At 41.9% G+C, this 65,533-nt stretch overlaps 2 protein-coding genes and 2 non-coding genes across 4 annotated transcripts; 3 read left to right on the top strand and 1 right to left on the bottom strand.

Annotated features, from left to right (window-relative positions):
* Nucleotides 1-5,677: 5,677 nt before the first annotated feature.
* Nucleotides 5,678-36,399, top strand: PRKRIP1 (PRKR interacting protein 1). Its single transcript, XM_036827098.1, has 6 exons — nucleotides 5,678-5,840; nucleotides 6,464-6,542; nucleotides 7,369-7,469; nucleotides 11,294-11,379; nucleotides 12,260-12,327; nucleotides 35,148-36,399. Exons 1-6 carry the CDS (start codon nucleotides 5,715-5,717, stop codon nucleotides 35,375-35,377), a joined length of 690 nt encoding a protein of 229 aa, XP_036682993.1. The 5' UTR covers nucleotides 5,678-5,714; the 3' UTR covers nucleotides 35,378-36,399.
* LOC118881830 (small nuclear ribonucleoprotein G-like) lies at nucleotides 30,912-32,823 on the bottom strand. The gene has a single exon (XM_036827099.1). It carries the CDS (start codon nucleotides 32,424-32,426, stop codon nucleotides 32,202-32,204), a length of 225 nt encoding a protein of 74 aa, XP_036682994.1. The 5' UTR covers nucleotides 32,427-32,823; the 3' UTR covers nucleotides 30,912-32,201.
* Nucleotides 36,400-42,079: 5,680 nt separating the features above from the next.
* TRNAD-GUC lies at nucleotides 42,080-42,151 on the top strand. The gene has a single exon. It is a non-coding gene; the product is annotated as a tRNA-Asp (tRNA).
* Nucleotides 42,152-52,826: 10,675 nt separating this feature from the next.
* Nucleotides 52,827-52,898, top strand: TRNAD-GUC. The gene has a single exon. It is a non-coding gene; the product is annotated as a tRNA-Asp (tRNA).
* Nucleotides 52,899-65,533: the final 12,635 nt, after the last annotated feature.

Genomic DNA, 65,533 nt, shown 5'->3' with positions numbered 1-65,533 from the left:
ATTTTTGGCTGCATTGGGTTTTCGTTTCTGCACGCGGGCTTCCTCTAGTTGCGGCGAGCAGGGGCTACTCTTCATTGCAGTGCACAGGCTTCTCATTGTGGTGGCTTCTCTTTGTTGCGGAGCACAGGCTCTAGGCATGTGGGCTTCAGTAGTTGTGGCACGCAGGCTCAGTAGTTGTGGCTTGTGGGCTGTAGAGCACAGGCTCAGTAGCTGTGTTGCACAGGCTTAGCTGCTCCGTGGCATGTGGGATCTTCCTGGACCAGGGCTCGAACCCATGTCCCCTGCACTGGCAGGCAGATTCTTAACCACTGTGCCACCAGGGAAGTCCCAACATTCTATTTCTACTTCTATGTACCCTACAGTGTTCTCACCACCAAAAATTTAGTAGGAATCGGAATTTCTCATCCAGCCGAGACTAAGCTTGAAAAAATGAGAAGTACAGGTTCGCAAGCAGATTTCAGGGGTGGTAGTGAAAGGAACCACTTACTTCTTCCACCTTTTGGTTCTCTAATCCATGAATTCTAACTACAGGGCATGCAGGGCCATGTATCAGCTGTAGGTTCCACGCACACTCCACGTCCTGGTGGATATCCCTCCAACCTCTCACAGTGTTGAGAGGGCACCTCATCTAAGAATATAACAGTCCACTCTATGTTCTATTAGGTCAGCTGCTTTCGGGTATTGTGGTGTGTACAATCCCATCACCATGTTGCATCTCCTTTACCATAAAATGATCCCCCGGTCTAAAGAGATATTGTGCCGGATCCCTTGCTGGCAAATCCAATACATTCTGCAAGCCCTTGAATGATGGTGCTGGCAGAGGTACTGCAGGTAGCGGAGGCAAACCCTTACATGGCACAGAATAAATTACAGTAAGACAAATGCTTCTAGGGTGAAAGGTGGTCAATGTAACAAAATTGCCACCAAGAGGTTGACTGGGTTCCTTAAAGGATAATTCTACATGAAGGATCATTCAACTCAGGCATTCAGCAGCAGCAGTAATATATCAGCCGTGGTCAGCGGGAGCCCATCTGTTGTGCCCGTGCATACCCTTCATATGGCTACTCTGTTCATGGACTAATTGCACAATCACTGGAGTGGCTTAGGACAGGGCTGGATGACCTCCACTAGACAAGCCATCTCGTCTACCCGGTGATGAACGCTGCCTCTGTGCAGATTGCCAGTCTGGATGCCTTCTGACCTTCATGCCTTGAGTTGATGGTTGGTTAACCTGAACATGCATGTTCTCCTTTCAAGTCTTGTAAAGCAGTTAACAGAAAGCAGCCAACAGCACAATACTTACACTTTCCATTGCCCCCATGCCTTTCAAGTGTCATCATTGCACATAAGCTAAATCTAGTTTATTGAGGTATCATTTTCATACAATTAAATTCACCCTTTTTAAGTGTAGAGTTCAATGAGTTTGACAGATGTGTGTGTTTGTGTACCTACCACCACAATCCAGATACACAACATGTCCATCACCCCAGAAAGTTCCTTCGGGCCCTTTACAGTCTATCCCCTTCCCATATGCTTGGCCTGTGGTGACTGCTGATCTGTGTTCTATCATTTTGGCCTTTCCAGAATGTCAAGTAACGGAATCATTCAGGTTGTAGCCTTTTGGATCAGGCTTCATTTACTAAGCATAATACTTTTTTTTTTTAAGATTTTTTTTTTAAGTGGACCATTTTTAAAGTCTTTATTGAATTTGTTACAATATTGCTTCTGTTTTATGTTTTGGTTTTTTTGGCCACAAGGCATGTGGGATCTTAGCTCCCCAACCAGGGATCGAACCCGCACCCCCTGCATTGGAAGGCGAAGTCTTTAACTACTGGACTGCCAGGAAAGTCCCTAAGCATAATGCTTTTGAAATCCATCCACGCTGTTGCAAGTACCAACGGTTCGTTCCTTTTTATTGCTGAGGTGTGTGTCACTGAATGGATACATCACAGTTTGATGGACACTTGGGTTGTCTCCAGTTTTGGGGCAGTTATGAATCAAGCTGCTGTATGTATTCACATACAGGTCTTGGTGGACATATATCTTCATTTCTCTAGGAATGAGATTGCTGGGTTGTGTGGTACATGTATATTTAATCTTTATAGGAAACTGACAAACTCTTCTGAAGTGGGTGTATTCTTTGTTTTTATCTCCATTGGTGGAACTGTTCTCTAGTCACTGACAGAGACCACTGTGGAAAGACCATTGACTCACTAATTCAGTGAGAAACTCAAACTATGGAATAGTTGTGAACATTTTTGCTGTTTTAGTTCTTTAAGTATCAATTGCAACTCAAAGGATTGAGGTGGGAGTTGCCACCCCTGGGTGACCAATTGTGCTGCTTTGCCCGAGACTCTCCCCATTTTAGCACTGGAAGTCCTGCATCCTGGGATATCTCTCAGTTTTGGAACCGAACTGGGACAGGTGATCACCCTGTTATTGAGTGTCAGGCGCTGTGCTGGGCACTGCACATCTGTCACATCATCTTATCCACTGGCCAGTGTCAAGGGTAGGTTTGCTTGTCCCCATCTTGCACATAAGGAAACAGCCTTTGAGAGGTTAGGTTGCTTGCCCAGCCCACGCTTCAGAGCAGGTGGAGCCAGACTTTGGCATCAGATCTGCCAGACTCCAAAGCATTGGTGTCTTTCAGGTCAGTAGACGTCATTCCCTAAGTGCCCAGTTCTGGTGCCTCAGGAGCACCAGCTGCTGGCACGTGGGCCTGGGTGGAGCTTTGCTGCCCTCTGGTGGCAGACAGGGTGTCACTCAGAGTCTGAGTCCACTCTTGTGGGACAGTTGGTGAGGAGTGGGGGTGGGTAGGCACCCTTTCCTCCCAGGGAGCAGGACCTCAAATCTGGTTTCAGCCCTAGGAGGGTGCCACCTGGATGGCCCCACCATGGTCTGCTGGGGGGCCTTGGTCCATCTATCCGTGAGTCATGGGCTCACTCAGGCCCTCACAGCCCCAGCCTGCTGGGTTGGGAATCTGGGTGACCCTGAGCCAGTCACTTACCCCTCTGGGGCTCTCAGTTCCTTAACAGGATGACAAACATGTCAACATTCTTATACTAGGCTTAGACACTGAGGTTGCTATTATCAGCTCCTTCACAACTACATGCCTTAACTCTCCCCCATCTTGGTGCATGCATTCATTTCATTCATTCATTTAACTTTCCATCCAGCAGCTGTCTGCCAAGTACCAGATCTGGGCCAGACCCTGAGCTGGGAGGATCATGGAGATGGTTGCCCTGCTAGCTCTGTAACTGTCTGCTCATCCACTGTCTTGTGTGCTCTTTCATTCATGGAGTATCCATTTCTTTATTGAGTGTTCATTCATTCTTTCTCGTACTCACTAACTTCCTCACTCACTCATTCATCCATCACTAGGTTATCTCATTTGCACATTCACTCATTCTTTATTTTTTCAGACTCTTTTCCTTCCTCCCTCCCTCAATCCTCTGTTCTGCAAACATTCTGGAAGCACCACTCTAAGCCAGAATTAGATGCTGGGATTCTGGCACAACCCTCTCCCCAGACATGTGGGAAGGCAGATGGTGAAGACACCCTGTAACTACCACATGCCAGCCACTGGGACTCAGAGCAGGGGGAGCACCAAGAAGGGAGCAACTGACTGCCTGGAGGAGGAGGCTGAGTGGGGGCAATCAGAGAAGGCTTCATAGAGGAAGTAGCATTTAAGCCAGGCAAAGGAGGGTGTATGGGAGTTCTCCAGGGAGGAAAAGACACTCCTAGTTTTTGTTTCATGGTGTGTTTGGGGAAAAGTGAGGTGCCTGGGGTTTGTGATGTAGGGTCATGTGTGCATGATCCAACCCAGACCAAGCCCTCCCTGGGTTCCAGTGACAGACCTGGGTCACTCAAGGACTTCCCCTAATTCAGGCCCCTGGAAAACCATCCATTATCAAGTGGCCAGGAATGGCCTTAGGGCATTAACAGAGCACCCTCCAAGCAACCACCACCTGTGCACCTGTCCATCCTCTGGGGACTCAGTGGGAGACCTGTCCTGGGCTGTGCGGGCTGAGCAGGCAACAGCAGCAGCAGTATCTGAGGTGCCTGGCTCCCAAGATCCCATGTTCATCCAGCAACATGAGTGTCTTGCTGTGGGCCAGGCCTTGCCCCAGATACTGGAAATGCAGCAATGAACAAGACAGAACTCCCACTCTCTAGGGGCTGACAAACGATAAACAAGAAAAACAATTGTGAAGACCACCAGGAACACACCTGTAGTTGAACGAATTGGGTTTATTGCCTCTTTTGAGAAGGAAGACAGCATTTACCTCAGTAAGAGGGTGTTTAGGGGATTCCCTGGCAGCCCAGTGGTTGGGTCTCGGAGCTTTCACTGCCTAGGGTCCAGGTTCGATCCCTGGTCAGCGAACTAAGATCCTGCAAGCCCCACTGCGTGGCCAAAAAAAAAAAAAGTGTTTAAAAGGCTTATTATAGGGACTTGCCAATGCAGAGGACACAGGTTCGAGCCCTGGTGCAGGAAGATCCCACATGCCGCGGAGCAACTAAGCCCGTGTGCCACAACTACTGAGCCTACGCTCTAGGGCCCGAGAGCCACAACTACTGAGCCTGCATGCCACAACTACTGAAGCCCACGTGCCTAGAGCCCGTGCTCTGCAACAAGAGAAGCCACTGCAGTGAGAAGCCTGCACACTGCAATGAAGAGTAGTCCCTGCTCGCCACAACTAGAGAAAGCCCATGTGCATCAACGAAGACCCAACACAGCCAAAAATAAATAAGTAAATAAATAAATAAATTTGGGGGAAAAGAAAAGGCTTATTATAGAATTTGGACCTGGGTTAGGTGATTTGGGGGAGGGTTCAAGTAACTGGGCTTTTACTCTGGAATAGATGTGAGGAAGTGGGGACAATTCTACGACGGGAAGTCTTAATAAATCTTTAAAGTGGAAGGCTAATGCTGTAAAGAAGCAGCAGTTACTCATATTAGTCAGAATGGGGAAACGGTTGGTCTTTTCCTGGTTCCAACAATATTCTTGTTTTCATCTGGCTTTAAACATGATTACGGAGCAGTCTTGTTTATGCCTTGCTCCATCATGGTCTCAGAATGGCCTTGCACTACCGTGGTGTTCTGGGAAATTGTTTATGTCCAACAGGAGAATACCAAGGCCTAGCTGTGAGTGCCAGGCTAGTTCCCAGATGCGAGGGGCAACTGTTCTCTTTCTCATAAGAAAGGCCCATTCACTCGACCAAGGTATATTTGCTGGGAGCCAGGTGCAGAGTAATTCGAGGTGGACAAAAGAGATACAGCCCCAGTCCTCAGGGAGCTCGCAGTGACGTTTGTGCCGTCTTAAACACATTGTTAGAAATGGCAACGGGAGTGGACCAGATCCAAGGAACCGCCAGGACAGAGGCCCGGGGGCGGAGGTGGGGGATGCTGAGAGGTCGCGGTCGGGGGCTGGAGAGGTCGGCTGGGGCCGGACCCTCGGGCACGCAGGGCCACGTCTCCCCCAGGGACGTGGGCATTCGCTGCGCTGATTTGCTCAGAAACATGAAAAGAAATCAAGCAGCTTTAATCAAAATAACGCACCGGGGCTTCAAGCTCATGAATATTCAGCATCCTGCTTCCGGCTGGCAACTCCACTCCAGCCCCGCCCAGCTAGGAGACTGCGCTTGCGTCGCTGGCGCGCGGCTCTGTCGTCATACGCGTGCGCAGCCGCTCGCCAGAAAAGACACAGAGCTGTGATGGCGAGCTCGGCTGCCTCCTCCGTGCGACCGCCGAGGCCCAAGAAAGAGCCGCAGGCGCTCGTCATCCCCAAGAATGCGGCGGAGGAGCAGAAGCTCAAGCTGGAACGGCTAATGAAGAACCCGGTGAGACGAGGCGCGGGCTGACGGCCCTTCCGAGTCCCACCCCCTTCCCTTCCGGCGTCTCTGGGCGCTAGCGGGCCCTCTTTCCCCGCTTCCGAACTCTGGAACTCAGTACCCGAACCCCAGGGTCAGACCTTAGGAAGGAGTAGGCGGCCCCGGAGATAGTGAGCTATTTTCTGCTCTTATGTTAGAGCCAAGCCTGGATGAGGGCGCTGCGAAGCGGCTTCTCGTGCTCTAAGACCCTTTAACTTTGTGAACAGAAGCCTTAGACTGGAAAGATACAAACCGTGGGTTAGCACAAGGGTTTGTTTTCTTCTGAACAGCACTGATTGTTAGAGAGGCATTGGCCAAGACACCTGGGGTTGGAGGTTTCCAGCCATAAACGATGAGTCGCGTTTCTGAGTTCTGCCCTCAAAAGTTGAGTGTAGCCCTGGCAAGGCTGTGGGCTCTGATAGGACCCAGAATATACAGGATGAAGTAAAGGCAGAGGGAAGAAAACAAACTCAGCTTTGGGTGCAAGAAGCAAAGCAGCCTTCACTACTTCAGTTAAAGTTTTTTGGTTGAAAAAGATGTCACTTTGTCAGCCGGTTTATACATACAAATGCTTTCGTGTTTAAATGTTGCAGGACAAAACAGTTCCAATTCCAGAAAAAATGAGTGAATGGGCACCTCGACCTCCCCCAGAATTTGTCCGAGATGTAATGGGTAATGTCTTTTGGATGTGGGTGTGTGTTTAAATAGTTTTTAAAGTGTAGGTATTAAAAACTCTGCAGTTAGTATTTGTTAATTACATCCCTGATAGGAAGGAAAAAAAGTTCACTGATCCAGTATTTTGCTCTTACAATGAAGGGGTATTGTTGCTTGTGGTTTGGCGTTAGAGAACTTTCTTCTGCATTGTTTTTAATACCTTGCTTTTTCAAAATGGAAATAGTTTTTATTTTGTTGGGTTGTAAGTTAACATAACTAACTATAAAGAGAATAAATAACAGGTGTAAAAAAATTAGAACCACCTGTAATCTATCGTTCTATTTGTAACTTTTTGATACAGTCCTCCAAACCTCTTTATAGTCAAAACCACTCATGCTTAAGAAAACATGTTTACAAAAATATGGTTGCTCCACACATACTATTTGATATTTGATAACCTACTTTTTTTCACTTCATATATCATGGACATCTTTTCAACTAAGTAGAAACCTAGCATGTCAAATGTGAAATCATCTGGTGGGGGAGGGAAAGGTCACAGGCTCTCTTTTAGGTTTCTGGTCTCTGAACGATAGTCTGCTTGTCCTCTTTAATACTGCGCTAGAGTGGAATTTTTGGTGACTTCACATTCAACATTCACACAACAAATATTTAATGATACCTACAATATACCAGCCACTGTGCTAGCTTCTGGGGTACAATGGGGAATAGGGCAGGCTTGGTCCCTTCCATCACTTCTAGTATCTTTCTTTGGTCCCCTGTGATTAGGAGTAGCCTGTGTTGGTAACTGGATATCATCAAAAGCTCTGGACTGTCCTGGCTTTAGGTTCAAGCGCTGGGGCCGGCAGCGGAGAGTTCCATGTGTACAGGCATCTGCGCCGGAGGGAGTACCAGCGACAGGACTACATGGATGCCATGGCTGAGAAGGTTAGTGAGCCAGGAGGCTGGCTGACCCCTTGGGTTTAGGCAGTGTGCACTTAAACCTTAGAAGAAAGCACTTGAAGAAGAGTAGATACACCTGGTTGTGGCTTGCGTGAGGGCTGCCTTGTAAAGTCAGCACGAGAAACAGATGTCAGGTAGAGTCCAGGGTACTTTTAGGTCAGACCCAGCACGGCAGGATGCTCACACTAGGAAATGAATGAGGGGAGGGAGTCTTCCAGGTGGTGGAGAGCCCAGCAGAGTCCCTTTTCCCCTCCAGGCCATTTGCCATGGAATAGAAGCAGGATCTCATACCACTTGAGTTATTATTTCTTTAATTTTTTTTTTTTTTTTTTTTAATTTTTTTTTTTTTAATGCTATTCTTGTCTGCTTACATTCTTTTTATTTATGTATGTATGTATGTATGGCTGTGTTGGGTCTTCGTTTCTGTGCGAGGGCTTTCTCTAGTTGTGGCAAGCGGGAGCCACTCTTCATCGCGGTGCGCGGGCCTCTCACTATCGCGGCCTCTCTTGTTGCGGAGCACAGGCTCCAGATGCGCAGGCTCAGTAATTGTGGCTCACGGGCCGAGTCGCTCCGCGGCATGTGGGATCTTCCCAGACCAGGGCTCGAACCCGCGTCCCCTGCATTGGCAGGCAGATTCCCAACCACTGCGCCACCAGGGAAGCCCGAGTTATTATTTCTTTATAGTTTCTCTCTTTCTGGCTGAATGCCTGTAATTCCAGTTAGCTGTGTGTTTGGTGCTAGTAGTGGTGTGCTTTCAAGTGTTTTTGCCTCTTTGAGTGTTCTAGCTTTGAGACTGGCATTTCTTCATGACAGGTGTCAAATAATTGATTAAGAATGGAGAATTGCTGGCAGTTCCCTGGTGGTCTAGTGGTTAGGATTCAGTGCTTTCACTGCCATGGCCTGGGTTCAGTCCCTGGTCAGGGAACTGAGATCTTGCAAGCCATGCGGTGTGGCAAAAATAAATAAAGATAAAAATTAAAAAAAAATTTTTTTTTAAAGAATTGAGAATTGCTTTTGAAATTGTACTGTAAGAACTGTTAAGCTCTCCATTGCTTGATGGGAAAGGCCAGAAACCTCTCTCCTGTTGCTCTTAAGAAATATTCTTTTGGACATTTCACTTGTCTTCTTTCTGGAATTGAGTTTTGGAGTTATTTTATCCATGCCAAAAGTTTTGTTTGATTTTTTTACTAGATTTAAATTGAATCTGTAACTTAACTTGAATGAGAATGGATGTCATAGTGTTTAGTCATCCCCTCTAAAAACTTTGTCTTCTTTTATTTGTCTAATCTTTTTGTATCTCTCAGTGATCATATATAGAGATTTTACATATGTCTCCCCACGTTTGTTCAAAGATATTTTAAGTTTTTTGATTGCAGTGGTGGTGAGTGGTCCCTTAAAAATTTATTTGAATGGCCAAAATTGAGTTTGAAAAATACCTGTATGAGTTTTGAACAGAATGGGATCCTTGCCATGGTGGTTTTCACCTGGTATTTGCTTGTCCTGCAGCCCTTACTCGGCCCCCAGGTGTCGGTGGTTCTTCTCCAGCTACTTCTCAGTTCCAGTGAGGAGTTTCAGGTGACTTGTCACACAGCTATACCAGGTCACTGAAGGATTTGCACTGTTAGGAATAAACAGAACTCTGTATGTAGAAACTAACAGAAGCACTTTTTTATTTTTAAACTACTTTAGAGGGGAGGAAATAGAGCAGACGGTTGTCTCAAGTGCCATCAGTTAGTCTGAAGCTTTTATGTATTGATTAACGACCCAGAGAAAATACAGAAAAATGTTTCACAAACCTTGAATCCACACAAATGCAAAGGTTTTATTTCACATGGTGAAAGAGAGGCTCTGAGGTTAGAAGAAACAAAGAGATGCAAGAGAATCCTTACCTTCCACAGCGACTGTTAGATTGTCACCACTGACAGAGCACATCCGACTCCTGCTTGAGCCCTTGCCGGGGTCAGCAGCCAGCTGGGGGCTCCGTCTTGGTTGCGCTTCAGACATTTCCAGCTCAGCTTCTAAACAGATCAGGTGCTTTTAGTTTGAAGTCATTGCTTTCTAGCTGAACTCTATTAAAGCTGATTCCTTTCTTGGAAGGAGACCCTCCTTTTTAATTTCATAATTCTGCTCTCAGAGTTTCTGCATTAGTCTGAGCAGATCCACAGAGCCTGGCAGAGGTGTTGAAGCCACCTCTTCCTCCTCTGCTGGCTCCTTTTTTGCTCCATCGACCTTTATGGCTGTAACTAGAAGAAATAGAGATGGCACTTGTTTTTTATCAGTAGATGTCTTTATAGTTTACAAGAGCTTTCCTGTAGGTTATTGCAGTTCCTTAGTCTTCCTAAAGGCTCAGGGAAAGAGAAATTATTGTTTCCCCCATTTTATAGATGAGGAAGCTGAGGCTTAGAAACAGGGAGCTGCTAGGAAGAAATAATACAAGGGATGGATATATATTTATTTGTATGTATGTATGTACTCATATATACATATGTACACCTGTAGGTGTGTTTAGTAGCAGGTGACGGCAATACATGTTATGCTGCCTTAGAATCAGTCATTTGATAACCGTAGCGAGTTAGGACTTGAAAATTCCACGGTCGCAGCCCTCTGGCCACTCCATCCAGTGAACCCCCATCACTGTCTCTGAAGAAGCAACACTCCTGTGTGTCTCCTCACTGTCAGTACTCTACTGCGTTTCTGACACTTCTGGGCACCGATGTGGGGATTTTCCCCACACCAAGCAGTTCTGTGGCACCAGGTGAGTATCCTACAATTCAACTCAATTGTGACCCTGTCTACGTGGAGATAGCGCCATATCTCGAAGGTTAAGGCTCAGTCCTGCAAGACTGAGCCCCACCCCCAACTTCAGAGGCCAGCCACAAGTCCCTGTTTTCACCTGTGCTTCTGACCCACTGGCTATAAATCAGAGGTTTCCCATGGCCCCCTCCTCAGGTTCAAGTAATTTGCTTAGAGGGGCTCACAGAACTCAGGAAAACAGCTTACTAGTTTTCCGGTGTAGTATAAAAGGATATAACTCAGGAACAGCTGCATGGAAGAAGGGATGCAGAGCTTCCATTCCTTCTCCCAGCATCTCCAGTGTTCACCAACCCAGGAGCTATCCAAACCCAGCCTTTTGGGGTTTTTGAAGGCTTCATTATGTGGACATGATTAAATCACTGACTGTTGGTGATTAGTTCAACCCTCAGCCCCTCTCCCCTCCCTGGAGGTCAAGGAGGTGGGGCAGAAAGTTCCCTTGGCAACCAGCCCCGTTCCTTAGGTGCTTTCCCAAAGTCACTCATAAACTCCTTTGGTTGAAAGGGGCTGGTTATGAATAACAAAAGATACCTATCTCATCTTTATTTCTGGAGTTATTTCAGGAACTGGGAACAAAACTAAATATTATAATAAAAGATCCCCCTGTGGCTCTTATATAGGAAATTTGTAAGAGTTTTAATGTGCCAAAAACAGTAGATGAAGACCAAATATGTATATATGTTATGTCACGATATCACATTTTCCAAGGCCCTGGAGAACCAGAGCCAGTAGTGCTGCCTCTGCCTTCAGGGAATACTCAGCGTGCTCCCTCTCCTACTTTCCCTCTTACATTTACTTGTGCACCAACGGTATCTTAATGAACTGAGTTATTTCACCATCAGAGATCCATATATTGATTGCCTGCCTCACATGTGAGGCAACTTCTTAAAGTGGCCCTGGAGACCTGGATGTACCTGTAGCACCCCCAGTGGTGTGACTTCTAGAGTTTTCATACCCAGGCAGGCCAGAGTTTGTCTAACTGATGTGGTTTTTTGCAGCAAAAATTGGATGCAGAATTTCAGAAAAGACTGGAAAAGAATAAAATTGCTGCGGAGGAGCAGACTGCAAAGCGTCGGAAAAAGCGGTGAGGGCTTTGTGGCATCCCGTAACTACTGAGACTTAGGGCGGGAAATGTAGAAGTAAATAGTTGGTGAACGAGTCCTTGTAGTCAAAAGTTTACCTGTATGGCCTGTATAGGTCTTGGGTGTAAAGATCCACAGTGGGGACTTCCCTGGCGGTCCAGTGGTTAAGACTCCACGCTTCCAATGCAGGGGGCGCGGGTTTGATCCCTGGTCGGGGAGCTAAGATCCCACGTGCTGTGCAGCGCAGCTAAAAAAAAAAACCCACAGTGGAGCACCCCCGTAGAGGAATGGCTTTTCTTCCAGTACCTGGGGAGAGATCAAGTCACTTATTGCCCCCTGCCCCTGCCCCCAGCTTGCTACAGATTCTCCAAAGCTTGCTGGTCAGCACTTTGGTGGTGAGCGCGTGGATTTCTGTGTCTCCTTCATGTCGGTATTTTAACATCAGGTTTAATAACTTGCTATGAGCAAACTTCCCGGTTAGCTTCTCCCTTAAAGGAGGGTCTGTAACCTCCTTAAGTGACTACATGAGTGTACAGACTGCGCCCGTGCACGTGTGTGTGTTGTTTTAATAAATGCTCCCTCAACTTTTAGAGAGCTGAGCAGGATTCTAAAAATTGTCCCTAAATATCTTTGAATGAGAAAGTATCGCCAGTATTTCTGGATTGCGCTAATCACCTCAGGACTCCAAAGAATCTGATCTTGATTCATGAAGGAAACAGGTTGATAGTGTTGATGATGTTGGAGTAGCAGAGTCATGAGGAAGTATTTCTTTCATTTTATCGTAGCATTCGTGTAATTACTAAATTGCTAAAGGTTCTGTAAGTAGATGTTTATTTTCTAAAATATAAAATAGTTAAGGAATTAATTATTTTGCATTTGCAGCCAGAAGTTGAAAGAGAAGAAATTATTGGCAAAGAAGATGAAACTTGAACAGAAGAAACAGAAAGAAGGTGAGTGGTACCCACTTTTCTTTCGTGACCTTTCTTAGTGCTGATCGCAGTGGTTGACCTGTCAAGAATGAGATTTAGAGTTTGGAGTAGGTTGGCTGGCCTCTGAAGAAATGAAGGCTTGTTTCTATTAGTTTCAACTCGTTTAATTGCAAGTGTCAGGAAGCCAAACTGGTTTAAGCAAAAAAGAAACATACTGCCTCCCGTTTAGTCCAGGACAGACCTCCTCTCGGGCATGGCTGGTAAAGGAGCTCTGATGTTGTTGGCATTCACTGTCTCCTTCTGTCCCCTGGCTCCCTGTCCTCAGGGAGGCTCGCTTCCTCCTTGTGGTTGTGAGGTACCAGTAGCTGCTCTGGGCCACACCGTGGCTCATTCTTGCCTAGTAGGAAAGACAGGGGGTGTCCCTAGCAAAAGAGTTTTTGTGTCTCTTTGGCTCTTATTGAGTCACTTGGCAAATCAGTTAAGAATGCTTTTGGCTACAAGAGATAGAAAACTCAACTAGCAGTAGTTAAGCAAAGAGGAATTCTTTTTCTCACATAACAAGAAATCTGGTGGTAGGTGGCAGCCCAGTGTGGTTGAGTAGCTCAGTAGTGTCAGGCCTGGTACCCCTGCGGTTCTTTTGGCCTTTATCCTGTGGGCATGAGATGACTGCTGCAGCTCCTGGCATCATGCTTACGTTTAAAGCAGGAAAAAGAGGGGAAAGAAGTGTTGTGGTTTTTTTTTTTTTTTTTAAACTGAAGAGCAAAAGATCCCCCATCACGTATTACCTTGTATCTCATTGGTCAGTACTAGGTCACTTTGCCATCCGTTGCTGTCATCAGGCTAGATGAAAAGAAAACAGAATTGTCATGACTGTCTTTATCCATCACTGGATGCTGGGTACATTGTCACGCTAGACAGAATTGAGATTTGTTAGAAGGAGGGATAGGGGGTGAGTAGTGTGTCAGCATCCCACAGTGCCGCCAGTCCTGCCCACGTCCGAACCCATCACAAGGCCAGTGGTGCCAGCCACTCCTTTGGGAACCCCTGGGCTGCGAACCAGAGAGAGGTCCCAGGTGGAAAGGACCAAGGATACTAAGAGACGAAACAATGACAACTGGTCACCACATCTCTGAATTGGTGGCTATTCTCTGATTGACTAGACATGGTTCCTAATTGTGATTTTTGGTCTTAAGATAAAATCAGACCTGCACTGACATACGGAAATATGATTGGCCCCTTCCAGGACCAGTTTGCTTATGAGTTGTAAATGTACTATGTGACACACTATATATGGTATGGTTTTAGCCTGTTGCCTACCATTTCCGGGAAGAAATTATTTTACGGTACCAGAATGTGATTGCTAGGACATCATCCCTCAAATAAACCACCTCATCACGTTCCCTGCCCTTCCCCCAGCCCACACACACAGAGGAATGTGGAAGTACTTGGTCCAAGGGCAGGAGGATTGGGCACCCCACCAGTCTCATGTTCTGTTGAAGGAGGTACTGTGGCTTGGACCCCATTATATTGGGAAATAGAAAGGTCTCCTTGGCTCTTGGTAATTTGACCCTCCCTGCCCAGGGTTTGTTGTTTTTGCTGCTTGTTGTCTTTGTTGCTGTTTATGTGTTTAGTGACTTTCCTGAACTAACTCTGTACAGCTTATATTCTTTGTTGTGTGTGGCAACTGAAGTCTTTGCTTGGTTAGCTTAGTGGTCAGCTGAAGATTAGAGATTTCCTGAAATGCTTTGAACCAGTAAGCCTCCTGATCTTTGCCAAGGGGCTTTCTGTGTGTGGTGGAGCATGCCTTCACCATTCTGGCAGGCAGTTGACAGTTTTGCCTTAGCCTTCACTTCCTCCTTGCACAGAGCCTCAAGGTTAGCCAGAGGTGAGATTAGGGCCATCACTTGTCTGTCTTAGACATGTGCACAGCTCCGCACGTGCACGTGGCCTTCTAGATCACCAGCTTTTCCTCTTAAATTGTTGGTCAGTTTCTTGTTTGCTTCGACTGTTATCACTGCCTCAGGCAGCTATGATGTTAAACAGTTGCCACTGATTGTTTTTGACAAATACCTTGAGGAAAAGGCTGTTCTCACTGAGTCAGGTTGAATAAAGACAAGACAAGCCTTGCGAGTGGAAGTTTCCAGGGAGCTGCCAGACAGGTCAAATAGGGACAGTGCTCTGGGTATAGCACTTCTGAGGAACTCCCAGGGCAGTTTACTTCCTCCAGTGGCTGCTAGGCTGCTGGTTTTCACAGCTACTGTGAGTAGGAGGCTGTTGATTTGGGAGGCTACCTTGGATCTGCGGAGAGGGAGTAGGAAATAGGGCAAATTTTTTTTCTTAACAAATTTATTTATTTATTTTTGGCTGCGTTGGATCTTCGTTGCTGTGCGCGGGCTTTCTCTGGTTGCGGCGAGCAGGAGCTACTCTTCATTGCAGTGTGCGGGCTTCTCATTGCGGTGGCTTCTCTTGTTTCAGAGCATGGGCTCTAGAGCACAGGCTCAGTAGTTGTGGCGCACGGGCTTAGTTGCTCTGCAGCATGTGGGGTCTTCCTGGACCGGGGCTCGAACCCATGTCCCCTGCATTGGCAGGTGGATTCTTAACCACTGCGCCACCAGGGAAGTCCTGTTCTCTCTGGTTTTTTGTTTCTCTGTTTCTCCTTTCCTGTCTTCTTTTGGATTTATTTGAACATTATTATTATTCTATTTTAATTTATCGTGTTTTTAACTGTTTCCTTTTTTATAGTCTTTTAGTTGTTCCTCTAGAGATTACTGTATTTGTACTACTTTCACAGTCTACTTGGAATCAGCATTTCACCACTTTAAGTAGAATGTAGAACTTTTCATCACATAGATTTCTTTACTCTGTATGTTATAGTTGTCTTAGGTATTACATCTCCATACATTGAAAACCCCTTCAGATAATGTTACTTTTTTTTTTAATTGACCTATAGTTGACTTACAATATTATTTCAGTTTCAGGTGTACAACATAATGACTTGATATTTTCATAGATTGTGCACTGTACAGTTATTATAATATTTTTGGCTATATTCCTGATGCTGTATGGATTGGCCAAAAAGTTTGTTCGGGGTTTTCTATAACACCTTACGGGGGAAAAGAACAAACTTTTTGGCCAACCCAATACATTACATCCCTGTGACTTATTTACTATATAACTGGCAGTTTGTACCTCTTAATCCCCTTCACCTATTTTGCCCATTCCCCCATCCTCCTCCCCTCTGGCAACCACTAGTTTATTCTCTGTCAGTGGAGTCTGTTTCTGGTTTGTTTTTAGATTCCACATATAAGTGAAAACATGCAGTATTTGGTCTTACTCTGTCTGATTATTTCACTTAGCATAATACCCTCTAGGTTCACGCATGTTTCTCACAAATGGCAAGACTTCCATTCTTTTTTATGGCTGATTAATATTCGTGGTGTGTGTGTACATCTTCTTTATCCATTCACCTGTCAGTGAACACTTAGGTTGCTTCCATATCTTGGCTGTTGTAAATAATGCTGCAGTGAACACTGGGATGCACATATCTTTTTGAATTAGTGTTTTCATTTTCTTCAGATAAATACCCAGAAGTGGAATTGCTGGATCATATGGTAGTTCTGTTTTTATGATGTTACTCTTTTTGTTTTCAGTCATCAAATATATTTCAGAAATCTCAAGAGACTAGTCTTGAACAGTGACCAGATAGTTACCATTTCTGTTGCTTTTTCTTTGTTCCTGATGTTCCAGACTTCTATCTGGTATTGTTTCCCGTATGTCTGAAGAACTTCCTTTAGTCATTCAGTTAGAACAGTTCTGCTGGCTATAAATTATCTTAGCTTTTCTTCATATGAGGCTATCTTTATTTCACCTTCATTCCTATAGGACATTCTCACTAGATATAGAATTCTGGGTTGGCAGTTTTTATTTCAGCACTTTCGAAATGCTGTTCCATTTCCTCTGGCCTCCATGATTTCTGATTTTTAAAAAATATGTAGTTATTCAAATTGTTCTCCTATCATTGTTTTTCTCTGGCTGCTTTCAAGATCCTCAGATGTCAGGAATTTGATTATGATGTGTCTGCACATGGATTTCCTTGGGTTTATCCTGGAGTTGGGTTTGGAGTTCACTGAGCTAGTTGAATCTGTAAGCATGTATCTTTGTCAAATTGGGGATTTTTTTTTCAATCTTTTTTTGTCTCTGTTCATATTGGATAAGTCCTATTGATCTGACTTCGAGCTGTCTCTTCCCTGTGTCATCTCCATTCTGCTTATCGATTCTATCCAGTGAATTATGTTTTTCAGAAGTTTTTCAATTTCCATTCGATTCTCCTTTATACCTTCTATTTCTTTGCTGCAGTCTTCTGTCTTTCCATTTGTTTCAAGAGTCTTCACTCTTACTTCCTGGAAAAATATTTAAATAGCTACTTTCAAGTATTTGGTAGTTCCAAATCTGGGTCATCTTGACATTGGCATTTGTTCCATGCAAGTTGAGATTTCCCTGATTCTTCACATGCCGAGTAATTTTCTATGGATCCTGGACATTTTGAATATTATATCATGAGGCTCTGGTCTTGCTGATATTTGTTTTAGCAGACAGTCAACCTGGTTGTGTTTGGAACACAGGTTCTGACCAGCCTTCTGTAGATAGTGGTTCCAGTGTCAGTTTGGTTTTTAAAGCTTTTGCTGTGCTCGCAGACGTGTCCTGTGTGTGCCGCCCAGTGGCCAGTCAGGGTTTAGTTCTTTGAGTTCGGTTCTCAAAGTGTTTGGCATGACGATTAGGGCCAGATCCATGCATGTGCTGTCAGGGCGGGCCCAGGAGTTTACAAACAACTTTATGATGTCTCTTCTAATCCCCTCTCCATGATCTCCCCTGTAGTTTCTGGTTTCTTGGGGCTCCCCTTTTCAGACCTCCAGCCAGAAAGTTGGAGCTTGGGACTTTCCTGGTGGTCCAGTGGCTAAGACTCCAAGCTCCCAATGCAGGGGGCCTGGGTTCAATCCCTCGTCAGGAAACTGGATCCCACATGCTGCAACTAAAAAAGATCCCATATGGGGACTTTCCTGGCGGTCCAGTGGCTAAGACTCCAAGCTCCCAATGCAGGGGGCCCGGGTTTGATGCCTGGTCAGGAAACTAGATCCCACATGCCGCAACTAAAGGTCCCACATGCCACAACTAAGACCTGGCGCAGCCAAATAAATAAATAAATATTTAAAAAAGAAAAGAAAGTTGGGGCTTTAGTTACCTACTCTGCCACATACTTTGTACAGCTGCCCCTGCATCCAGGACTGAGTGGTGGGAGGACAGAGAAGAAAAGCAACAGAGTTTGCCCAGCCATCTTAGGACCACAGCTCCTCTGATCAGAGAGGAAGGTTCCCCTCCTTCAAAGTTTTTGCACATGCAAGCCCCTATTGCACCACAGTCGCTGTGGCCATCCTGACACTGGCAGGATTGCCTGGGAGCTAGGGTGTGAGAGAATGGAGAGAAAAGAAGAAACACAAGAATTTCCCTTCCTCTGAGCATTAGGAGTCCGCTTTCTTACTCCTTGAATCAGAAGTAGAAGTTTTCTCTTGGAACTGTGTCTGTGCCCAGTTTCCACTTCTGCGTATTGGATTGCCCTGAGTCCAGGCTGGGGGATACCGGAGGGAAGAAAGAAAAAAAAACAGGAAACACAATATTGTTCCAGTGGTACTTTGTATTCTGGTCTTTTTCCCCAGTCTGTGTGCTTTTCAGAGTCCACGCATTCTGTCCAGGTTCTATAGCTGTGTTCAGTGGAGAAACAGGGTCAAATGTGCTTGCTCTGTCTTACCTGGAACCCACCCTCTTATTTGGTTTTTCGAATCCAATTACAGGACTTGACATTTAGCTGTTGTGCATTTCAGCTTGGTGTTATTGGCTCCGTTGATTCAGGTTTCCAAAATCCTTTTGAATTCTGATTCTTGAATTAAGCATGTTACCATGTCAGGGGCAGGACTGATAAACATACCTCCTTTTGTCATTGGTAAAAATGCTGAGCCAGACTGGGCCAGGGCCAGAGCCCTCCAGCATCCATTAGCGAGCTCCATCTAGGCCAACATGGACCTGTTCACAAAACTCTGGGTGGAGTTATTCTCCAGCTAAGAATCAGCTAGACTCACTCTTCTTTCCTCTTACCCACAGAGGTGTCATTCTAAACTAAGATAATTTGAGGTCAGGGAGTAAGTACAGTAGGCATAGATTCTAGGCTCAGCTCTCACTCTGGCTCGCCCTGACCTTAGCATCTCCTGTTTGAGCAGAGGGTTTTTTTTTAATTTTAGTCTGTAAAATGATAAGCTCTTTTTAGATCTAAAATTCCACAGCTTGATAACTTTGCCAAACACCTTGCTGTAATGAAGATATAGCATATTTGGGCAGCAGGAGGGGCGGTTCCCTCACCAGTAAATCTAAGAACCTTTCAGAACAAGAAACAGGTTAGTTTGCTCTGAGTTTGTACTTAATGAACCTGTAGTGGGTCTTTGGAATCACTTAATAACTTTTTAGTAATCAGCTCTAGAATTGAAGGAGACAGGAGGCAACATCCCAGAGATGAGGTTTCTTTCTTTTTTTTCTTTTAATATTTATTTATTTATTTGGTTGCGCTGGGTCTTTTAGTTGTGGCAGGCAGGCTCCTTAGTTGCGGCAGGCATGTGGGATCTAGTTCCCTGACCAGGGATCAAACCTGCGTCCCCTGCAACTGGGAGCACAGAGTCTTAACCACGGCACCACCAGGGAAGTCCCCAGAGCTGAGGTTTCTTAAATCCCCCTTTTCTAGCCCCTTTTACACATTAGGTGCATGTGATGGTGCAGTTTTCAATCACTTTTCTTTAATTTGCCCAAGGCTATGAAGAGTATATGAGATGGTAGATTTCATCCAGAACCTCTAACCTGTTTAAAACGGCCTTGTGCCCTCTCACTGGGTCTCCCCCATCCTGAGCTTCAGTTCTATCAGAAAGATAGATGTTTGTGCCCATGTTGCATCATAGTAGCACAGTGTTCTTTCAAACTGAGGGATGTGATCCTTTACTCACTGGGTCATGAAATCAGCTTAGAGGTTACAGATGTTGGTTTTTTCATGGTTTTTTCAAACATGCATAAAGTAGACTAGAAAATATCAGAATGCATCACACCCTGAACAACTGTTTTGTGTAATTTTCTTTCATTTTCTATGTGGGCTGTGGGCTGCAGTCAAACAGATTTGAAAATCATTGTTATGACACATGAGCCCTGCTCTTCTACTTGTGAAGTTAGCACCTGTACCTATTAAAAAAATGATTAGTAATAATACATGGTTGTATATGCTTCGCACCAAATGAGCTGGATGGAGAGTGCTGTAGGGATAACTTCCTAAAGATGGTTTGTGTGCCGTTTACCTCACCCTCTCAGCTTCCTTCCTTATTTTTCATTTTGTGGAAGGGAAAGTAGGTTTTCTAGATGGTTGAAGTGAACAGAAACTTAATGTGATAATCAGTTGTGCCACAAGGTGGCTTCTGTGCGCTTCTGGGTTCTTGAGGGACTTGGAGATAAATTACTCGAGCTTTTTGGCTCTTCTCCTATAAAGTGGTAAGGGGCAGCTGGCTAGGAGTTCCGTTCTGTTGTTGGAGAGGAAATATCCCCACTTGTTGTCCGTGCTGGTCCAGCAGTTCAGTGAAGACGCCCTGCAGCGTGGGACTTGTCTGAATGATACCACAGGATGGTGTTAAGCCAGTTTGGATTATTGTGACGCCTTGAACTCCCAAAACGATGTATTCTGATACCAGTGTTACTTATCCTGACACAGGCTCACCTACCAGAGAAACCCAGGGTGACCTTAAGGTGATTTGTTGCTAAGTACGTCAAGGGCAGTTTCTTGACGGTGGCAGGGAGGAGAGAAATAGGTGAGGGAGATTGAGGTACAAACTTTCAGTTACAAAATAAATGAGTCACGGCTATGAAACGTGTAAGTGTGGGGAATATTGTCAGTAACTGTGTAATATCTTTGTATGGTGTCAGATGACAGCTAGATTTATCGTGGTGATCATTTTGAAATGTATAGAAATATTGAATCACTGTGTTGTGTACCAGGAACTAATATAGTGTTGTAGGTCGATTATACTTCAAAAACAAGCAAACAAACACTCATAGGAAAAGAGATCAGATTTGTGGTTACAGAGGTGGGTGAATGGGAGGAAAGGGAATTAGATGAAGGTAGTCAAAAGGTACAAACTTCTGGTTCCAAGATAAGTACTGGAGATGTAATGTACAACATGATAAAGATAATTAATACTGCTGTACATCATGAATGAAAGTTGTTAAGAGATTTCTCATCAAAAGCAAGAATTTTTTTTCTGTCTCGTTAATGCTGTATCTGTATGAGATGATGGATGTCCACTAAACCTGTTGTAATCATTTCAGAACTGGGGGTGGGGGGAAGCAGTTTCCCAGCCTCAGCACTGCTGACACTTTGGGCCAGATGATTCTTTGTTGTAAGGGACTATGTATATCCTGTCCATTGTAGGATGTTGAAGGGCATCATGGCTTCTACCCACTGGATGCCAGCAGCACCCACCCTCCCCTCAGTCACTGACAATCAAAAATGTCTCCAGACATTGCCAAGTGTTCCCTCGTGGGGGAGGGGGGCCACATTGTCCCCAGCTAATAAAATTCATATCTCAGCTGGTATCTGGTGTTTGGAAGGCACTCAATTTATTTGGGTTTTTTTTTTTATTAATTAATTAATTATGGCTGCGCTGGGTCTTTGTTGCTGCACGCAGGATTTCTCTAGTTGTGGCGAGCAGGGGCTACTGTTCGTTGCGGTGTGCGGGCTTCTTGTTGCGGTGGCTTCTCTTGTTGAGCACGGGCTCTAGGCACGCGGGCTTCAGTAGTTGTGGCACGCGGGCTCAGTATTTGTGGCTCGCAGGCTCTAGCACAGGCTCAGTAGTTGTGCCCGCGCTCCGTTGCTCTGCGGCATGTGGGATCTTCCCAGACCAGGGCTCGAACCCGTGTCCCCTGCACTGGCAGGCGGATTCTTAACCACTGTGCCACCAGGGAAGCCCCTCAATTTATGTTTTGGATTGAACTATTTGTTTCAGTGCCAAAACTCTTATACATATTATGTTGGAAAACTATCCATAGCCTTTGCGTCTTTTGAGAATAAAGGTAATTAATATATGATCATTTTAGAAATTTTTAGAATATGCAGAAAATAAAGTCAAAAATAAAAATTATCTATAATTCTTACTAAAAATAATCACTTTAACATTTTCACGTTTTTTATTTCAATTTTAATATTTATTATATAAATCTATATAATTATCATATTTACAGTTGTCCTACTTTTTCATATAACATTGTATCACATTTTCCCATGTCCTTGCAATTCCATAGTACAAAAGGATTTTTTTCCCTAGCGTAATCATTCATCTGTTTGTTTGTTTGTTTTTGCTTTGTTTTTTTATTTTTTTGTCTGAGTTAAGTCTCATTTGCGGCATGCGGGATCTTTCGTTGTGGTGTGGGCTCTTCATTGCGCGCGAAGCCTTCTCTAGTTGTGGCGTGTAGGTTTTCTCTTCTCTAGTTGTAGCGCACAGGCTCCAGGATGCATGGGCTCTATAGTTGTGGCGCACGGGCACCAGAGCACATGGGCTTTGTAGTTCGTGGCACGCAGGCTCTCTAGTTGAGGCACGCGAGCTCAATAGTTGCGGCATGCGGGCTTAGCTGCCCCGCGGCATATAGGAACCTAGTTCCCCGACCAGGGATCCAACCCACGTCCCCTGCATTGGAAGGGCTTCTTTACCACTGGACCAGCTTCTTTACCACTGGACCACCAGGGAAGTCCCCTTTCATCTGGTTTTTTTTTTTTTTTTTTTTTTTGATATTCTAGTTCCTTTGAATTTGTATATAAATTTAATTTTTTGGCTTTTTTAATGACATACAGTTGACTTACAATATTATATTAGTTTCAGGTATACAACATAGTGATTAGATATTTTTATAGACTAGACTCCAAAAAAAGGTGCTACAATATACTGACTATATACCCTGTACTGTACATTACATATTTTTTTTTCACACACACACACTGTATTTTATTTTTACAAGAGATAAGTAGACTGACACCAAGCATTGTACATGGATGACCACAACAAAAGCAACAATGATTGCAATTACCAAACATGAAACACACTCATACTATGTCATAATATTGACATTCAGTCCAGTAATCCTCCACTGTAACAGCTCCTTTACTTTGCAGTGAAAATTGATTTGTATATTCTTTGTCTCTGAGTCCTTGTGGGATTTTTTTTTTTTTAATTCAGACAGAAAGTCACAAAAATTATACTCATCCTCATCAGTTCACTCAGTCCCATGTAATTAATTTTTTTTTTCATCTTGATCTTTTGTTAGCACTTTTATGAGTTCATCAGTTTTTCATTAGAGTTCTGAAAATGCTTATTCATTCAGTTCAGCAGTACAGTCAGTTACCAGAAACCTGTACTTGTCAGAGTCTTTTCCATGAATTTCTTGAAGATGAAAGCCTTTTATAGGAACATATTTGCAAAGCATCAGAGTACACCCAGAACTGTCTGTAAATGACAAAAGACTTAAAAATGACCACTGTTAAAGATTTGATGAAAGTTCATAATAATGCAGTTGACAAGAAAATTAGTTATTTCTGAGATATACATTTTAAAGTAATAACTAGGATTATTACTTATAACATTATACCAGAACATATAAGATTTTTAGAAATTTCATGTAATGTCTGAAACATTTATATTAACATATTTCCATACATATTTCCATACAAATACAAATATAAGATTTTTAGAAATTTCATATAATGTCTGAAACATTTATATTAACATATTTCCATACAAATACAAATATAAGATTTTTAGAAATTTCATGTAATGTCTGAAACATTTATATTAACATATTTCCATACAAATAACCCAATGAAAGTTTAGTATTAGTTGTTTTGTTTGTTGTTTTATACTGCAGGTTCTTATTAGGCATCAATTTTATACACATCAGTGTATACATGTCAATCCCAATCGCCCAATTCAGCACACCACCATCCCCACCCCACCGCAGTTTTCCCCCTTGGTGTCCATATGTCCATTCTCTACATCTGTGTCTCAACTTCTGCCCTGCAAACTGGCTCATCTGTACCATTTTTCTAGGTTCCACATACATGCATTAATATACGATATTTGTTTTTCTCTTTCTGACTTACTTCACTCTGTATGACAGTCTCTAGATCCATCCACTTCTCAACAAATGACTCAATTTCGTTCCTTTTTATGGCTGAGTAATATTCCATTGTATATATGTACCACAACTTCTTTATCCATTCGTCTGTCGATGGGCATTTAGGTTGCTTCCATGACCTGGCTATTGTAAATAGTGCTGCAGTGAACATTCGGGTGCATGTGTCTTTTTGAATTACGGTTTTCTCTGGGTATATGCCCAGTAGTGGGATTGCTGGGTCATATGGTAATTCTATTTTTAGTTTTTTAAGGAACCTCCATATTGTTCTTCGTAGTGGCTGTATCAATTTACATTCCCACCAACAGTGCAAGAGGGTTCCCTTTTCTCCACACCCTCTCCAGCATTTGTTGTTTGTTGATTTTCTGATGATGCCCATTCTAACAGGAGTGAGATGATACCTCATTGTAGTTTTGATTTGCATTTCTCTAATAATTAGTGATGTTGAGCATCTTTTCATGTGCTTCGTGGCCGTCTGTATGTCTTCTTTGGAGAAATGTCTATTTAGGTCTTCTGCCCATTTTTGGATTGGGGTGTTTGTTTCTTTAATATTGAGCTGAATGAGCTGTTTATATATTTTGGAGATTAATCCTTTGTCCGTTGATTCGTTTGCAAATATTTTCTCCCATTCTGAGGGTTGTCTTTTCGTCTTGTTTATGGTTTCCTTTGCTGTGCAAAAGCTTTGAAGTTTCATTAGGTCCCATTTGTTTATTTTTGTTTTTATTTCCATTACTCTAGGAGGTGGATCAAAAAAGATCTTGCTGTGATTTATGTCAAAGAGTGTTCTTCCTATGTTTTCCTCTAAGAGTTTTATAGTGTCCAGTCTTATATTTAGGTCTCTAATCCATTTTGAGTTTATTTTTGTGTATGGTGTTAGGGAGTATTCTAATTTCATTCTTTTACATGTAGCTATCCAGTTTTCCCAGCACCACTTATTGAAGAGACTGTCTTTTCTCCATTGTATATCTTTGCCTCCTTTGTCATAGATTAGTTGACCATAGGTGCGTGGGTTAATCTCTGGGCTTTCTATCTTGTTCCATTGATCTATGTTTCTGTTTTTGTGCCAGTACCATATTGTCTTGATTACTGTAGCTTTGTAGTAGAGTCTGAAGTCAGGGAGTCTGATTCCTCCAGCTCCATTTTTTTGCCTCAAGACTGCTTTGGCTATTCGGGGTCTTTTGTGTCTCCATACAAATTTTAAGATGATTTGTTCTAGCTCCGTAAAAAATGCCATTGGTAATTTGATAGGGATTGCATTGAATCTGTAGATTGCTTTGGGTAGTATACTCATTTTCACAATGTTGATTCTTCCAATCCAAGAACATGGTATATCTCTCCATCTGTTGGTATCATCTTTAATTTCTTTCATCAGTGTCTTATAGTTTTCTGCATACAGGTCTTTTGTCTCCCTAGGTAGGTTTATTCCTAGGTATTTTATTCTTTTTGTTGCAATGGTAAATGGGAGTGTTTCCATAATTTCTCTTTCAGATTTTTCACCATTAGTGTATAGGAATGCAAGAGATTTCTGTGCATTAATTTTGTATCCTGCAACTTTACCATATTCATTAATTAGCTCTAGCAGTTTTCTGGTGGCAGTTTTAGGATTCTCTATGTATAGTATCATGTCATCCGCAAACAGTGACAGTTTTACTTCTTCTTTTCCAATTTGTATTCCTTTTATTTCTTTTTCTTCTCTGATTGCCGTGGCTAGGACTTCCAGAACTATGTTGAATAATAGTGGTGAGAGTGGACATCCTTGTCTCGTTCCTGATCTTAGAGGAAATGCTTTCAGTTTTTCACCATTGAGAATGTTTGCTGTGGGTTTGTCCTATATGGCCTTTATTATGTTGAGGTAGGTTCCCTCTATGCCCACTTTCTGGAGAGTTTTTATCATAAATGGGTGTTGAATTTTGTCGAAAGCTTTTTCTGCATCTATTGAGATGATCATATGGTTTTTATTCTTCAATTTGTTAATATGGTGTATCACATTGATTGATTTGCGTATATTGAAGAATCCTTGCATCACTGGGATAAATCCCACTTGATTATGGTGTATGATCCTTTTAATGTGTTGTTGGATTCTGATTGCTAGTATTTTGTTGAGGATTTTTGCATCTATATTAATCAGTGATATTGGTCTGTAATTTTCTTTTTTTTGTAGTGTCTTTGTCTGGTTTTGGTATCAGGGTGATGGTGGCCTCATAGAATGAGTTTGGGAGTGTTCCTTCCTCTGCAATTTTTTGGAAGAGTTTGAGAAGGATAGGTGTTAGCTCTTCTCTAAATGTTTGATAGAATTCACCTGTGAAGCCATCTGGTCCTGGACTTTTGTTTGTTGGAAGATTTTTAATCACAGTTTCAATTTCATTACTTGTGATTGGTCTGTTCATATTTTCTGTTTCTTCCTGGTTCAGTCTTGGAAGGTTATACCTTTCTAAAAATTTGTCCATTTCTTCCAGGTTGTCCATTTTATTGGCATAAAGTTGCTTGTAGTAGTCTCTTAGGATGCTTTGTATTTCTGCAGTGTCTGTTGTAACTTCTCCTTTTTCATTTCTGATTTTATTGATTTGAGTCCTCTCCCTCTTTTTCTTGATGAGTCTGGCTAATGGCTTATCAATTTTGTTTATCTTCTCAAAGAACCAACTTTTAGTTTTATTGATCTTTGCTATTGTTTTCTTTGTTTCTATTTCATTTATTTCTGCTCTGATCTTTATGATTTCTTTCCTTCTGCTAACTTTGGGTTTTGTTTGTTCTTCTTTCTCTAGTTTCTTTAGGTGTAAGGTTAGATTGTTTATTTGAGATTTTTCTTGTTTCTTTAGGTAGGCTTGTATAGCTATAAACTTCCCTCTTAGAACTGCTTTCGCTGCATCCCATAGGTTTTGGGTCGTCATGTTTTCATTGTCATTTGTCTCTAGGTATTTTTTTATTTCCTCTTTGATTTCTTCAGTGATCTCTTGGTTATTTAGTAATGTATTGTTTAGCCTCCATATGTTTGTCTTTTTTACGTTTTTTTCCCTGTAATTCATTTCTAATCTCATAGCGTTGTGGTCAGAAAAGATGCTTGATATGATTTCAATTTTCTTAAATTTACTGAGGCTTGATTTGTGACCCAAGATGTGATCTATCCTGGAGAATGTTCCGCGTGCACTTGAGAAGAACGTGTAATCTGCTGTTTTTGGATGGAATGTCCTGTATGTATCAATTAAATCTATCTGGTCTATTGTGTCATTTAAAGCTTCTGTTTCCTTATTTATTTTCATTTTGGATGATCTGTCCATTGGTGTAAGTGAGGTGTTAAAGTCCCCCACTATGATTGTGTTACTGTCAATTTCCTCTTTTGTAGCTGTTAGCAGTTGCCTTATGTATTGAGGTGCTCCTATGTTGGGTGCATATATATTTATAATTGTTATATCTTCTTCTTGGATTGATCCCTTGATCATTATGTAGTGTCCTTCCTTGTTTCTTGTAACATTCTTTATTTTAAAGTCTATTTTATCTGATATGAGTATAGCTACTCCAGCTTTCTTTTGATTTCCATTTGCATGGAATATCTTTTTCCATCCCCTCACTTTCAGTCTGTATGTGTCCCTAGGTCTAAAGTGGGTCTCTTGTAGACAGCATATATATGGGTCTTGTTTTTGTATCCATTCAGCCAGTCTGTGTCTTTTGGTTGGGGCATTTAATCCATTCACGCTTAAGGTAATTATCGATATGTATGTTCCTATGACCATTTTCTTAATTGTTTTGGGTTTGTTTTTGTAGGTCCTTTACTTCTCTTGTGTTTCCCACTTAGAGAAGTTCCTTTAGCATTTGTTGTAGAGCTGGTTTGGTGGTGCTGAATTCTCTTAGCTTTTGCTTGTCTGTAAAGCTTTTGATTTCTCCATCAAATCTAAATGAGATCCTTGCCGGGTAGAGTAATCTTGGTTGTAGGTTCTTCCCTTTCATCACTTTAAGTATATCATGCCACTCCCTTCTGGCTTGCAGAGTTTCTGCTGAGAAATCAGCTGTTAACCTTATGGGAGTTCCCTTGTATGTTATTTGTCATTTTTCCCTTGCTGCTTTCAATAATTTTTCTTTGTGTTTAATTTTTGCCACTTTGATTACTATGTGTCTTGGCATGTTTCTCCTTGGGTTTATCCTGTATGGGACTCTTTGCGCTTCCTGGACTTGGGTGGCTATTTCCTTTCCCATGTTAGGGAAGTTTTCGACTATAATCTCTTCAAATATTTTCTCTGGTCCTTTCTCTCTCTCTTCACCTTCTGGGACCCCTATAATGCGAATGTTGTTGCGTTTAATGTTGTCCCAGAGGTCTCTTAAGCTGTCTTCATTTCTTTTCATTCTTTTTTCTTTAGTCTGTTCCGCAGCAGTGAATTCAACCGTTCTGTCTTCCAGGTCACTTATCCGTTCTTCTGCCTCAGTTATTCTGCTATTGATTCCTTCTAGTGTAGTTTTCATTTCAGTTATTGTATTGGTCATCTCTGTTTGTTTGTTCTTTAATTCTTCTAGGTCTTTGTTAATCATTTCTTGCATCTTCTCAATCTTTGCCTCCATTCTTATTCCGAGGTCCTGGATCATCTTCACTATCATTATTCTGAATTCTTTTTCTGGAAGGTTGCCTATCTCCACTTCATTTAGTTGTTTTTCTGGGGTTTTTTCTTGTTCCTTCATCTGGTACATAGCCCTCTGCCTTTTCATCTTGTCTATCTTTCTGTAACTGTGGTTTTTGGTCCACAGGCTGCAGGATTGTAGTTTTTCTTGCTTCTGCTGTCTGCCCTCTGGTGGTTGAGGCTATCTAAGAGGCTTGATGGGAGGCTCTGGTGGTGGGTAGAGCTGACTGTTGCTGTGGCGGTCAGAGCTCAGTAAAACTTTAATCCACTTGACTGTTGATGAGTGGGGCTGGGTTCCCTCCCTGTTGGTTGTTTGGCCTGAGGCAACCCAACACTGGAGCCTACCTGGGCTTTTTGGTGGGGTTAATGGCAGACTCTGGGAGGGCTCACGCCAAGGAGCACTTCCCAGAACCTCCGCTGCCAGAGTCCTTGTCCCCACAGTGAAACAGAGCCACCCCCTGCCTCTGCAGGAGACCCCCCAACACCAGCAGGTAGGTCTGGTTCAGTCTCCCCCAGGGTCACTGCTCCTTCCCCTGGGTCCCGATGCGCACACTACTTTGTGTGTGCCCTCCAAGAGTGGGGTCTCTGTTTCCCCCAGTCCTGTCGAAGTCCTGCAATCAATTCCCACTAGGCTTCAAAGTCTGATTCTCTAGGAATTCCTCCTCCCGTTGCCGGACCCCCAGGTTGGGAAGCCTGACGTGGGGCTCAGAACCTTCACTCCAGTGGGTGGACTTCTGTGGTATAAGTGTTCGCCAGTCTGTGAGTCACCCACCGAGCAGTTATGGGATTAGATTTTACTCTGATTGCGCCCCTCCTACCGTCTCACTGTGGCTTCTCCTCTGTCCTTGGACGTGGGGTATCCTCCTTGGTGAAGTCCAGGGTCTTCCTGTCAATGATTGTCCAGCAGACAGTTGTGATTCTGGTGCTCTCACAAGAGGGAGTGAGAGCACGTCCTTCTACTCCGCCATCTTGGTTAATCCCCCTCATCTGGTTTTTTTAAAAAAGTTAACATCAGTTTCAGTTACACTCAGTGGCATTTTACCTAGTATTCCTATAGTCTAAATAAAATCTCAGATTCTTAGATTTTAAAATTTTATGTAAACAGTAGCATAAGAGTAATGGAAAAAGCTCAAATATTATCATCCTCATAGATCAACTTTCTTTCTGTCCATTTTCTTTTAATCTCTCCATATGTACATCATTTGTATGTAATGATAATTGTAGTGTATGAGCAGTTTCCACTTTGCTTGTTTTTATTTAACATTATAAGCATTTCTGGTCCTTCATAATTTTTTCAGTGACTGATAATATCCAGCAATTGACATGCCATGATACACCTAACACTTTCCCTTTTGTTAGACATTAGATTGATTCCAGTTTTTCTCTTTAGAAGATATTTTACTGAATTTATGCACCTGTCTCTCTTCCCTCTTTCTGGGTCATTTCCTTGAGATAAATTTCCAGCAGTGGGAATTATTAGATCACAGAGTGTAAAAAGAGTTCTTGGCTCTTGAAATGTATTGCCAGTTTCTTTCCAAAGGAGTAATAACAGTTTTTACTGCCATCAACAGTGTGCAATGGTGTACACTTTTACCATTTCCTTGCCATATTCCTCCACATGGATAAGAATGTGATTTCTGAGGAAGTCAAGGTCTCATTGAGGATTTAGTAAAAAACCTTACAAAAATATAGATCCAGGGGACTTCCCTGGTGGTCCAGTGGGTAAGACTCCGTGCTCCCAATGCAGGGGGCCCAGGTTCCATCCCTGGTCGGGGAACTAGATCCCACACGCATGCCACAGCTAAGACGTCCGCATGCTGCAACGAAGAGCCCGCATGCTGCAACGAAGACCCAGCACAGCCAATCAGTCAATATCTATCTATATCTGCAGATGTGGCAGGACGATGGTAGCAGCCTCCACTCTCTTCCCATCCCACCCCCGACGCCACCCACCTTGAACAGCCTCCAAAGCTTTTTAAGACAGAGGTTGGATTGTCATTCATTCTTCTGCTTGTATAATAACAATACTTAGCATTTATTGAACATTTATTGTGTAGCCCCAGTTCAGTTCTAAGGTGCTTTGCAGGTATTAACTAACGTAATCCTCACAGCGGCCCTGTGAGATAGGCAGTGATGTTATCCCCATTTTACAGTTGACCTTAGGGACCAAGTGGTAATGGCACCCGTAGAGCTAGCGGGAGTGAGTGACAGGCTGGGATTTGGTCCCAGATAATGGGTCTCCACTGGCCTTGTGCTTACCTGCGGGGTGATCCTGCTTGAAACCTAGTCAGTAGCTCCTGCATTCCTGCCCTTTCTGGTCTCCAGCATTTTGTTCTGGCCACTCCCTTCCGCGTGTCCTCTACCCTCGCCAAGCTTAACATCTCTATTCTCCCACCTCTGCTCGTGCTCAGGCCTCTGAGCTCTTTTTCGTTTTCATGCTACCCGACTCCCCATCTGCTTGGAAAACTTCTCATCTTGCACCTTCCTCTCTTTGTAAAGCCTTTCCTAACCTCCCTCCCCACCCAGCCTCCACCTTGCTCCACAGGGTTTTGCACATACTTGGTTACAGAATCTGCTGAATCACATACGTGCTTATCTATTCAGTTGCAATCTCAGTTCCATGAGGGTAGACAGTGTCTTTTTTTTTTTAAATAAACTTTGTTTTAGAATGATTTTAGATTTACAGAAATATTATGAAGATAGTATAGTACAAAGAATTCCCATATACCCAGTTTCCTCTGTTAACATTTTAAGTTAATGTGGTTCATTTGTCACAACTAATGAACCACTGTTGATACATGTAGTAGCTAAAGTCCATACTTTATATTTCCTTAATTTTTAACTAATGCCTTTTTCTTGTTCCAGAATCCCATGTAGGATATCACATTGCATTTAGTCATCATGTAGCCTTAGGCTCTTGTTAGCTCTGACAGTTTCTCAGACTTTGTTTTGATGACCTTGAGAGTTTTGAGGGTCAGATGTTCTGTAGAATGTCCCTCAGTTGGGATTTGTCTGACGTTTTTCTCATGAGTTATTTATTTTTGGGAGGAAGACCACAGAGATAAAGTACCATTCTTAGGTCAGGGCTGGGTGCTTGTCAAGATGGCTTGTCACAGTTGATGTTGCCCTTGATCACCTGCTCAGGCAGTGCTCTTCAGGGTTCTCTGTGTAAAGTGACTCTTTTCTTCCCCTTCCCACACTGTGCTCTTTGGAAAGAAATCACTATGCGTAGCCCATACTTAAGGAGTGGCGGGTTATACAGCCCCTCCATGAGGGCGGAGTAGCTACATAAGCTATTTGAAATTGTTCTGCATGGATTTGTCTTCTCCCTCATTTCTTTATATCAATATGGACTCTGGGATATTTATTTTATACTTTAGGTTTAATCCAGTACTACTTTATTTTCTTGCCCAAACTCTTCCAGCTTTAGCCATTGGGAGCTCTTTCAGATGGCCCCTGTGTCCCTTTTACATACTTCCATTATTGGTGGAGTTTTGAGGGGTTTTGTTTTGTTTTTAACAGCACTTCCTTAGTTCCTGGTACTACAAGATAGTCCAGACTTGTCTTGTGTATTTCCTGTCCGTAACCTAGAATCAGCTATTTCTCTGAGTCCTGTTTCTTTTTATTGGAGAATGAAATGATTTTGTTGAATTACCAAATGACTTGAATGTGCAGCAGATTCCTAGGTTTCTCCTTTTTTAGAGAGATACTTCCAGGCCCCAACAACCTGTCTCCAACACACAGGAAACAATTGTGTTTACTATTAATTGAGGCACTACATTTTCAGGAGCTTTTCAGTCACAAGGAGTGCTCTGAGTCTCCTCTGTCAGTCAGCACTTCAGGCATCCGGACACCCCATTCCACAAACATCCAGGTTAATGAGTATTTTACTGGGGTTTTTTTTTTTCACTATTACAAAAGTTTATTTAATAAAAATGTTCAGTAATAAAATGTACACGAGCCAGTTTTTATCATAGTAAAATGTGGAGGGGACATGTGGAAGCAGTTGATTTCTCTGGTGAACACAGCCATTGTTCATACTGGTTCCAGGGCTTCTAACATGGTACTCTTTCCTCGTATCACCACCACTCCAGTATTGTTCTGTTGCCCACTAGTTGCCATCTCCACACATTCATCTATCACAAGATTCATAAAGGGATCAAAGCCCCACAATATTCCTTGGACATGTCTGCCACCATTTAATTTTAGTGATAACTTCTCCATAAATTTCTTCCACTCAGGAGGGTGAGCCTTGCTCATGATGTCTACTTGGTGAGCTCAAAGATGCCTCCTGTTTTACTGTCTCTTTAAGATCAGAATGAAAGATCAAAGCCTATGCTCTTGTCCTGCTGTGTTCAGATCTCTATGGATATGGTTGGTGGTTCTTAGAGAGGCTTGAGGCTGACCAAGTATGACTAAGTTATGGAACAAAACAGGTAATCAGCAGTTTCGGCCTTGGAGCCCAGGTTCTAGAGCAGAGCTCCCCCGCTGGTATATGGGGAATGGACTTCACATGGCAGAGACCCTGATCCCCTTGCCTTCAGGGTGGAGACTGAGTGCCCATGGCCTTGGACCAGTTGCCCCACATGCCATAGAAATACTGTCCTTTTCCATGAGTGCCATGACATGAGAGCGCTTAGGGAGTTCTGCCCTAGGAGTTCAGGGAGCTCAGAGCTATGTTTTTGATCCATCTATAGTTTTTCACTCAGTCTCTGCATAGCATTTCCTCCCTCCTTCCCTCCCTCCCTCCCTCCCTCCCTTCCCTCTCTCTCTTCCTTTCTTTCTCTCTTTCTTTCTTCCCCTCCTTTTTTTTTAATTTTGGTAAAATACACATAACACAGAATTCACCATCTTAACCATTTTTAAGTGTACAGTTCAGTGGCACCAAATACATTCAAATTGTGCAACCATTATCATCATCATCATCTATTCCCATAACTCTTTTCATCTTGTAAAACACAAACTATATCTTTTAAACAACAATTCCCCATTTCCTGCTCCTCCCAGCACTGGCAACCACCCCTTCTACTTTGTCTCTGAATTTGGCTACTCTAAGTACCTCCTATAAGAGAGATCATACAGTATTTGTCATTCTGTGACTGGCCTGTTTCACTCAGCATAATGTTCTCAGGGTTCATCCATGTTGCAGCCTGTGTCAGAATTTTTTTCCTTTTTAAGGCTGAATCATTGCACTGTATGAATAGACCACATTTTCCTTATCCATTCAGTATGCTCACCTCATTCCTGTTTTCACCTCATTTTTCTTTTTTATTTTATATTGGAGTATAGTTGATTTATAATGTTGTGTTAGTTTCAGGTGTACAGCAAAGTGATTCAGTTATACATATATCTATTCTTTTTCAGATTCTTTTCCCATATAGGTTATTACAGAGTATTGAGTAGAGTTCCCTGTGCTATATAGTAGGTCCTTGTTGGTTATCTATTTAATATATAGTAGTGTGTATATGTTAATCCCAACCTCCTAATTTATCCCTCCCCCCTTCCCTTTTGGTAACCATAAGTTTGTTTTCGAAGTCTGTTTCTGTTTTGTAAATAAGTTCATTTGTATCATTTTTTTTTAGATTCCACGTATAAGTGATATCATATAGTATTTGTCTTTCTCTGTCTGACTTACTTCACTTAGTATGATAATCTCTAGGTCCATCCATGTTGCTGTAGATGGCATTATCTCATTCTTTTTTATGGCTGTCATGTCATTTTTCTTTTGCCTGTGTTTCCTTATGCATTTCTGCAGGCAAGGTACCAGAGGCTTGAAAGTCAGATAGTCCAGGCTTGAATCCTAGGTCCTGGTTTTATTGATTATGAGACCTTGGTTAACAGATTACTTAACCTCTCTGAGCTTTATTCCTCATCTGTAAGATGGATATAGAGGAGTGGTACTTATAGACTGCTGTTTAGAGTTAAGACGGTACGTATATGCAAAGACAGTAAGCACAGTGCCTGGCACATAATAGGTGTTCAGCAAATCTTAGCTACTAAAGCATGCTCATCATTTGTTCTTTCAGAATTTCTTGTTCTTTTTGGCATGAGGTTAAGATGGAGGAAAACCCTAAATAATTAAATCATAGAGATGATGTCAACCGCTTGCCATGAGTGCTCTCCAGTGTCCCGTCCTAGGGTATGCAGGTGACTGTGCTGTGCCCTGGGCACCCCCAGGCCTTGAAGCTCTTCGGCCCTGTGACAACAGCAGTAGCAAAGCTCTGGTGTCTGTGGGCCCTGGGATGCTGGAGTGAGTTTCTGCATGTCTGCAGGAGGAGGCCACGGTGCCTGCAAGTGGCCTCCTGGCGTGGACGGGGAGCTAGAGGACTGGTGTGGGCTCTGCCTCGTCCCAGCTCTCGCCTGCCGCCCTACTCCCAAGAAGAGGGGAGGAGTTGGGAACAAGCTGCCTTTGTCCTCTGCTGTCAGCCAGCTCAGCTGCACTGAGGGTACTGGCAGACCGCCAGGGTAGACACTGGGATTCAGAGCTGCACGTGGAGTGTCAGAGGCTTTCTGCGTCTGTGGGAAGAGCCGGGAAGCCGACATACTTGTAGGCAGAGCCCTCTGCTACAAGGTTTTTGAGACTCCTTTTGCGGACTGGGGTGAGCTGGAGACGTCAGCAGGAGTGTTGTCAGCCTAGCGCTAAATGTTAAAGGGCTGCTGCAGACGTCGCCCTGCCAAGGTGACAGACTTTAGGGGGGGTCATATAAAGGCAGTGAGGCCTGATTTGTGGGGCGTCAGGATCTCACGTGTGCCGGACCTTTTCACGAGGAGGAGGCCTGCCCTCCAGCAGTGGTAAGGTCAGTTCTGTGACTGGCCCTCTCTACCCGGGAGGGGCAGTGGGCCTCTCGGGCTCCTCCCTGTGCAGTCCAAGAACAGCTGGTTCCTGGCTTTTCCTGAGCAGTCCTTTCTTGGAGTACCCCTTGATTCGCTAATCAAATCTAAGATTTGTATCTCTCTAATCCAAACGTCGTGCGATTGCAGGACCCAGCCCGTCCCAGGAGCAGCCATCCAGTGGCTCTGAGGCGGCGTCTGGAACGGAGGAGGGGACGAGGCCAGCTTCATCACGGGGCGGTGACGGTGTTGGCCACGGCAGCTGGCTGGAGCCTGGCCCGCTCTGTGACCGGGGCCTCAGAAAAGCCTCCACAGGCCTCAAGGGGAAGGGAGCAACCTCTGTTTCAGCTCATTTTCCCTCCCAAAGCCTCACTGGATAGAAGCAAGTAGGAGTCCGCCCTAAGGGCTCACAGCCCCCCTGTTGGCAGGACTGGGCCTGTGGGAGAGAGGACCGCCTCCTGGACGCTCAAGGGCACTGCCAGGCAGGGTTCGCTAACGTTCTCGCTGCAAGGGGGGAGATGGATGACCTGGTCCCCCTGCTGCCTGTTCTCACGTAATTGGACACTGATGTGTTTGGGGCTGGTTTCTGTGAAGCAAATGTTTATTTAGTAAAGAACAGAAAAACTTTAGGTTTTGTTCGGACCTGTGAATGTTAATTACAGAAACTGTAGAGAAGGCTGTGAAACGACATGAGAGGGATGGGGCCTGTTCCCAGACTCGTTGAAGGAAATGGCCTTGGCTGTGGAGCTAATTCTCACTGCAGGGCACGTGACCTCCATTTCCTTCAACGGAGAGTGCAGACTGCACCCCAGAACACATGCTCCCTCCCAGCACACATGTGCAGAGGGAGATGTGGGACTAAACTGGGGCTGAGCCAGAAGAGAGGACCTTAACGTGTGAGAGGAGCTTTGGAAAAACAACCGGTGAGTAGAAAATAAGCAGGTAGAGAATCCAGCCTGTGCTGGACCAGAGGAGATGGCCTGGGGGATCCTAGCTGCACTGCAGGGGAAGCAGATGCATTGGCCAAAAGCTGCATTTTCATCCGGAGTTCAGAGGGGATCTAAACAGAAAATGGGAGGTGACTGAGGGTGCCTTTTCAGGCCAACAGGAGGAACTCGGATGGTTTCTAATTAGAGCCTTTGCTCACTTTTTGGATATTTCCAAGTTTCTAGCTCTATTTTGTGCCTTTTATGGAGTTTGATAGAATTAGGGAAGTAGTGGTTTTGAGTGAAGGGAAACTAAGAAACATCTTACTTTTCTTGATTTCCCTGGCTCCACCCTGAGCCATGTGACATCTGTGATAACTTCTGTCTTTCCACAGTTCAAGTCACAGGAATTTTTCTTTCCCAGGAAGCTGAAATGGCAAGTCAGCCATAATAAATTAGCACACACCCTGACTGTACATCTTGAAAGCCGTGTTTCTCTTTCATCGGGGACTGGCTGGTTAGTTTTGTGTCCTCCTATCTTTGAACTGTTGGTTTCTTTATCTCTCCCCAGAGTCAAAGTAAGAGTTATGACACACACTTTAGTGAGTCTCTCACACTGGAGGCACTACCTGCCTCTGCCCAGTGCCCCTGGCCAAGAGCTCAGTGAGATAAACCAGAGCACATATGTGCTGGACAGGTGGGCAAATGACTAGACAGATGGGAGGGTGCCAGACTGGATCATTGTTTTTACCTTTACTAGATGTCAGGAGATGATGTTCAGGAAGAAAATGTCCTCCAACGGTTTCTGATGATATTTAGGGGGTTATCAGTACCTTAGGTTAAATGACTCTTCGTATTTCTGTTACCAACCAGAAACTTGGATCAGGTCACCCAACACTCAGCAACTAACGATGTACTTTCTATTATCACAACCCAGTTTATTGCAAGATGCCAAGCAAGGAGAACGGGCAGCTTGTGCTCAAAAGACCCAAACTCCCCAACGGCTTTCAGAGAAGGGCTTTTGAAGACTGAGGGAGAGGTCACAGGATGGGCCATCAGCTCATACAGTTCTGATTGGTTAATGGTGAATAATTGGGTGATGTTTAGGGAATCTCAGCCTTTTGGTTCCAACCAGTCTGGGGTCTACGTGCTGGTAGTCAGCATGCAGTTAACTTCTTTCACCTGGTGGGGGTCTTGATATCTGCAAAACAACTCAAGGGAATGGCTCAGGATACTATTTATAGCCCTTGAGGCACTAGAGGTCCTTGACTTTGTTTTATGGCTAAATTATTATTTTGCCTTAGTTGACTGCTTTCCTTTGTTTCTGCATTTTCTTACTTCTAATTAAATTTGCTCTTTGGAACTCAGGGAAGGCCTAGGAGGCTAAAACAGGGGACATGGGTGGGGGGGGTCTTTCTCTAGGAAGGCCCACAGGGTCCTGCTTGGTTTTAGTCAGCCTTTTTCTTTGATATACCTCAAGCCTGAGGGGAAGAGGGGCAGCAACCTTTTTCAGGAGAGAGTCACTGACTTTTTTAATATATGTTTATTTATTTTTTATTTATTTATCTGCACTGGGTCTTAGTTGCAGCATGTGTGATCTAGTTCCCTGCATTGGGAGCACGGAGTCTTAGCCACTGGACCACCAGGGAAGTCCCGAGTCCCTGACTTTTCATTTTTAAAGAATTCTCAAGTTGCTTAGCATCAATATTTTGTATTATGAAAACATTACCTCTCTCTGCTTTGTCACAGCACCTGGACACACATTTGAAAATTAGTAGACATATTGCAATGAGGATAATGATCAAAATGCACCCCTGTAGTAAACCCCAGAAGTCTTCCTGTTACAGATGGCAGCCAGGAAAATAAGCTTCAGAGCGGGTCCTTTTTTATGTAAATTCTGTAAGTAGGATTTTGAATTAACTCTATTTATTTGTGTTTCAGCTTCTCCAGGGGTATGAACATATACATAGCAGGAGTTATTGGCCACTACACCTCTTTTTTGTTGTCAAAATACAATGTAAAGCAATTTTAGTATCTAGTACTATTCTGCCTAAAGAATCCAGTGCCTTCTGCTGGGAGGCTACAGCTTGAGCTGTCTCGCTTGTTACCATTCCTAAAGAGAAAGGTTTCATAGCAGCTGATAGTGTCCTTGAGTCTGATACAGTTCAGAAAGTTCAAGTTCTCAGTAATACAGGAATGTGTCTGAAACCATGTCCATAACAGGCACCCAGATCCATTTTGGACGCCTGAACCACAGTTACTTCATTTTGGTTTTTTAAATGCATTCTTTAATGGTTAAAGCAGATGTACCATGTATGTTTGATGATAAACTAGAACCGCCTTACCTTATAAGCCAGAATGACTTCTCCATACCTCAATATGTGAAAGTTTCCTCCATCATTTTCCCTTTTTTGTTTGCAGATCTTTCAGTAGCAAGCAGTGATACACATCGTGAGTAGTTATTCAGCTTCACTGGAGATTTCCTTTCTATCCTGAACATTGGAGTCAGAAGTATATTAGAAATACAACAAAAACTTTCCATTTTGATAGGGAGACACATTTGGTAAACAGTTCCATTGAATTAGGATGGGTCTTAACAGACCTGGTCCAGATTCTTGGGTCAGCTGTCCACCACTGCTGTTGTCTTTTTCTCATGTGGGTGTTGTTTGTTTGAGGTCAGCAGTCCTTTCTATCGACCAGTCCAGTACAGAAGCCCTCGAGTGGGAAATATTAATTCAAGAGTCAGCTCACGCACCGTGAAACTGAAAGAAACTATTTAATACCTGATAAGGGCTCTTTCATTTAGGTTGGAGAGAGTCTTATAAGCAGTGTCCTTTCCGGTATGTATAATCTCCTGGTTGTGGATCAGGGGGCATCTGATCTTCATCCAAAGATAGATTACTGATTACTGTGATCAGTTTCAGAAACAAGCTTAGAATATCCTTTAATAACTTAATTAAAATACTTTATAATATAGCAACAAGGTCATCTTGGATGTAGATAATACAAAAACCTCAGTGTATACAAAACCTCAGTATCCACAAAGGTACATTCTCAAAACAATCTCTCCCTAATTTATCCTTATTTCTACCAAATTGGGCCAAATTAAGTCTAGTTTCAGTAAACAGCCTGATTTACCTACGTGTAACTGGTCGTATAGGCTCTTTTCAATTGGCTGTGCTAGAACTTTTCATAAGGAGTATCAACTGAACTTTTAAAAACCTCTTGAGGCCAGGAAAATCATATCAATGACTTGCCATCAGATTTTGCCTGCAGTATCTGTAGATTTGAGAGAATTCCTCCCTTCTCAAGGTTCCTAAAATATCTCAATATTCCTGCTCCTGTCAGGAGGTGACCTTCCTTATTCAGCTGATAAAGCTGTTGGGACTCTGAGTTTCCAACTCCTGGAGGGATCAGGTCAAGAGAAAAGATAAATGTTTCAATTCCACTTACAAAGGTAAAACTTACCAAGTTGTTATAAAGGGAAAGGTTTCCTTATGTCTGGAAAACAGACTAAAAGCCAGCAATGTTTCAGACAAAAACCATAAAACATAACCATATTCATTAGTTCACTCAGTACTATGTAACTAATACTTAATCTTGTTAACAGTTTTATGAAACAATCAGGGTTTCCATTAGAATTTCTTAACTAGTTCAGCAGTATGATCTGGAAGTTATCAGAATCTTCTACTTGCCAAAAATTCCTTTCTATGAATCTTAAGATTTTGCAAAAGCATGAGTGAAATATCTGTGAATGACAAAAGACTTGAAAAGGCACAGTTAAGGATCTTCTTACAATGCAATTGACAAAGAAGCTTCACCAAGTTGCTGTGACATACAATATTTTAAGATAACTAGAATTAAGACTGATAACAATCCAGGACATATCCAAATTTTAGGAACTTTTAGGAACTATAATTTTTAGAACACTTAATGATGTTTACCCATACAGTATTACCTAAGAAGGTTTTATCACCACTCATTTGATAATGCTTCTCATGTAATTTAACATACCAAATAATCTGAATTAGTTTAATATTAGTCTCAGATGCCTCAGGGGCCTTTGAAAGGTCCCAAATTAGAGGTCAAAAGAACTTCAGTTTAGAATTTGATTTGAGGAAGTTTGTCCAAAATAAAGTTTTACTGGGACTCCCCTGGTGGTCCAGTGGTAAAGAATCTGCCTTCCAATGCAGGGGACACGGGTTCGATCCCTGGTTAGGGAACTAAGATCCCACGTACTGCAACTATTGAGCTCACATGCCTCAACGAGAGAGCCCGCGTGCCACAACTAGAGAGAAACCCGAGCAGACCATGCGCCATAACGAAAAATCCCATATTCCTCAACAAAGATCCCATGTGCCGCAACTAAGACCCGATGCAGCCAAAAAAATAAGGAAAATATAAATAATATTTAAAAACTAAAGTTTTACGAAAAGACAACTTACAGAATGGGAAAAAATATTTGCAAATGATGAGACTGGCAAGGGCATACAGCTCAATATCCAAAAAAACAACCCAATCAAAAAACGGGCAGAAGATTTAAATAGACATTTCTCAAAAGAAGACATACAGATGGCCGACAGCTACGTGAAAAGATGTTCAGTATCACTAATTATTAGAGAAATGCAAATCAAAACTATAATGAGGTGTCACCTCACGCCAGTCACATTGGCTATCATCAAGAAGTCTACAGGGACGTCCCTGCTGGTCCAGGGTTAAGACTCCATGTGCCCAATGCAGGGGACCCAGATTCCATCCTGATCAGGGAACTAAGATCCCACATACCACAACTAAGCCCATGTGCCGCAACTACTGAGCCCACGCACTCTAGAGCCCATGCACTCTAAAGCCCATGTGCCACAACTAGAGAAGCCAGTGCGCCGCAATGAAGAGCCCGCAGAGCAATAATTTAATTAATTAATTTTTAAAGTCTACGAATAATAAATGCTGGAGAGGGTGTGGAGAAAAAGGAACCCCCTTACACTGTTGGTAGGAATGTAAATTGGTGCAGCCACTATGGAGAACAGTAGGGAGGTTCCTTAAAAGAGACTAAATAATAGAGTTACCATATGATCCAGTGATCTGGAGAAAGTAATTCAAAAAGATACACACACTCTAATGTTCATAGCAGCACTATTCACAATAGCCAAGACATGGAAATAACCTAAGTGTCCATGGACAGATGAATGGATAAAGATGATGTGGTATATATATATACACAGTGGAATATTTGCCATAAAAAAGAATGAGACAATGTTATTTGCAGCAACATGGATGGACCTAGAGATTATTATACTAAATGAAGGCAGAGAAAGACAAACATGATATTGCTTATATGTGGAATCTAAAAAAAATCCTACAAATGAACTTATTTTACAAACACACTCACAAACATAGAAAACAAACTTATGGTTACCAAAGGGGAAATGGAGTGGGGGGATACATTAGGAGTTTGGGATTAAAATAGATACACTACTATCTATAATATAAAATAGATAACCAACAAGGACCTACTGTATAGTACAGGGAACTATACTCAATATCTTGTAATAGGGCTACGCTGGTGGCGCAGTGGTTAAGAATCCGCCTGCCAATGCAGGGGACACGGGTTCAAGCCTTGGTCCGGGAAGATCCCACATGCCGCAGAGCAACTAAGCCCGTGCGCCACAACTACTGAGCCTGCGCTCTAGAGCCCGTGAGCCACAACTACTGAAGTCCGTGCACCTAGAGCCCATGCTCTGCAACAAGAGGAGCCACTGCAATGAGAAGCCTGCACACCGCAATGAAGAGTAGCCCCCGCTCACCACAATGAAGACCCAACGCAGCCAAAAATAAATAAAATTAATTAATTGATTAAAATACCTTGTAATAACTATAATGGAACAGAATCTAAAAAATACACATGTATTCATACATATATTTGTATATATACACACCACATATATAACTGAATCACTTTCCTGTACACCTGAAACTAACACAGCATTGTAAATCAACTATATTTCAATAAAGTTTTTTTAAAATAAGTTTTAAAACACTTGGTCAAGTAGAATCGTAAGTATTGTGAAAGTATTCACTTAACTAAAGTGACAGTGAAGATTTCAAAGGCAAATACAGAAGGTTACAACAGATCACTTAAACAGTCTTATTGGGAGTTCCCTGGTGGCCTAGTGGTTAGGATTCAGCACTGTCACTGCTGTGGCCCAGGCTCAATCCCTGGTCAGGGAACTGAGATCCCATAGGCTGCACGGTGTGGACAAAATACTAAAAAATAATAAAAGAAAGTCTTACTTAAAGCAGCTCAATATTCCAAGAAAACTTTCTCATAACAAAAAACCAAACTCCAGTCTTGTATCAGCTTAAATAAATAAAATACTTTTTAAAATAAATTTATTTTTGGCTTCATTGGGTCTTCGTTGCTGTGTGCAGGCTTTCTCTAGTTGTGGCAATGGGGGACTACTCTTCGTTGTGGTGCATGGGCTTCTCATTGCAGTTACTTCTTGTTGCAGAGCACAGGCTCTAGGCACATGGGCTTCAGTAGTTGTGGCTCACGGGCTCAGTAGTTGTGGCTCATGGGCTCTAGAGCACAGGCTCACTAGTTGTGGCACACAGGCTTAGTTGCTCTACAGCATGTGGGATCTTCCTGGACCAGGGCTCAAACCCGTGTCCCCTGCATTGGCAGGCGGATTCTTAACCACCACGCCACCAGGGAAGCCCTATCAGCTTACTTTTAATAACAAAATTAATTTACTTAGATTGAATGCAATCTAATCTTATCCAGTTCTGACCACGAACAAAACTCTTTTCTCAAGGTTCCTCTTCCACAACTTCCTATATCCATATGAGTTTGTCCCTTATTCTTTCCCCATCCAGAAACAACCAGCTCTAGGACAAATCTACTCTTGAACAAAAATATCTCCATTTTTCGTACCTTCTTGCCAACAACATATATCCTACTTTCTTTACATACTGAAATGTTTCCCTTATTTCTAGTAGTTTTTAATTACCTATCACATAGGAGCACCTCAATACATAAGGCAACTGCTAACAGCTATAAAAGGAAATCGACAGTAACACAATCATAGTGGGGGACTTTAACACCTCACTTACACCAATGGACAAATCATCCAAAATGAAAATAAATAAGGAAACAGAAGCTTTAATATGACACAATAGACCAGATAGATTTAATTGATATTTATAGGACATTCCATCCAAAAACAGCAGATTACACTTTCTTCTCAAGTGAGCACAGAACATTCTCCAGGATACATCACATCTTGGGTCACAAATCACGCCTCTGTAAATTTAAGAAAATTGAAATCATATCAAGCATCTTTTCTGACCACAACGCTATGAGATTAGAAATGAATTACAGGGGAAAAAACACAAACACATGGAGGCTAAACAATACATTACTAAATAACCAAGAGATCACTGAAGAAATCAAAGAGGAAATCAGAAAATACCTAGAGACAAATGACAATGAAAACACGACGATCCAAAACCTATGGGATGCAGCAAAAGCAGTTCGAAGAGGGAAGTTTATAGCTATACAAGCCTACCTCAAGAAACAAGAAAAATCTCAAGTAAACAATCTAACCTTACACCTAAAGGAACTAGACAAAGAAGAACAAACAAAACCCAAAGTTAGCAGAAGGAAAGAAATCATAAAGGTCAGAACAGAAATAAATGAAATAGAAACAAAGAAAACAATAGCAAAGATCAATAAAACTAAAAGCTGGTTCTTTGAGAAGATAAACAAAATTGATAAACCATTAGCCAGACTCATCAAGAGAAAGAGGGAGAGGATTCAAATCAATAAAATTAGAAATGAAAAAGGAGAAGTTACAACAGACACCACAGAAATACAAAGCATCCTAAGAGACTACTACAAGCAACTCTATGCCAATAAAATGGACAACCTGGAAGAAATTGACAAATTCTTAGAAAGGTATAACCTTCCAAGACTGAACCAGGAAGAAATAGAAGATATGAACAGACCAATCACAAGTAATGAAATTGAAACTGTGATTAAAAATCTTCCAACAAACAAAAGTCCAGGACCAGATGGCTTCACAGGTGAATTCTATCAAACATTTAGAGAAGAACTAACATCCATCCTTCTCAAACTCTTCCAAAAAATTGCAGAGGAAGGGACACTCCCAAACTCACTCTATGAGGCCACCATCACCCTGATACCAAAACCAGACAAAGACACTACAAAAAAAGAAAATTACAGACCAATATCACTGATGAATATAGATGCAAAAATCCTCAACAAAATACTAGCAATCAGAATCCAACAACACATTAAATGCATCATACACCATAATCAAGTGGGATTTATCCCAGGGATGCAAGGATTCTTCAATATATGCAAATCAATCAGTGTGATACACCATATTAACAAATGGAAGAATAAAAACCATATGATCATCTCAATAGATGCAGAAAAAGCTTTTGACAAAATTCAACACCCATTTATGATAAAAACTCTCCAGAAAGTGGGCATAGAGGGAACCTACCTCAACATAATAAAGGCCATATAGGACAAACCCACAGCAAACATCATTCTCAATGGTGAAAAACTGAAAGCATTTCCTCTAAGATCAGGAATGAGACAAGGATGTCCACTCTCACCACTATTATTCAACATAGTTCTGGAAGTCCTAGCCACGGCAATCAGAGAAGAAAAAGAAATAAAAGGAATACAAATTGGAAAAGAAGAAGTAAAACTGTCACTGTTTGCAGATGACATGATACTATACATAGAGAATCCTAAAAATGCCACCAGAAAACTACTACAGCTAATCAATGACTTTGGAAAAGTTGCAGGATACAAAATTAATGCACAGAAATCTCTTGCATTCTTATATACTAATGATGAAAAATCTGAAAGAGAAATTATGGAAACGTTCCCATTTACCATTGCAACAAAAAGAATAAAATACCTAGGAATAAACCTACCTAGGGAAACAAAAGACCTGTATGCAGAAAACTGTAAGACACTGATGAAAGAAATTAAAGATGATACCAACAGATGGAGAGATGTACCATGTTCTTGGATTGGAAGAAGCAATATTGGGAAAATGACTATACCACCCAAAGCAATCTACAGATTCAATGCAATCCCTATCAAATTACCAATGGCATTTTTTATGGAACTAGAACAAATCATCTCAAAATTTGTATGGAGATACAAAAGACCCCGAATAGCCAAAGCAGTCTTGAGGGAAAAAAACGGAGCTGGAGGAATCAGACTCCCTGACTTCAGACTATACTACAAAGCTACAGTAATCAAGACAATATGGTACTGGCACAAAAACAGAAACATAGATCAATGGAACAAGATAGAAAGCCCAGAGATAGACCCACGCACCTACGGTCAACTAATCTATGACAAAGGAGGCAAAGATATACAATAGAGAAAAGACAGTCTCTTCAATAAGTGGTGCTGGGAAAACTGGACAGCTTCGTGTAAAAGAATGAAATTAGAACACTCCCTAACACCATACACAAAAATAAACTCAAAATAGATTCAAGACCTAAATGTAAGACCAGACACTATAAAACTCTTAGAGGAAAACATAGGAAGAACACTCTTTGACATAAATCACAGCAAGATCTTTTTTGATCCACCTCCTAGAGTAATGGAAATAAAAACAAAAATAAACAAATGGGACCTAATGAAACTTCAAAGCTTTTGCACAGCAAAGGAAACCATAAACAAGACGAAAAGACAACCCTCAGAATGGGAGAAAATATTTGCAAACGAATCAACGGACAAAGGATTAATCTCCAAAATATATAAACAGCTCATGCAGCTCAATATTAAAGAAACAAACAACCCAATCCAAAATTGGGCAGAAGACCTAAATAGACATTTCTCCAAAGAAGACATACAGATGGCCAAGAAGCACATGAAAGCTGCTCAACATCACTAATTATTAGAGAAATGCAAATCAAAACTACAATGAGGTATTACCTCACACCAGTTAGAATGGGCATCATCAGAAAATCTACAAACAACAAATGCTGGAGAGGGTGTGGAGAAAAGGGAACCCTCCTGCACTGTTGGTGGGAATGTAAATTGATACAGCCACTATGGGGAACAGTATGGGGGTTCCTTAAAAAACTAAAAATAGAATTACCATATGATCCAGCAATCCCACTACTAGGCATATACCCAGAGAAAACCATAATTCAAAAAGACACATGCACCCCAATGTTCACTGCAGCACTATTTACAGTAGCCAGGTCACGGAAGCAACCTAAATGCCCATCGACAGACGAATGGATAAAGAAGGTGTGGTACATATATACAATGGAATATTACTCAGCCATAAAATGGAACGAAATTGAGACATTTGTTGAGACGTGGATGGATCTAGAAACTGTCATACAGAGTGAAGTAAGTCAGAAAGAGAAAAACAAATATCGTATGTTAACGCATGTATGAGAAACCTAGAAAAATGGTACAGATGAACGGGTTTGCAGGGCTGAAGTTCAGACACAGATGTAGAGTACAAACGTATAGACACCAAGGGGGCAATACCACGGTGGGGTGGGGATGGTGGTGTGCTGAATTGGGCGATTGGGATTGACATGTATACACTGATGTGTATAAAACTGATGACTAATAATAATCTGCAGTATAAAAAAAAACAACAACAACTAATACTAAACTTTCTTTGGGTCATTTGTATGGAAATATGTTAATATAAATGTTTCAGACAATACATGAAATTTCTAAAAATCTTATATGTTCTGGTATAATGTTATAAGTCATAATTCTAGTTATTACTTTAAAATGTATATCTCAGGAATAACTAAAAGAAAAAAACCATAATGGAAGAGAATATTAAAAAAGAATGTATATATATATATATAAGTGAATCACTTTGCTGTACAGCAGTAATTAACACAGCATTGTAAATCAACTATATTTCAATAAAGTTTTTTTAAGTAAAGTTTTAAAATACTTGGTCAAGTAGAATCATAAGTATTGTGAAAGTATTCACTTAACTAAAGTGACAGTGAAGATTTCAAAGGCAAATACAGAAGGTTACAACAGATCACTTAAACAGTCTTATTGGGAGTTCCCTGGTGGCCTAGTGGTTAGGATTCAGCACTGTCACTGCTGTGGCCCGGGCTCAATCCCTAGTCAGGGAACTGAGATCCCATAAGCCGCATGGTGCGGACAAAATACTAAAAAATAATAAAAGAAAGTCTTACTTAAAGCAGCTCAATATTCCAAGAAAACTTTCTCATAACAGAAAACCAAACTCCAGTCTTGTATCAGCTTAAATAAATAAAATACTTTTTAAAATAAATTTATTTTTGGCTGCATTGGGTCTTCGTTGCTGCGTGCAGGCTTTCTCTAGTTGCGGCGATAGTGGGTTACTCTTCATTGCGGTGCATGGGCTTCTCATTGCAGTGGCTTCTCATTGCAGAGCATGGGCATCTCACTGCAGTGGCTTCTCGTTGCAGAGCACGGGCTCTAGGCACATGGGCTTCAGTAGTTGTGGCTCACGGGCTCAGTAGTTGTGGCTCACAGGCTCTAGAGCACAGGCTCAGTAGTTGCGGCACACAGGCTTAGTTGCTCCATGGCATGTGGGATCTTCCTGGACCAGGGCTCGAACCCGTGTCCCCTGCATTGGCAGGCGGATTCTTAACCACCATGCCACCAGGGAAGCTCTATCAGCTTACTTCTAATAAGAAAATTAATTTACTTAGATTGAATTCAATCTAATCTTATCCAGTTCTGACCATGAACAAAACTTTTCTCAAGGTTCCTCTTCCACAACTTCCTATATCCATATGAGTTTGTCCCTTATTCTTTCCCCATCCAGAAACAATCAGCTCTAGGACAAATCTACTCTTGAACAAAAGTATCTCCATTTTTCATAACTTCTTGCCAACAACATATATCCTACTTTCTTTTTTTTTTTTTTTTTTTTATTAAATTTATTTATTTATTTTTGGCTGCGTTGGGTCTTCGTTTCTGTGCAAGGGCTTTCTCTAGTTGCGGCGAGCGGGGGCCACTCTTCATCGCAGTGCGCAGGCCTCTCACTGTCGCGGCCTCTCTTGTTGCGGAGCACAGGCTCCAGACGCACAGGCTCAGTAATTGTGGCTCACGGGCCTAGTTGCTCCGCGGCATGTGGGATCTTCCAAGACCAGGGCTCGAACCCGTGTCCCCTGCATTGGCAGGCAGATTCTCAACCACTGCGCCACCAGGGAAGCCCTATCCTACTTTCTTTACATACTGAAATGTTTCCCTTATTTCTAGTAGTTTTTAATTACCTATCACAATTTTTAACCCTTAAAAACTTTAATCTCTAGCAAAAACCAAGAGGCAAGCAACTGTGAAATGTTTATCATACCAGCATTTTCTGATTAGCAAACTTAGGAACATCTTCTATAACGTAAAAACACTTTCACATAGCATAATTTCTTCAATGTGGTACAAGACATGTTTGGGTTTATTAGACATATCTTTTGTCCTCTTGTTAGAGAAAAACTAAATTAGGTAAACAGACTTGTTTAGCAAGTGTTCCAGTATTTCATCTTATTTAAAAATGATTTAGACATTCAATTAATTTTCATCATTTTACCTTCATTTAGGAAAACTCAAGTTACCAAAAATCTGGAAAAACGAACAATTATTCCTAAAGAGTTCACCTAAAAGCTTTTATCCCATTTATCTCTATTACTTATGACAATATCATACCAAGTTAATCTTTTCTTGCTGACAAATTCTGCAACAGGGATAATGAGAATTTATTGATTTTCAGTAAACCTAAGTACAATAAAAGTATTATACTTAATACTGATGACTCTAAAGACAGGTCTGTATTAAACCAAACTTAATATCTGGTATTAAAGTTAGTTTAATACTGAATATTCCCCCAGATCACATGAACTTGAAATTCATTTGGGTTAATTTCTGTTGTAGTCCTGAGAATTTATATAAGCACCTAATTTCCTTTGAGCCAATCAATTAGAGCTCATTTACAAATTAATTTTTAAAGACAGAACTAGAGATTTCATAGTTTCATTTTAAAACAGTCATGAATTAGGCATCTAAAACACATTAATTTATAACAGTTGAAATATGTTTACTTGAGTTTTAAAACGCTTCTTTTCCCATTTCCTCTCAGTTTCAGGTTCCACCAAGTAAGCTAAGACCATAGTCTCAGACAATGTGAGCTGTGTTTGCATTTCAAGGAAATAAGAGTTATAACTTAACCTTTTACCTAGGAGTACTTTTGCTCTCTCAGGGCCAGAATTTTGAAAAGAATTTTTTTTGAATTTTTTTTTTATACAGCAGGTTATTAGTTATCTATTGTATACATATTAGTGTATATATGTCAATCCCAATCTCCCAATTCATCCCACCACCATCCCCCTCAAAAAAAGAATTTTTTTTTTTTTTTAATCAAGCCAGACTTCTCTAACTGCATATGCAAAAAAAAAAAAAAAAAAGTTTTGGGGCTTCCCTGGTGGCGCAGTGATTAAGAATCTACCTGCCGATGCAGGAGACATGGGTTTGAGCCCTGGTCCGGGAATATCCCACATGCCGCAGAACAACTAAGCCTGTGCGCCTCAGCTACTGAGCCTGCGTTCTGGAGCCCACGAGACACAGCTACTGAGCCCGTGTGCCACAACTATTGAAGCCCACGCGCCTAGAGCCCATGCTCCCAACAAGAGTGGCCACCACAATGCGAAGCCTGCACGCCACAATGAAGAGTAACCCCTGCTCACCACAACCAGAGAAAAGCCCACGTGCAGCAACAAAGACCCAATGCAGCCAAAAATAAAATAAAATAAATAAATTTATTTTTAAAAAGTTTGAAATGTCAAGAGTTTCATCTTGGCCATTTTTCTCCAGTCTAAACATTCTGGCCATGTGGTATTATAACAAAGTCATTTTTCTTTTCATAGAAACATAGCTGAAGATTTCCCAGTTTTGTAAAATACACCCCAGGGGACTAGAAGATGCAATAGAGCTCTGATTTCCCATTTTTCCATACAGCTGGTATTACCAGAAACAGATCAGAGCCAGGCAACCCAGTGCTCAGAGGCCTCTCAGGATCACAGTTCCCTAGCACAAGAATGGAAGATTTCCTACCTGTTGTTCCAGATAGGGGTACCAACGAGCCTTGGATGAACAGGGAGTTTCCCAATCACCGCAAGGGCAGTGCGGGATGGCTGTAGGATTCCTCAACCCAGAAGACAAGACTCCAATTAAAGCAGCATTTTGGGGACTTCCCTGGTGGTCCAGTGGGTAAGACTCCGTGCTCCCAGTGCTGGGGCCCTGGGTTCAATCCCTGGCTGGGGAACTAGATCCCCCATGCATGCTGCAACTAAGAGTCTGTGTGCCGCAACTAAAAGATCCCACATGCCACAACAAAGACTTGGCGCAGCCAAAATAAATAAAATAATTATTTTTTTCAAAAAAGCATTTTGCTTAAAACCAGACCACCAAGTCCTATGCTTTCTCCCACCCCACCCCCCAAAGGAAAAATTCCATTCAAGGCAACCCAGTAGGGAAGAATATCCTGGTGTGGTCACGTGTAGGGTTCCACTACTTACCAGACATCTCACAGACCAGAACTAGAGCCTTATTTCCTTCACCATGGAATTGAAAGTGCCTATGGGCCAGTGACACCAAGTCAGCAGTAAGCACTCAGCACTGTCCCTGAGACAAAGGTGCTCAGACAGCTGCTGGACAGGATCTGAGAGCTGCAACCAGCCAGGGGCCTATGTGCCACAGGCAAGACACACCCACTCCAGATGGGAATTCCATCTGGGTCACCAAAATTGTTACTGAACTAAGCCAATCTACTGATACCTAGTTGTGGTGAAGGAAAGTAGTGTTTATTGAAGAGCACCAAGCAAGGAGAAAGGGCAGCTTGTGCTCAAAAGACCCAAACTCCCTGATGGCTTTCAGAGAAGGTTTTTTTAAAAACAGTGTGAGGGAAAAGGTCACAGGTGGGTAATCAGCTCCTGTACAATTCTCTGGTTGATGATGAGATAACAGGATAATGTTTCGAGAATCTCAGTTATCAACCTTCTGGTTCCAACAGGTCTGGGGGCTATGTGCTGGTGGTCAGCATGCAGTTAACTTCCTCCACCTGGTGGGGGTTTAGTGTCTGCAAAACAACTCAAGGGTATGGCTCAGGACATTATCTGTATCCCTTGAGGAGGAACTAAAGGTTCTCGACGTTGTTTTATGGCTAAACTATTATTTTGTCTTGCTTGACTGGTTTCCTTTGTTTCTGCATTTTCTCAATCTGATTAAATTTGCTCTTTGGAAAATCGAACGCTCCTACACTGTTGGTGGGAATGTAAGTTGGTGCAGCCACTGTGGAAAACAGCATGGAGGTTCCTCAGAAAACTAAAAACTAGAATTACCATATATGTGAGGGACTTCCCTGGCAGTCCAGCGGTTAAGACTCTGCACTTCCACTGCAGGGGGCACAGGTCCAATCCCTGATCAGGGAACTAAGATCCCACATACCACAACTAAGCCCATGTGCCGCAACTACTGAGCCCACACACTCTAGAGCCCATGCACTCTAAAGCCCGCGTGCCACAACTAGAGAAGCCAGTGCACCGCAATGAAGAGCCCGCAGAGCAATAATTTAATTAATTAATTTTTAAAATCTACGAATAATAAATGCTGGAGAGGGTGTGGAGAAAAAGGAACCCCCTTACACTGTTGGTAGGAATGTAAATTGGTGCAGCCACTATGGAGAACAGTAGGGAGGTTCCTTAAAAGAGACTAAATAATAGAGTTACCATATGATCCAGTGATCTGGAGAAAGTAATTCAAAAAGATACACACACTCTAATGTTCATAGCAGCACTATTCACAATAGCCAAGACATGGAAATAACCTAAGTGTCCATGGACAGATGAATGGATAAAGATGATGTGGTATATATATACACAGTGGAATATTTGCCATAAAAAAGAATGAGACAATGTTATTTACAGCAACATGGATGGACCTAGAGATTATTATACTAAATGAAGTCAGAGAAAGACAAACATATGATATTGCTTATATGTGGAATCTAAAAAAATCCTATAAATGAACTTATTTTACAAACACACTCACAAACATAGAAAACAAACTTATGGTTACCAAAGGGGAAATGGAGTGGGGGGATACATTAGGAGTTTGGGATTAAAATAGATACACTACTATCTATAATATAAAATAGATAACCAACAAGGACCTACTGTATAGTACAGGGAACTATACTCAATATCTTGTAATAGGGCTACGCTGGTGGCGCAGTGGTTAAGAATCCGCCTGCCAATGCAGGGGACACGGGTTCAAGCCTTGGTCCGGGAAGATCCCACATGCCGCAGAGCAACTAAGCCCGTGCGCCACAACTACTGAGCCTGCGCTCTAGAGCCCATGAGCCACAACTACTGAAGTCCGTGCACCTAGAGCCCATGCTCTGCAACAAGAGGAGCCACTGCAATGAGAAGCCTGCACACCGCAATGAAGAGTAGCCCCCGCTCACCACAATGAAGACCCAATGCAGCCAAAAATAAATAAATAAAATTAATTGATTGATTAAAATACCTTGTAATAACTATAATGGAACAGAATCTAAAAAAGAATACCCATGTATTCATACATATATTTGTATATATACACACCACATATATAACTGAATCACTTTGCTGTACACCTGAAACTAACACAGCATTGTAAATCAACTATATTTCAATAAAGTTTTTTTAAAATAAGTTTTAAAACACTTGGTCAAGTAGAATCGTAAGTATTGTGAAAGTATTCACTTAACTAAAGTGACAGTGAAGATTTCAAAGGCAAATACAGAAGGTTACAACAGATCACTTAAACAGTCTTATTGGGAGTTCCCTGGTGGCCTAGTGGTTAGGATTCAGCACTGTCACTGCTGTGGCCCAGGCTCAATCCCTGGTCAGGGAACTGAGATCCCATAGGCTGCACGGTGTGGACAAAATACTAAAAAATAATAAAAGAAAGTCTTACTTAAAGCAGCTCAATATTCCAAGAAAACTTTCTCATAACAAAAAACCAAACTCCAGTCTTGTATCAGCTTAAATAAATAAAATACTTTTTAAAATAAATTTATTTTTGGCTTCATTGGGTCTTCGTTGCTGTGTGCAGGCTTTCTCTAGTTGTGGCAATGGGGGACTACTCTTCGTTGTGGTGCATGGGCTTCTCATTGCAGTTACTTCTTGTTGCAGAGCACAGGCTCTAGGCACATGGGCTTCAGTAGTTGTGGCTCACAGGCTCAGTAGTTGTGGCTCATGGGCTCTAGAGCACAGGCTCACTAGTTGTGGCACACAGGCTTAGTTGCTCTACAGCATGTGGGATCTTCCTGGACCAGGGCTCGAACCCGTGTCCCCTGCATTGGCAGGTGGATTCTTAACCACCACGCCACCAGGGAAGCCCTATCAGCTTACTTTTAATAACAAAATTAATTTACTTAGATTGAATGCAATCTAATCTTATCCAGTTCTGACCATGAACAAAACTCTTTTCTCAAGGTTCCTCTTCCACAACTTCCTATACCCATATGAGTTTGTCCCTTATTCTTTCCCCATCCAGAAACAACCAGCTCTAGGACAAATCTACTCTTGAACAAAAATATCTCCATTTTTCGTACCTTCTTGCCAACAACATATATCCTACTTTCTTTACATACTGAAATGTTTCCCTTATTTCTAGTAGTTTTTAATTACCTATCACATAGGAGGCACCTCAATACATAAGGCAACTGCTAACAGCTATAAAAGGAAATCGACAGTAACACAATCATAGTGGGGGACTTTAACACCTCACTTACACCAATGGACAAATCATCCAAAATGAAAATAAATAAGGAAACAGAAGCTTTAATATGACACAATAGACCAGATAGATTTAATTGATATTTATAGGACATTCCATCCAAAAACAGCAGATTACACTTTCTTCTCAAGTGAGCACGGAACATTCTCCAGGATACATCACATCTTGGGTCACAAATCACGCCTCTGTAAATTTAAGAAAATTGAAATCATATCAAGCATCTTTTCTGACCACAACGCTATGAGATTAGAAATGAATTACAGGGGAAAAAACACAAACACATGGAGGCTAAACAATACATTACTAAATAACCAAGAGATCACTGAAGAAATCAAAGAGGAAATCAGAAAATACCTAGAGACAAATGACAATGAAAACACGACGATCCAAAACCTATGGGATGCAGCAAAAGCAGTTCGAAGAGGGAAGTTTATAGCTATACAAGCCTACCTCAAGAAACAAGAAAAATCTCAAGTAAACAATCTAACCTTACACCTAAAGGAACTAGACAAAGAAGAACAAACAAAACCCAAAGTTAGCAGAAGGAAAGAAATCATAAAGGTCAGAACAGAAATAAATGAAATAGAAACAAAGAAAACAATAGCAAAGATCAATAAAACTAAAAGCTGGTTCTTTGAGAAGATAAACAAAATTGATAAACCATTAGCCAGACTCATCAAGAGAAAGAGGGAGAGGATTCAAATCAATAAAATTAGAAATGAAAAAGGAGAAGTTACAACAGACACCACAGAAATACAAAGCATCCTAAGAGACTACTGCAAGCAACTCTATACCAATAAAATGGACAACCTGGAAGAAACTGACAAATTCTTAGAAAGGTATAACCTTCCAAGACTGAACCAGGAAGAAACAGCAAATATGAACAGACCAATCACAAGTAATGAAATTGAAACTGTGATTAAAAATCTTCCAACAAACAAAAGTCCAGGACCAGATGGCTTCACAGGTGAATTCTATCAAACATTTAGAGAACAGCTAACACCCATCCTTCTCAAACTCTTCCAAAGAACTGCAGAGGAAGGAACACTCCCAAACTCATTCTATGAGGCCACCATCACTCTGATACCAAAACCAGACAAAGACACTACAAAAAAAGAAAATTACAGACCAATATCACTGATTAATATAGATGCAAAAATCCTCAACAAAATACTAGCAAACAGAATCCAGCAACACATTAAAAGGATCACACACCATGATCAAGTGGGATTTATCCCAGGGATGCAAGGATTCTTCAATATATGCAAATCAACCAATGTGATACACCATATTAACAAATGGAAGAATAAAAACCATATGATCATCTCAATAGATGCAGAAAAACTTTTGACAAAATTCAACACCCATTTATGATAAAAACTCTCCAGAAAGTGGGCATAGAGGGAACCTACCTCAACATAATAAAGGCCATATAGGACAAACCCACAGCAAACATCATTCTCAATGGTGAAAAACTGAAAGCATTTCCTCTAAGATCAGGAATGAGACAAGGATGTCCACTCTCACCACTATTATTCAACATAGTTCTGGAAGTCCTAGCCACGGCAATCAGAGAAGAAAAAGAAATAAAAGGAATACAAATTGGAAAAGAAGAAGTAAAACTGTCACTGTTTGCAGATGACATGATACTATACATAGAGAATCCTAAAAATGCCACCAGAAAACTACTACAGCTAATCAATGACTTTGGAAAAGTTGCAGGATACAAAATTAATGCACAGAAATCTCTTGCATTCTTATATACTAATGATGAAAAATCTGAAAGAGAAATTATGGAAACGTTCCCATTTACCATTGCAACAAAAAGAATAAAATACCTAGGAATAAACCTACCTAGGGAAACAAAAGACCTGTATGCAGAAAACTGTAAGACACTGATGAAAGAAATTAAAGATGATACCAACAGATGGAGAGATGTACCATGTTCTTGGATTGGAAGAATCAATATTGGGAAAATGACTATACCACCCAAAGCAATCTACAGATTCAATGCAATCCCTATCAAATTACCAATGGCATTTTTTATGGAACTAGAACAAATCATCTCAAAATTTGTATGGAGACACAAAAGACCCCGAATAGCCAAAGCAGTCTTGAGGGAAAAAAACGGAGCTGGAGGAATCAGACTCCCTGACTTCAGACTATACTACAAAGCTACAGTAATCAAGACAATATGGTACTGGCACAAAAACAGAAACATAGATCAATGGAACAAGATAGAAAGCCCAGAGATAAACCCACGCACCTACGGTCAACTAATCTATGACAAAGGAGGCAAAGATATACAATGGAGAAAAGACAGTCTCTTCAATAAGTGGTGCTGGGAAAACTGGACAGCTACGTGTAAAAGAATGAAATTAGAACACTCCCTAACACCATACACAAAAATAAACTCAAAATGGATTAAAGACCTAAATGTAAAACCGGACACTATAAAACTCTTAGAGGAAAACATAGGAAGAACACTCTTTGACATAAATCACAGCAAGATCTTTTTTGATCCACCTCCTAGAGTAATGGAAATAAAAACAAAAATAAACAAATGGGACCTAATGAAACTTCAAAGCTTTTGCACAGCAAAGGAAACCATAAACAAGACGAAAAGACAACCCTCAGAATGGGAGAAAATATTTGCAAACGAATCAATGGACAAAGGATTAATCTCCAAAATATATAAACAGCCCATGCAGCTCAATATTAAAGAAACAAACAACCCAATCCAAAATTGGGCAGAAGACCATTTCTCCAAAGAAGACATACAGATGGCCAAGAAGCACATGAAAAGCTGATCAACATCACTAATTATTAGAGAAATGCAAATCAGAACTACACTACCTACTACTACTAGGTATTACCTCACACCAGTTAGAATGGGCATCATCAGAAAATCTACAAACAACAAATGCTGGAGAGGGTGTGGAGAAAAGGGAACCCTCTTGCACTGTTGGTGGGAATGTAAATTGATACAGCCACTATGGAGAACAGTATGGAGGTTCCTTAAAGAACTAAAAATAGAATTACCATATGATCCAGCAATCCCACTACTGGGCATATACCCAGAGAAAACCATAATTCAAAAAGACACATGCACCCGAATGTTCATTGCAGCACTATTTACAATAGCCAGGTCACGGAAGCAACCTAAATGCCCATCGACAGACGAATGGATAAAGAAGGTGTGGTACATATATACAATGGAATATTACTCAGCCATAAAAAGGAACGAAATTGAGACATTTGTTGAGACGTGGATGGATCTAGAGACTGTCATACAGAGTGAAGTAAGTCAGAAAGAGAAAAACAAATATCGTATATTAACGCATGCATGTGGAACCTAGAAAAATGGTACAGATGAATGGGTTTGCAGGGCAGAAGTTCAGACACAGATGTAGAAAACAATCATATAGACACCAAGGGGGGAGTACCGCGGTGGGGTGGGGATGGTGGTGTGCTGAATTGGGCGATTGGGATTGACATGTATACACTGATGTGTATAAAATTGATGACTAATAAAAACCTGCAGTATAAAAAAAAAAACTAATACTAAACTTTCTTTGGGTTATTTGTATGGAAATATGTTAATATAAATGTTTCAGACATTACATGAAATTTCTAAAAATCTTATATATTCTGGTATAATATTATAAGTCATAATTCTAGTTATTACTTTAAAATGTATATCTCAGAAATAACCAAAAGAAAAAAACCATAATGGAAGAGAATATTAAAAAAGAATGTACAGGGCTTCCCTAGTGGCGCAGTGGTTGAGAGTCTGCCTGCCAATGCAGGGGACACGGGTTCGAGCCCTGGTCTGGGAAGATCCCACATGCCGCGGAGCAACTGGGCCCGTGAGCCACAATTACTGAGCCTGCGCGTCTGGAGCCTGTGCTCCGCAACAAGAGAGGCCGCGATGGTGAGAGGCCCGCGCACCGTGATGAAGAGTCGTCCCCACTTGCCGCAACTAGCGAAAGCCCTCGCACAGAAACGAAGACTCAACACAGTCATAAATAAATAAATAAAATAAATAAAAGAACGTGAATTTCTTAAAAAAAAAAAAAAAAGCTGGGAATCATGTTGATCTCCATATGTTTAAAAAAAAAAAAAAAAAGAATGTACATATATATAAGTGAATCACTTTGCTGTACACCTGAAACTAACACAGCATTGTAAATCAACTATATTTCAATAAAGTTTTTTTTAAATAAAGTTTTAAAACACTTGGTCAAGTAGAATCATAAGTATTGTGAAAGTATTCACTTAACTAAAGTGACAGTGAAGATTTCAAAGGCAAATACAGAAGGTTACAACAGATCACTTAAACAGTCTTATTGGGAGTTCCCTGGTGGCCTAGTGGTTAGGATTCAGCACTGTCACTGCTGTGGCCCGGGCTCAATTCCTGGTCAGGGAACTGAGATCCCATAAGACGCATGGTGTGGACAAAATATTAAAAAATAATAAAAGAAAGTTTTACTTAAAGCAGCTCAATATTCCAAGAAAACCTTCTCATAACAAAAAACCAAACTCCAGTCTTGTATCAGCTTAAATAAATAAAATACTTTTTAAAATAAATTTATTTTTGGCTGCATTGGGTCTTCGTTGCTGCCTGCAGGCTTTCTCTAGTTGCGGCGATGGGGGGCTACTCTTCTTTGCGGTGCATGGGCTTCTCATTGCAGTGGCTTCTCGTTGCAGAGCACAGGCTCTAGGCACATGGGCTTCAGTAGTTGTGGCTCATGAGCTCAGTAGTTGTGGCTCACAGGCTCTACAGCACAGGCTCAGTAGTTGTGGCACACAGGCTTAGTTGCTCCACAGCATGTGGGATTTTCCTGGACCAGGGCTCGAACCCGTGTCCCCTGCATTGGCAGGCGGATTCTTAACCACCACACCACCAGGGAAGTCCTATCAGCTTACTTTTAATAACAAAATTAATTTACTTAGATTGAATGCAATCTAATCTTATCCAGTTCTGACCATGAACAAAACTCTTTTCTCAAGGTTCCTCTTCCACAACTTCCTATATCCATATGAGTTTGTCCCTTATTCTTTCCCCATCCAGAAACAACCAGCTCTAGGACAAATCTACTCTTGAACAAAAATATCTCCATTTTTCATACCTTCTTGCCAACAACATATATCCTACTTTCTTTACATACTGAAATGTTTCCCTTATTTCTAGTAGTTTTTAATTACCTATCACAATTTTTAACCCTTAAAAACTTTAATCTCTAGCAAAAACCAAGAGGCAAGCAACTGTGAAATGTTTATCATACCAGCATTTTCTGATTAGCAAACTTAGGAACATCTTCTATAACATAAAAACACTTTCTCATAGCATAATTTCTTCAATGTGGTACAAGACATGTTTGGGTTTATTAGACATATCTTTTGTCCTCTTGTTAGAGAAAAACTAAATTAGGTAAACAGACTTGTTTAGCAAGTGTTCCAGTATTTCATCTTATTTAAAAATGATTTAGACATTCAATTAATTTTCATCATTTTACCTTCATTTAGGAAAACTCAAGTTACCAAAAATCTGGAAAAACGAACAATTATTCCTAAAGAGTTCACCTAAAAGCTTTTATCCCATTTATCTCTATTACTTATGACAATATCATACCAAGTTAATCTTTTCTTGCTGACAAATTCTGCAACAGGGATAATGAGAATTTATTGATTTTCAGTAAACCTAAGTACAATAAAAGTATTATACTTAATACTGATGACTCTAAAGACAGGTCTGTATTAAACCAAACTTAATATCTGGTATTAAAGTTAGTTTAATACTGAATATTCCCCCAGATCACATGAACTTGAAATTCATTTGGGTTAATTTCTGTTGTAGTCCTGAGAATTTATATAAGCACCTAATTTCCTTTGAGCCAATCAATTAGAGCTCATTTACAAATTAATTTTTAAAGACAGAACTAGAGATCTCATAGTTTCATTTTAAAACAGTCATGAATTAGACGTCTAAAACACATTAATTTATAACAGTTGGAATAAGTTTACTGGAGTTTTAAAACGCTTCTTTTCCCATTTCCTCTCAGTTTTAGGTTCTGCCAAGTAAGCTAAGACCATAGTCTCAGACAATGTGAGCTGTGTTTGCATTTCAAGGAAATAAGAGTTATAACTTAACCTTTTACCTAGGAGTACTTTTGCTCTCTCAGGGCCAGAATTTTGAAAAGAATTTTTTTTGAATTTTATTTTTTTTATACAGCAGGTTATTAGTTATCTATTGTATACATATTAGTGTATATATATGTCAATCCCAGTCTCCCAATTCATCCCACCACCATCCCCCCCAAAAAAAGAATTTTTTTTTTTTTTTAAATCAAGCCAGACTTCTCTAACTGCATATGCAAAAAAAAAAAAAAAGTTTTGGGGCTTCCCTGGTGGCGCAGTGATTAAGAATCCACCTGCCGACGCAGGAGACACGGGTTCGAGCCCTGGTCCGGGAAGATCCCACATGCTGCAGAACAACTAAGCCTGTGCGCCACAACTACTGAGCCTGCGTTCTGGAGCCCACGAGACACAGCTACTGAGCCCGTGTGCCACAGCTACTGAAGCCCACGTGCCTAGAGCCCATGCTCCCAACAAGAGAGGCAGTATATATACATTGTATGTATGTATGTGTATACACATACATACATACAATGGAATACTATTCACCCATAAAAAAGAATGAAATAATGCCATTTGCAGCAACATGGATGGACCTAGAGATTATCATACTAAGTGAAGTAAGTCAGAAAGCCAAATACCATATGATACCACTTATATCTGGAATCTAAAATATGACACAAAGAAACCTATCTATGAAACAGAATCACGGACATAGAGAACAGACTGGTGGTTGGGCTAGGTGGGGGGTTGGGGGAGGGATGGAGTGGGAGGTTGGGGTTAGTGGATGTATTATATACAGGATGGATAAACACCAAGGTCCTACTGTATAGCACAGGGAACTATATTCAATATCCTATGATAAACCATAATGGAAGAAAATATTAAAGAAGAATGTATAGGGCTGCCCTGGTGGCGCAGTGGTTGAGAATCTGCCTGCCAATGCAGGGGACACCGGTTCAAGCCCTGGTCTGGGAAGATCCCACATGCCGCGGAGCAGCTGGGCCCGTGAGCCACAACTACTGAGCCTGCGCGTCTGGAGCCTGTGCTCCGCAACAAGAGAGGCCGCGACAGTGAGAGGCCCACGCACCGCGATGAAGAGTGGCCCCGGATTGACACAACTAGAGAAAGCCCTTGCGCAGAAACGAAGACCCAACACAACCATAAAAATAATTAAAAAAAAAAAAAGAATGTATATACGTAAGTGAATCACTTTGCTGTACAGCAGTAATTAACACAACATTGTAAATCAACTATACTTCAATAAAATTTGAAAAATAATTTTAAAAATTAAAAAATACAATTTTGGAGACAAAAAAAATACTTGCTCTTTGGAACTCAGGGAAGGCCTAGGAGACTAAAGCTTTTCTACACACAAGAGGTGGGAGACGGGGGTGTGTCTGTCCCCAGGAACACCCCCCCAGGGTCCTGCTCAATTTCATTTCTTCAGGGTATTGTTTGTTTAGGAAAAGGGAACAATTAAATGTCAGTGAGAAGGGAGAGACACTCACCCCTTAAAAAAAAAAAAAAAAAAAATGATTGGGGGAGAATCTAAGTAATGCCCTGTGACTGTTACCAAACCAGGATCATTTTGCCCAACATGCAGCAAGCCAAAACGCTGAGATGCCAGGGTTTGCAGCAAAAAGAGGGTTTATTCATAAGGCAGCCAAGCAAGGAAACACAAGTCTCAGATTCACCTCCTGGAAGGCAAGGGGCTCCAGGTGTTTATGGAATAAAGAAGCAAGGCAGTCTGAGGCGTGGGGGCAATGAGGATGTGTAATTGGAAAAAGCTGCGGTGACTGTCATTCTGCACAGGTATAACTAAGCTACAGGCCTCTGCACATGCAAAAATGGAGGTGCTTAGCATGATCTGAGGGTTACCCTTTGATGTCAAAAGGTCACCAAGTGGACACATGGGCAGGCTCAGTTGGAGGGTCAGTGGCCCTATCCAGTCTTAACCAGATCAGCTCAAACTAGACACAGCTGACTCCAAGCTCCTAGAAAACAACTGGGACAAACATTGTTTAGGCTACATGCTGCTTGGAGGACATGCAAGTCTCAAAATGAATGACCTTGATTAGTGAAGGCAGATGAAATGGATTTGACTGATAATTACCCAGTTTTACCACCACCCCCCCATCTTTTGATTATTCCTCAATCTCGAGGGAAGAGGGGACGATGATGTGGCTATTTCCTGCTGATAAGAGGCATAGGGCTAACACAGCACTGTATTCAATAAATCAACTATACTCCAGTTAAAAAAAAAAGCATAGGGCTAACAAAACCTTCAGGAATGCAACTGTTTAGCGCTCACTTGAAAACATTCTCTTGTTCCCAGTTTCAAGTTAGCACTTTGATCCCAATAAACAGATACCACCTACGTGCCAGCTGTCATAGGCCCAAGATTGATAATTGAAACGGCAGACAAAGATGTACCCTGAGGGGGCACACATTGTTAAAATTTAGGCTTTATTTTTTAGGGATTTTATCTAGGACACGGTCAAGCCAGGGATCAGTGTCTTACCTTTTTACATATTGGAGAGTCCCAATCTTTATCAGTTTGGCTGAAACACTTAACTATGGAAGGAACACAGGCTGGAGAAAAATAAGTATGTTTTCTATCCTCACCTCATAGAACCTTGACAGGGGTAGACTGCAGTCTTTTTTTTTTTTTTTAAATCTGAGGTCATAAGGACCAAATTTCATCTTAGACAAGGAAAAACAGGACAGGAAATTCTGTTGATTAGCCTAATCTGATATGTTACAGTGAAGTTAGGGACAGTCAAAAAATTAATGACAGGTACTTCCCTGGTGGTCCAGTGGTTAAGACTTCATGCTTCCCATGCAGGGGGCTCAGTTTCAATCCCTGGTCGGGAAACTAAGATCCCACATGCCTTGTGGTGCAGCCAAAAAAAATAATTAAAAAAAAATTAATGACAGGCAGGATCAAGGGGTCAGCATGATCAAATACAGAAAAAGGTTTTGGATGAAATATCCAACAGCTAGAGAGAGTACCTGCTTTTGCCCAAGTATGAGAAGTCCTAATCATTGAATTGTCCTTGCAAGCCTTAATTTCTTTCTTGTGGCTTCTTTCTGAAAAGCCGCTTAAGATCTGTTAGGGGTTCACTTGCCCGCTGGGAGAAGTCAGTGTAGAGGGTCTGGAACCCGCCAAGGCTTGGATGATCTCGGTCGACAGTTCTCCTGTGCAGTATGATTTCCATTTCCCATCACGTTCCACACAAGGTCCAGTCTAGAGAGAATGAAGCTGGTCTTCTGGTTGTTTACTCTTCCAAGATTTCAGTCTAGACGTTCATCTCCTCCTCCTCTAAGAGCTTCCTAAAGTGGTTTTGCCATGAATCCAAAGTTGGGGATCCAATTGCAGCAGAACCCAGCTATTCCCCGGAATCCCCACAATTGTCTCCTGACAGTGGGAACTGCAACCCCGGCTAGAGCTTCCCTTCTGTCAGGGAGCAAGTCTCTCTGTCCTTATGAGAGTTCAAAACCCAAGTATTTAATAGAGGGCAGAGAACTATGCCTTCTTCTTGGACACCTTATAGCTTCATTCAACCATAGAGTTCAAAATCAAAACTGTATTCTGGGGCTTCCCTGGTGGCGCAGCGGTTGAGAATCTGCCTACCAATGCAGGGGACACGGATTCGAGCCCTGGTCTGGGAAGATCCCACATGCCGCGGAGCAACTAGGCCCGTGAGCCACAACTACTGAGCCTGCGCGTCTGGAGCCTGTGCTCGCAACAAGAGAGGCCGCGATAGTGAGAGGCCCGCGCACCGCAATGAAGAGTGGCCCCCGCTTGCCGCAACTAGAGAAAGCCCATGCACAGAAACGAAGACCCAACACAGCCAAAAATAAATAATAAATAAATAAAATTTAAAAAAATAAAGGAATTCCTTTAAAAAACAAACAAAAAAACTGTATTCTGGTCTCAGGTGTCCTTTGTTTTACTGGCAATCAGAATGATACCATCCACATGCTGGAAAAGGGCTCCCTTGTTTAGTTGAAGGGCCTTCAAATATTTTGCCAGCATTTCTACAAACATCATGGGGGAATTTTTAAGTCCCTGAGGACTTCCTGTCCAGCAATACTGCTGTTTAACTCTTGTATCTAGATCTTCCCATTAAAAGCAAACAATTCTTGGGATTCAAATCTCAAGGGTATGCAAAACAAACAAACAAACAAACCCCCAAACATCCTTCAAATCCAGTACAGTAAACCAACAAAAATCTCTGGTGAGCAGTAGTGAGGAGAGTGTATGGATTAGAGACTCCTGGATGAGTATCTTCCAGAATTCGATTAATTGCTTTTAAGTAATGCACAAACCAATATTCCTCTCTACCTGGTTCTAGACCGGTAAAACTGGAGTATAAGGTGACTTGCAGGGACGCATTAAATCATATTCGAGGAAGGCTGTTAGCAGGGGATGGATTCCATGCTTTGCCTGCTCCTTTACTGGGTACTGCATTAAGTTTGGAGTTTTTGCCCCAGGGCAGAGCCTCACCTGTACAGGTGTAGCTGTCTTTGCTTTTCCCGGCCTCCCATCTGCCCATACCTCTGGACTCACCTTCTGCAGTACCTCTTCCAGAATGGCTGCCGGCTGTTCTCTTTGAGGTCGGAGCAGTAGACCCTGCGATGTACAAGCCTGCTCTGGCGGAACTTTGGGTGTCCACTCCTCCAGGTGCAAAGGTAACCTTGGCATTTACTTTAGTTAGTAAATCTCATCCTGGAAGGGGACTGGGGCATTCAGGCTTGTACAGAAAGCTATGCTTCAGATGGGTCCTCCTCTATCTGAGAGTCTAGCAGCTGGAGAAAAGGCTTTTTCAAGGTTTCTCTGGACACCCCAGTTGCTAACATAAGACTCAGAAGAAAATTTAGTAAGTCTTGTATTTTAAACCGAGTAAGTGGCCCCCTGCCATAATCACCCAGGGCTCCATATGGGAGATATGGAGACACTCGGGATTTAAAGGAGCCTCTGGGCCCTGTCTTTCTTGGTCACTGTCTTTCTCAGTTAACTCTGGCATCTGATGTGCCACCTGTTTACCTTCTTCAAGAGTCTTACTTAGGATGTCCCTCCTGTTTGCAATATGCACATTGGCGGGATCCCACTATCAGATGCCCTGTTACCTTTGGCCGAGTCCCTCGTGGGGGTCCTCCATTTGGTCCAGCTCTTCCCTCTGCTAAGGCAGCCGCCAGCAGAGCGGTCTGCTGTCTCATTCTCCAGTGTTCCCTTTTCTCCTGAACCTGCTCCCTGCCATTAGAAACTTTAAAGGCAATTTCAACAAGTTGAGACAAAGACATCCCTTAAGTCCCTCCCACCTTTGCAGTTTCTTCTGTATGCTGGGAGCACTCTGATCAAGAAGTCATATTAACCATCCTTAAATTCTTTGGCGCCTCAGGGTCTCTATCTGTATATTGCCAATAAGCTTTAAAGACCCTTTCTAGAAATTCTGAAGGATCCTCATTCAGTTTCTGTCTTACCTCCTGTACTTTACTGAGGCTTCGCTGTCTTGGCGCCCCTCTTCGTAAGCCTGCAGGAACGCAGTCTCCATGATGCTTAAGTTTTAGCCCATCTCCAGCATTCACAGTCCAATTAGGAT

The sequence above is a fragment of the Balaenoptera musculus genome, chromosome 15 (genome assembly GCF_009873245.2).
Source record: "Balaenoptera musculus isolate JJ_BM4_2016_0621 chromosome 15, mBalMus1.pri.v3, whole genome shotgun sequence".
In the NCBI taxonomy this organism is placed as follows: domain Eukaryota; kingdom Metazoa; phylum Chordata; class Mammalia; order Artiodactyla; family Balaenopteridae; genus Balaenoptera; species Balaenoptera musculus.
The sequence above is the reverse complement of the archived record's forward strand: the minus strand, read 5'-3'. Positions and strand labels throughout refer to the sequence as shown.

Excerpts from the sequence above, each read along its gene's own strand:
- PRKRIP1 (XM_036827098.1), top strand. The coding sequence starts at position 5,715 with ATGGCGAGCTCGGCTGCCTCCTCCGTGCGACCGCCGAGGCCCAAGAAA. Across the intron at positions 11,380-12,259 it reads GCAAAGCGTCGGAAAAAGCG|CCAGAAGTTGAAAGAGAAGA; the intron begins GTGAGGGCTTTG and ends TTGCATTTGCAG. Across the intron at positions 12,328-35,147 it reads ACAGAAGAAACAGAAAGAAG|GACCCAGCCCGTCCCAGGAG; the intron begins GTGAGTGGTACC and ends GTGCGATTGCAG.
- LOC118881830 (XM_036827099.1), bottom strand. The coding sequence starts at position 32,426 with ATGAGCAAGGCTCACCCTCCTGAGTGGAAGAAATTTATGGAGAAGTTA.